Raw genomic sequence first — 60,948 nt, 5'->3', positions numbered from 1 at the left:
CTCTTTTCAACCATGGTGAGCGGTGAGCAGAAAGCAAAAGCATCTCACAATGCCCAAAAAACAACACTCTTGAGACAGATGGGCTACAACAGCAGTTTAGTTTGGATTCCACTCTGCCATACTGTTCAATGAAACTGGTCAGTTTTGGGGTTTTCCTGCTGAAAAGGTATTTGGAACTCAGTATAAATCCATGGATCTAACCTGCTTTGCATTTGCAGTTTCAGCTGCTGGTGACAGTGACTTTGGATACTCTAGGTCCCTTAACCAATTAAGTATTAGAAGAAACCTTTATTTGGTCACATACATTACAGCATAGTGAAATTCTTTTCTTTGCTTATCCCGGCATCTTTGGAAGTTCAGGTTAGAGCATAGGGTCAGTTACCATACAACACCCCTGGAGCAGAGAAGTGCTCCATAGCTAAAGAACAGATTAGTTCATTAGCTCAATATCAGAGTCAGTGCCTTTGTCTTTAGGTGCCAGCCTGATTTGTTGGGTACTTCCAGCACAACATTGCACCCGAGTTCTCTCACATGGTTTCATGAATATAATATTTAGCTAACTATTACTTCAATGGCCTCCCCAAATAACCGGATATGAAGCCAGGAGTCTAGCCATTACAAGCCGGCCTTTGTCATTCGGATCTATACGCTTGGCCGATTTTAATGCTTCCAAAACTCATCAACTATGAGAATCGACTGTTCACTTGCTGCCTAATATATCCCACCCCTTGACAGGTATGACTGCATCAAATAAACGATGTTGCTCACTTCACCGGTCAGTGGTTTTTTACTATAATTGCTGGTCTGTATAAGTGTCTGGGATAAGGTCAGAATCTGTAGCTTGTTTATTCGACACCCCTAATTTTAAGAAAAACCTAAACAGCATCTTGAACCTAAAAATACTCCAGCAACCTAGTTCCACATTTGTTATCCTCTCCATCCACTGCAATTACAAAAACAAGCAAATAATCAGGGATCCAAAAATATTTTTAAAAGATTTATTTCACCCAAACCTCAAAAAGCACCCTGACTCAATTTACTGTGCCTTTTTTTAAACTCTGAATAGGTAGATTTGCAGAGACTCATTTAACATTCTAGCATGTTACATAAACTCAAAAAAATGAGCTAAAAAAGAAATGTGCTAAAAATGTGCTGCTCTATAGTTAAACACACCCTATATTAACTATAAAAACAATTCAAGGACTATTTATAGTGTCTTACATTTAACGGTACAACTGGCAGTTTTATTGAAAAAAAAAAGAGAGAGAGAGAGAGAGAGACTACATATACTCTGATACTATCAGTAATTCCAGTATTATTATACTTTTGGTCTTTCCATACACATTTCCATATATATATCTACTGTTAAAAAATAAAACAAAAATAATCTATTTGAAAGATTAAAACAGGTGTAAAAAAAACAAAACAAAACAAAAGATTCAAGTTTGGCCTCTGTAATGCTGTGTAGTAATGAGGCTGTTTGGTGTGGTGGTTCCTGCACGAGTTTAAATGAGGGGGTGGAACCTGATGTGGCAGCTTCAGTGAGCTCTACAGTGTTCAGATACTTCCCTGATCAGACAGTGCTTTCAGTTTGGGAGAACAGTCATGTTCATATCAATACCACTGAATCATGGGTAGGGTGTGGAGGAGGGAAGGGGCGCGAGGGGAGCAACACTTTCAGCAGCTCGACCCTTCTGCTGCTTGTTACAAAGTTTCCTGGAGGGTTTCTTTGCTGCGTTGTCGCCGCTGCTCGGTGCTCCGGGTCTGCGGCCACGTTTGGCAGGTTTAGTGGCGATATCGGACTTCTGGGTGACCGCCGGTGTGGACTGTAGGTCCGAGTCGTCGTGCTCCTGGCAGCACAGCTGGTTGCTGGTGGGGTGTGCTCTCAGCATGCCTTCCTCATGGGCCTTACAGAAGGAGTTGGGACACAGCTGGCAGAAAGCCTCGGATGGTTTGCCACAAACATCACAGTGGTGCCAGGGGCAATCCCAACGACCTGCACATCACAAACACAGTGAAAGACTTACTCTACTATTTGCCTCTTTCCTCTAAATAACCCCTCTAAAAGACCTGGGGCAGAAACAAAATATTCCTTTAATGAAATTGTTTAAAAGCAGCAAAATCATTCAAATGGTCAAATACTTTCACTATTTAATTGTTTAAAGGATAGAAGTTTCATTATCAGAGCAGTTAGTTATGTTTTACTATATTATTCAAACTAAATGAGGTGATGCCCCACAGAAAAGCCTTTAACATGATTTTATTCTACTGCTGGTTTTCTTTATTAAATCACTGAAAAGAATGAATTCTTGAGTTTATAAAAATATATTTCAGCCATTATTTGAAATCAGGTCATATTTTGAAAGTTGCAGCCCCACAAATCCCAAACTTTTTAATATAACTGGTATATGGGATATAATATTTGATAACTGGATCAAATTGCATGGCAAGTTACACTGTGGATACGAGGCTTACCGAACGGTCTCTTAGTTCGATCCAGGCAAGACAGGTGGTAAGCTTTAGTGCAGCCCTTACGGTCACACAGAACCAACTCTCCTCCATCGCCACAACGGAAACAATCGTCCTCAGATTGCTTCTTCCCTTCACTTCGAGCACGCCGCCGCTTCGGTTTCTTCTTCTGTAGTTTGGCTTTGGGCTCTGAAGTGGGTGTGATCTGTGACACACAGCACAGTTCCCTCCGTTTTTAAAAAATCCTTTACTTTATTTTAGATTTAAGTTAACTATATGCCATCCTTTATATATAAGCTGCTCAAACATTTAAAATCACACAATGGATCTAAATGAGCAAAATAGTGAAGCTGAAAATCTTCACTTAAAAACATTGAGAACAAAATGAAGTGACCATGGAAACCAAAATATATTAAATAAAAAACTAAAAAAAAAACCCTAAATATCATTTCAATCACGACACCTCAATGTCAGTCAGTATTGTGTATGACCTCTACATGCCTGTGTGCACTCCTGACAACTCTGTACTCTCTCCAAATTTATTCCTCCCCAGACCATCAATGACCCACGGCCAAACCAGTCATCCTACATGACGTTGCAGGAGGCATAACGTTCCCAGCATCTCCAAAGTCTTTCACGTCTGTTGCCTGTGCTCACTGTGAACCTGACCCAATCATCAGTTTACCCTTTGTCCTTCCTTGCACTAACCACTGCATACTAGGGACACCCCACAAAGACAGTCTGAAGCTGATGTGACCCAGTTGTCCAGCCATCACAATCTGGCCCTTGTCAAAGTCGCTAAAATCCTTACACTTGCCCATTTTTCACCACTCAACTTCAAGAACTAACTGAAGGCGGCAAGCTAGGACACAGGCTCACCAAAATTGGACAAGTGAAGACAGGAAAAATGTAGCCTGGTCTGATAAATCTAGATTTCTGCTAAGGCACGCAGATTGTGGAGTCAAATAGCATGAATCCATAGACCCAACCTGCTTTGAGTCAACAGTCCAGGCCCGTGGGCATGGTGTGGGCAATGTTTTCTTGGCACACCTTGGGCCGATTAATGGCAATCACTGCTTAAATGCCAAAGACTATTTCAGTATTCGTTGCTGACCACGTGAATCCTCTCATTAACACAATTTACCCATCATCTAACGCAGCATGATCCTGCACCATGTCACAAAGCAAAAACAGTCTCAAACAGGTTTCATGAATTTGATCATGACTTTAATGTTTAGTGGCTTTCCCAGTTACTGGATCCAAATCCAGAACACCTTTTGCAGCATGAAAGTGCACACTGCAGGCATTGTGTGATGCAACCATGTCAGCATGGACCAGAATCTCAAAAGGGATATCTTGTAGAATCTAAGCTATGAAGAATTTAAGTGCAAAGGGAGGTTTACCCATGTACAGAGTATTAGTATAATGTCCCTAATAAAGAGTACAGTGAGTGTATACTTATTAACTCTTCCCCTGCTACCCATTTTTTTTCTACACTTTTCTTTACATAAATAAAAAAACTAAATACATTTCCAGCTTTTTCCAGAAGGCATAGGAACTCTGAGTAACAGAGACCCAAGAATGAACACAGCCATCGTAAAATCTAAAGCTCCCGGTCTTCATACCAAGTATTTGTTATAAATTATAAATGATTGAGTGCTTATAGCAGTGTGTGACTCACCTTGGGTCTATCTCCTAGGAAACCACTGCAGTTGGGTGCATCACAGCGACAAACGGTCTTCTCATTCCCGAGACAGTCCAGATTATAGTTAAAAGTCAACTCTGTGCCTAGAATTTTAAACCAACAAATTTATCAGCAAACGAACAAACAAGCCTTCAACAAACATGCACATATCAGGTAATGGACATTACAAACACAGTAAAATTCTCACAGTCAGAATCATTTATGCTCAGAGTCATGTGCTACAAAATATTAATTGTAAGTGTGCCAAAAAAGGTGGAAACCAGTTACCTACAGAATACTTAAACTACTTTTGTGCTCATCTTGTTCTATTTAAACATCTGCATGTATGCATTTATGTTTGAGCTTAAACCTCACCATTGTTTAAAACCTTTTTTTGCTCATATGTTGTTTTCTGTATATTTTCATAAATCAACATGACACTACATGTACTGTAATCACCTGCTGGAATGTCGCACACGGCAAACAGGCCCACACGCGTGTCTCCATTCACTGTCCACTTCTGAGTCTCACAGTTGGGCTGGCAGCTGTGGTTCATGAAGCGGGAGTAGTTTCCTTTAGGGCCTGCGTCAATGATCCGGTCCTACATACATACACGTGGTATTAGATCATGCTTCGTATATAGAACACTGATTTTATCCAGTTATCAAATAAGGGGATTATTAAATTGTCCATAAAACAGAACAAGCCTTGTTTTTTTTTTTTTTTTTATATGATGACATACTTCCTTTTAAACAGCAAGAAAGGAGGTCAAAAAAAAAACAAACACCTTGACCAATCAGCACAGCAGCCAATAGCCCTTAAGATACAACTCCTGGCTTAGCAAACCAGCTAAATAATGCACATGAATGTATAAAATGCTTTTCACCTGTGGGAAACCACATTCTGAGGTTTCCAAAAAGCATCTCAATTTGTTATAAAGTGCTAAAGTATTTAATCATTTAAGTGTTTAATTACTAAAAAGAGTTGTAGTATTTAGTACTGTAGAGCCACAGAATGCTGACCTGCGACACTCCCAATTAAATACTATCCCTCTAGCTCTACTGCACACTGTCCAGCCACAGCAGACTGCACCAGTACAGCAAGAGCAGAGACACTTACACTGCTAAATTATTTCAATTCATTAATTCTCTCAAACTCTCAGCAATGCAGGAATTAGACAATAAAATCTAAACTAATGACAACCTTGTGTAGAGCAGTCCGATAAATGAGGCTTGCTTTCATCTCCTCTCGTTCTGCCTCCCCACCCCTAAGCATTTATAGATGCTCAATCATATAAGTTTTTTTTTAAAGGAATACACGTTTAACTTTAATTCTAATATTTACACACTTTAAAAATAAGTATGTGACTATTTCAATCATTCAAATAAGACCAAGGGTCTTATGGTACTGTGGTGCTTACCTTGTCAATGGTGAGCATGTAGAAATGTGTGATGTCATTTTCCTGGGCATATTTGATCCTGGCTCTGCACTCCTCCTCATCGATTAGCTCCCCCACATATTCATTCACAAACTCCCCCTTGTTTATGAACACACACACACACACACACACACAGAACCATTGATATGGATACAGAATAACGCAAATTAAAATAGGTTCATTATACCAGCAATATAAGACCATTTTTACTGTTAATCCACAACAGTGGAGTTCACACCTTCTTAATGTCTCTGAGAGAAATGAGACCCCAGCCTTTGCCAGCTGTACGAATGATCTTGGTCTCGGGGTAGAGACGCTTGGTAAAGTCCTGGTTCATGCAGCGATCTCCAGCCGGACACACCTGGGGGTGACACTCATATAGCAGCATGCGATTCAGACACTCCGATTCAAAGCTGCAGGGCCGCTCATCACTTGGCTTACAGTTGCATTTGGGGATCTCAGAGACGTCAGCTGTGTAAATCTGCACACGCCCAACTGGTTTGTTGACCTGCAGAAAACAGGTTGGTATTGCCTTAACAACAATGGCCAATAAAACAGGATATGTAAAAGGCACATGCATTAAATTTTGCACATGTGGGAAAAAAAAATATTAAAATGGGAGCAACCAGGTAGTTCAATGCTGATCATGAGGCCCCAGTTTTATTATGTCTTTGATAAAAAGTTACCTTGATATATTTGTACGGAGGTGGTTTCCTGTTGTTCTCCTGGGCTTCTTTAGCTTCTCTCTCAATTTTAATCTGGTTAAACCGAGCCTCAGCCTCCACGACAGCTAAAAGATGACAAAGGAACAGGTAAAGACACCCTGATATGAATGAGAGGGCCTTATATTAAATGTAGAAAAAACTGCAATCATCATTACCATTCTTAAAGACCTTTCCAATGCCAGTCTTCTGGTTCCTGCTTGCCCTGTCTCCCTCCATATATGGGAACACACGGCCCTGGTGGGTCCAGTAATAATCTTTCGACCCAAAAAAATAAACAGGGAACTCTCCAATCTCATGACGTAGGTGTTGGATATTTGTAGGGATGTTTCTGGGGTGACGGATTTCTGCGGGCCACCATCTGGGGTTTCAGAGTGGGTCAAAGGTCATAATAAAATGATTATTTACTTATCTAACATTCAAGATATGTCAAAATGTATTTAGAAGCCGATTATAAAAATTATGCAAAAGGTTTGTGCTGGTGCCTGCAGGGCAATGGTTCCCCATTATGCACTGACTGACACTTGCCTGTAATTGCCTAGTTTGACCCAGATAATATCTCTGTATTTGGGCTTCTTGCCTGAGCGGCAGTCATAACAGAACCAGCTGCCATCAGGCATGGTGATATTTAGACAGTCTGGGTGAAAGGCAGCTGGACATGATTCACAGCAGAGGAGGCTGCCACCTACAGACACAATTAAACAATACAAATACACATCACAGCTTAGAAATATAGTTACTGATTTGGTCATATGTTAGCTTAAGACAGCTTTTTAAAAACGTATAAAGCCTCTCTCCTTTCCCTTGTAATCAGTTTCCCAAAACAATGCATAAACAGCCTGGGCTAGCACAAGAGGGAGTTTCTGAATTGACAGCAACATTTACAGGCAAGTAGAGACAGCTCCTTGTGATGTTTAGTTAGATACTGGAAGCCTATTGTTCTCCTATTTACAGAGCATGTGCTACTTTTTAACAACTGATTATACCCAAACATACAAAAATTACTCACCGCAGCTTTAATTGGAGATTTAATTTAAATGTTAAATCATTCACATGTGGGGGCTAATCATAAAATACACATACACTTCAATATCAGTAATAAGGTTGCATGATAATTTCCTTGTCCCTTATTATGGTCATGAAAGCCAGTGAGGTTTATTCCGATTATACCGACCCGAATGCCTTTACGTATTTTTATAGATCTTCAGTTTAAATCAGAGCATGCAAATTCCTAAAAGAGCAGTCTTTTTCTCCCAAGTAAAAATTTTAATCTAAAAGAAAAGAATTAAATTTTGACCCAAAAGGTCAAATATGGCTATAACAAAAAGCTATATTATATCAAAAATGCATTTCTTTTTTTTTTTCATTAAAAATTACATTCAGGGAAAAAGCAAAACCATATAATCCTAGCAGATTATTCTCTCACCCTTGGAGCAGATGAAACACCAGCTGACATTGACATGCGTATGATGTCTGTAGCCTTTCTTAGGGTTGAAGTGATTGGTACATAACATTGTAGTGGGCGTCAGTGTCTCACTTCCTGCTGCTATGCATAAGTCTCCAGTGTGGTATGCTACTGGGCAGCGCAAACAACGAATCATCTTCCCTAAAGCATACATATAAAAGATTTATTTCACCACAAAAGATAAATGGCACATATGCTTAGTATGTAGCAGTAGGAGTCCTGAGTGAATGAGAGAACGCAGTACCTTTGGTGGCTTTTGCTGTACCACGGCCACTGCAGTGACAGCTGAGGCAAGTGTGTAGGGGGCAGCGGAATCCTCGGTTATCAAAAACAGTCAGAGCACTTAAACGCAAACATGTCTCATGGTAGAACCGACCACAGTGCAGAACACTGCAGCGTTTCACCTCTCCTTCAGACTTCTTGCAAGTGAAACATGCATGCACTCCTGAAACACAGACGTAGAGGGAAGGCAATTTAGAAATGTGGTTGAAAATCAGTGGTTATACGAGTGGGAAGGTTTAGGGTCAGTGAGAGCTTGCTCTAGCAAGTTTTGAGGGCATCTTGGTGACTACAGGGATCTTCTTGATGTGTCTCTTACCTGTGCGGCATGCAGTGCAGAGCACCTTGTCTGATGGTTGGTCTAAACCCATACACTGCAGGTGGAATGAACCAAAGCATTGTCCTTCACATGTCACCAGATCCTCACTTGTCTTTTCACAAACCTGAACACAGAATTCACATAAACATTGTTGTACAGAACAATACCACAAACCTACCAGACATCATCATAAAGCACATGTACACTAACCTGACACACGCTCTCTTTTTTATTATTCATTGCACGCTCAGCCTTCCTGTTAGCATGGGCTTCGTCAGTGGGAGAATCGGGTCTCTCATGATAGGAATTCTGCATCACATTGGGGTAGATGTTTGGTTAAATTGCTCTACAGCAACATCAAAGAGGAGTATAAATCTTATCAGGTTGTTTATATTCCAATTACATATTTATATAATTACAGAAGAGAATCATCTCTAGTAATACCTGGGTTGGTGGGCCATGCTTCTTGGATAAAACTGATAGCATCTGGTTGCTAGAGTCCTGAGTTTTATTCCTGCTCCATCTGGCCTTGTTTTGAGGCTCTTCCACTGGGTCACATATATAGCAAACAAGCAAAATTACTTTAGAAACATAACACATAAATGAATAACCAAAGCATCAAGCAAGTAAGTAACTAATTGGCTCATTTACCTGAGACAGGTGTTTTGGGTCTCTTTAGTTTCTCATTGATGGCAGGTTTTTGCCTCTTTCGCCTCACCATACTGACAGAAGGCTCAGGTGCCTGTGCCTTTGAAAGTAGTAGAAAAAACCAGGGTTATAGAAGTACAATTTAATTCTGCCAGTAAAACAATGCTTCTGATCAAGTCAACCAAAACACTAGTATATCACGGTCACCGTACTGGACTGTGACCTCCATATAAAGGGCGTCTTTAATAATGATCAAACCTTTAGCGTCTCGGGCCATTTTAAACCTCCCCCAAACTTGGCCTTTTTCCTGGGTTGAGGTACATCCTCCATATTGAGCTCTTCAAGTGCACGCTTCGAGGCCTTCTTCATAACTAAAAACACAGGACAGATTTACTGACCAGGCAGCTCAGTTTCCCCAAAAAACCTACAGAATGTCAATGTTTTAGTAATAAAGATATTTAGAATAATGCAGACAAAAATCAACCTTTACAGGCAGTATCTGCCTTGTCCTTATTAAGTTTTTTCTTCATCTTGCAGACTTCAGCATCTTTAAAGAGACACAGGATATTTATCACAACAAGCAAACATTTACAACTCTAAATCTATTTAAACATGTATCAATGTCAAAAAGGCAAACAGTGTGGAAGGGACTGATCCTACATTCTCACCTAAAACCACAGGCTTTAATAATTCTGTGTTTAGTCTTTCAGCAATAATAGCAGATGCCTTGATTTTCTTCCTTTTTAGGGAGCTTGGAGCAGCTGGAAACTTCTGCTTGAGTTTTCTCAGTTTCTTCTGGGATGCTTGCAACTGAGGGTCAATTTCAGCAAATAATACATCCTACACAAATACACATTTTATGGATGAACAGTAATACACTGGATAACACTGGCAATAATAAAATAGGGAAAAAATAATGCAACACCTGTTTGAGTGAAGAATCTTTTGTGAATATTCCAGATTTATTCAGTTTCCTCTTAACAAGTCTATCTGCGGTGAAGGACGCGTCCTGAAAGAAACACAAAGTTTGTAGCAGGAAAGACAAAACTAAGAATAAATCAAGACATAAAACCCATAACTGCACTCACCTGCACAACAGTTTCAATATGAGGGAGAACTACAACTGGAACCACTTTCTTTCTCCTTTTGAAAAGAGCATTCTGCTCCTTGTGGCTGCATTGTCCCCTGCTGGCTGGGGCTTTAGGTGCTTTAGTAGCAAGGGGCATTTTCCTTGCTGAAGTGCTGCTGTTGTTGGGAAGGGGAGGAGTAAAATGGTTGCTCAGTGTCTGTACAGTGATGGGGCTGGACTGAGTGGAGTCTGGTGGAGTGAGACTAGGTGTATCTGGAAATTCTTCATGACTCTGCTCTTGCTGTTTGCACTGAAGCTCTTGCAAAATACGAGAGTTGAAGCGTGGCTGGCTACCCTCATATGTGAAGCTGAACTTGGCCAAGCGCTCCTCAACTGGTAAAGCTACTGCCTCTGTTGCCTGGGAGATGCCTGTATCCCATGGTATCCGCACTTTACGTGGAATCGACAGCTGATGACATTAGGCAGAAAATAGAAAATAGCATGAGTCTTAGCTAATACAAATACTTCACTTAATAAGCTATGAGTATCACTACCTTCTTGCCATCAGAAAGGACAGCATTTTGCTTATTTCCACGGCACAGTGACTGGTATTGCTCTTTCTCAGAGAATATGACCAAGTTCTTCCCAGGAACATATCCTCTTTCTGGCGTGTCGCTAAAATACTGTATATGGTACATCAATCCTCTGCCATTGTTTGCTGTTGAAGAGAAAAATCAATGATAATCAAGACATTAAATGAAAATATCTATGCTCCTGTAATTCATTTTACATGACCAATCTGTCTCTGGCCCTTACCATTCTGTCTGAAGTGAAGGTTGGACTCTGGGTCTGTAGTGATCATGCCTGGCCACAATGGGTATCCAAACACTTTAGCCCAGACAACATCTCCCACAGAAAACTGCACATGAGGTTGCTCCTCTGAAAGTAATGTCTCAACATCACCCATACCCTGAACATCAGAAGCCTCTTCATTATCTAACATAGGCTGGGGGGGGATAAAAAAACTTTATTAAAATATTAAGCTCATGTCTGAGTTTTAAAATGGACTCACAGAAACTATTACAAACAGAAGTAGACCCATACTGCATATTCTCTACATCCTAACTGCTCTTTATGTGGTGTAGTCGCAGTTTGGAATTTCTCATTAAAAAAAATATATTTTAATTGTGAAATATTTCAAACTACTGAAGTAAGGGCTTGGTGCATTACCATAAAACAAACAAACATATGTATTAAACAAAGATGGGAAACGGAATCAAAGCCATACCATGCCATTTGAAGTTATACAGGTCGGTACATCAGTGACAGCAGCATCATTGAATCCAGAAGTCAGTACATCTGAGTCAGGGGCAAGGTGATATGACTCTCTGGGCTTGTCACATGGTTCCATGATGTGTGTGAAATTCGATCTCTCCGAGCCATTAACAGCAGGGTCAATGGGGTGCCGTCTGCTTGGTAGTACTTTCTTCACTGGTCCCCTCAACTTGCTTCCTTCATTTGCAGCATTTGCAGGAGCCAGCATACCATCGGACAAAATTAAAGCTGCATTTGCTTCCTCTGTGCCATCTTCTCCATAGCTAGCTTCATACCTGCTTGGTGGTGGTGATTTTCCATTGGGCAAATGTTTGGTTATTTTGAGTGTGAGCTCAGGGGAGGAGTCAGGCTTCCTTTGCGGGCTGCCATGCTGAGGTCCAGACTCTACCGCTTTAAGGAGGGGCGATCCAGGGGGGGGAGTGCAGAACTTTGACATCGTCTCCTGATCACCGTTGAAGAAACGAGATGTCAAATCCTTTAGATGTTCATGAGTGTGGTTATGGTTGCCCATTTTCTGCAAAACACCATCATGGGGTGTGGCTGCTAGCTGAGTAGCAGCTTTATCCATTAGCAGAGCAGGATCTGTGCTTCCATCACCCCGTCCCTTACATCCACATGGTGAATCGGATATCTGTTTCATACTGGTGGGGTTCTTTGGCTCAGGCATTGCAGGTAGAGATCCTCCCTTACTGTCCATTGGTGCCACTCAGGGATCTGTTGCAAAATGAAGCAGAAACATTTGCTAATTTATCTCTGTTCTTTAAGAAATCAGTTCCCCTTTTCAAGCATGAAAAAGACATACACACTAGACTTATATTTTTCTGTTGTGTCTCAATTTGCATGTCTTGGCCGTTTGCATGAACTGGTTATACCAGGACAAAACACAGCTAACAGACATTTTGATAAACTCCCAACAAATCTACATAACAGCTGATGAACCGCTCTGGGCTGCTGCATGCGCGCGCGCACACACACACACACACACACACAGGCGGTGGGAGAAAAACCTCCTCAGAGCTGCACCTGTAGCCGCTGCAGCATGTTAGCTAAACCTGCCAGAGCACCACGGGATGAAGAAATAAACCGCATTATACCGAGATACGATTTGACCGAGTGTACTTCCTAACCTGTATAATAATAGTGTCAGTTGAGCACGATCACTGGCACCACTGACTCCGATTGTCCATGTTAAATGAAATGGGGATCTGGTCCATAAAGATGGCTTCCCTCTTCAGGCTGCAGTGACTGGGGGGCCCGGTTAGTTTAATGCTGAGTTAAATGACGGACAATTTCGTTTACTTAGTAAGAAAACATCGATGTTATGATTATAGGGATGTACAGACAAACCAAAAGAGCATGTAAAGTACAATAGAAAAATCTTAATGAACTGCAAAGGGCTTGGCCATGGCAGGACTTTCACCGTCGCTCAAAAACGCTGGATCAGTCCATGGATGAGATTTGAGTGCGAGATAGCTTTTGCAAAACCTTAATTAAGGAAAAAAAAAAAAACATGGCAAATTGCGTCCGACTAACTTAAGTACGATAATTTAAGTAGTAATCTATTGTCATTGAAATCGGCCACACTCGGTCGTCTCTTTAACTAGGTGAGAGAAAAAACCTATTGATATTAATAGCCTTCGGTGACAAAAACGCAGCCTCCCCTTAATGCTCTTAATGCACTTTCCATAATAGACCACTTTAATGCAAATAAACGCCTCACAAAGCTAGCCTGGCTCTGCACCCCAACAGTCTCTTCAGGCACCTCGCTAACCAGTTAGCGAAATTTAAAGCAAGTTACTGTTTTCCATTTCGATCTAGCTGCTTAGCTAAGTGTTAGCGATAGAGTGTTAACGCGGTAATGGTCACAAACAATAACACACACACACAAACACACACACACACGTTAGCCATGCGGCTACAAATGATTTAAAAATAGCTAACTACTGGGGAGCTAGGTAGCCAACTAGCAATAACAAGAACATAGTTGTTTAATGCAAGTAAATATTAGCGGCACAGCACCACAACGGGCATTTTCAGAAAGACTCCCTAAAAGCCCTGGCACAGAGATCCAGTGTGAATGTCAAATCTGACTAATACAGCTAGGGAGCTAAAGGCTAATTTGACTGACAAACCAGTGTACCGATGCTAGTTAGCTTCCTAGCTTTCACACACTACAGCTGCTTAATGACACGCCAGCAGACGGGCTATTTCTCCAAAAACATACCGGTTACACTTCTGTAATACTACAACAACGTTCAATAGAGCAAACGTTGGTCGTGCGACATTAACATACATTTTCATCTTAAATAACCTGTTTGAAGCATTGCGTTACTCCGACCTCTATTCATTCGAGTTGAAGCTTTGCGGGGAAACTCGCCCCAATCAGCGCGAAAAATACTCACTTCCGATTGGTTGGCGGCTCCTGCTCCGTTCACCCGGCCTTTTCAAATATGTTCCGCTCTCCCTCGCGACACAGCATCTTCAAAAAAATAAACAAAGGAATTCCCGCGCAAAACTAGAGAATTTGTCAATCACGATCAATAAATAAGATTCCGAGGCAATGTGTTTTTATTTCTTCGAAAAAAGTACGTCGATAAGTGAAACAGGCCGCCAAGAGAAATGAACAAACTGGAGGGCATCCTCGACGAGTGACGTCAAAGGGAAGAAGGCAGGTCGCGCGGCGTGGTTGCCAGATGCACCAGATTCAACGTTTGTGGAGTAGTGTACAACGTTGAGATCAGTGAGTTTTGTTCGAAAATCACGGCTACCTTTTTTTAGTTTAGTTTTTGAGAAGAAACTCGACTTACAGGGATGATTACAGTAAAAGCAGACTCGACAACAGCACGAGTGTTTATCAAATGATGATTCAGAATTACGTCTGAAATAATGACGAATAAACAGTGGAATAACCAAACAAACATTATGAGTCAAGTGTTTATAGTATATTTAATTTAGTTTAATGTGCAGAGACAGTTGTTACTAGGCTAAGTGTAATAAAAACGGTTTTGGAAATATAATCAAGCTAATATAAAAAGTAATTATAAAAGGTGAAACAACAATTGTCTGGCAACCAATAAATAAGCGCGCCAGAATTTCTCTCCAATGGCATTCCTCCAGGAGACCGTTTCTATGGAAGCCCATTTCCGCCATTTAAAAAATAAAGCCGTCTATATAAAAGAGAGATGTAAAATCCCCCATACTTTCTCACCTATTATATAACAATGTTAGAACATTTCAGAAATAATAACACTGCACTTATGCTAAGGATACATGTTCATAAGATGTAGTATGATGTATAATAATTATGAGAAAGTTATTTAAAGGCCAGCACTATGTCGTGTGGTGGAGAACCAACTACGCCCCAGTCTACTGGGATGGAAAAGAAATAAATTCCTTGTGATTTTTATTGTTAGTTTGATAGAGTCTAAGGTTATAATACGTGTCAGAGGCATGTGTTCTGTGTGTTTCCATATGGTGTGCAGTTTCCGTCTGAATCACCCCACCACTGTTTCACTGTTTATTAAATGGAGCGCTGTTCACGTAAACGACAGCAACGAGGGAGAAACCAGTCCACACGGACCATAATGAATGTACCGAAAATCATCGCAGTCAATGTGAAACCATGAAACGTGGTTGTGTTACACTCGATCCGATTACACCCTGCTTTACCAACAGAGGCGGTTAATAGAGAATTGCTGCAGCCCCGCAAACGCGGTGTCAAGATATTGCGCATGCGCATACATTACGGGTTTCAACAATGTGCTAAAGGTGAGACATTTGGGTTTTGATTTAAAGTCACGTCACGGTTTATACAGTAGGATCGGATTTAAGGGCAGTGCTACATCACATTTTATACTAGTAAGAATCCTCACTGCTGTGTAGATCTCCCATCTCCCAGAGCTAACACACTGCTTTAAACCAACACCTGCATGCTGGGTTTGATATCAGACTAATTCAGCCTAACTAAGTAGACTAAGTTTCGTGCTCTATTGTCAATCAACCTCGCAATATTAATACTATTGTCATGAAATAACATTTAATCCCACCAGTAATCCAGCTAGCCCCACTGTCACACTGATCAAGATGATACCCTAAGATGAATCAGAGGTTTTGTCCAGCTCTTTGAGTGTACTGAAGCAGCATGGACATAGCCTGAATCGCATAGTGATGTTTGACTGCTCCCCTGCTATCAAGAGGAGACACACTGGAGCACCGGGTTTTGAAGACAGTCTATCAGTCAGCTGGTCAGTCAGACATTGGAACAGCAGTGGCATTGGTTCCATTCTGTGACCCTCAGCTACGGAAGCCGACCCTCTGTGTTTGCCTAGCATCTTCAACATACCTGTTCCAGGTGGCTGCTGAATGAGGGAGACATCAATGACCTTGTGGACTAGGTGATGCTGGACTAATTCTTTGTGTGATTGCCAGCACAAATTATCAACGTGGGTCAGAGCCACAGGCAGGTAATGCTGGACAAGTCAGTCCATCTAGTAGAGGAAAACATGGCGGCATATTTAGAATCAGGAGGCCCTCTCTACTCCATGAAAGGACAGACAAGTTTTTTTCTGAATACAAGTGTTACAACATTACTGTGTGTGATATTCAAGGAAACACACCATGAAGCCAATGAAGTGTGTATGTCTGTTTATCTGTCTGTCTGTGTGTATTAATTTTCAATGAATGTTAATAGTTTCATTGTTGAGCTATTGAAAAACAATTTAGTTCACCCATATAATCTAGCCACCACTGGATAAGATCATGCCTAATAATCTGTTACCTACTTCTGCTTAGAGGTTACTGCACTTGTGACTCACGCACTGCTGCTGGGGATGACTCCACATGGATAAGTTAAAGATTGATGTAGATGCTCTCACAAGCATATTCTAAAGATGTATACTGTACATAGTCCCAATTGGATACCCTTAAGATTGCACTTATCAGAAACGGTTTATAGACAAGATTCACCCACATTTACATTTATGACATTTGGCCGATGTCCTTAGCCTATGCGCTTATAAAAATGCTTTGAAGTCTCTATCAGTAAATTTATAATTTAGGACTACTGTAACTTTTGAACTCTTTTAGTAAAGGATACATAAATAACCCGCTAGTCATAAACATCCAGTCTCAACAATGATTGAGTATCAGAGTAACAAAGAAGCAGGGAAGGTAATCAGAGCCTCTGCCTGGGTGAAAAAGAACATCTTTATATTATTATTGCACACAAGGAGACTGGGCCTGCACCTCATTATATGATATATAATAAATACAGAATACAATTTAAAAAAGAAACATATGTAGGTAGCATTACAGGTAGTATAACAGCTCAGATATACAAAGCAGAATGAAGTCTATATAGTATAATATGGATAAATGTCTTAACCCACAAGGCCTGAGATTGTTAACTACTGTCATTGTGTTGTAATGTAACCTGTGAACATCATTAGCTTTCACTTTTCAGCATTCCCTATAACCTGAGATTTCCAGCAGATTGACTTAGGCTGTGTAGTTTCTGTTGACACATTGCACCACTGTTGGTTTTGCTGGACAAAGTGCCACATTCAACTGTGTTCTGAGCATTAATTTGCATATGGCATGTCAAGGCAATCTGTTAAACTTTTATTTTTGTTGTTGAGAAAATACAAATTAACACAGCCAAATGGACAGGCCATATGGCACCTTTAAAGTGCCACAGAATACACTGTGTTTAATGTCCATTTAAGTTTAATCAGACTTTATATATGTGAGCATGAACAGACACGTACTCCCAGTCCCTTTAGACCCCTGGAAGCTGGGCCCTAAATGATTACAGAGTCCCTCTTTACAGCTGAAAACATTGTCCTGATGACAATATGACGAGGGAACAAACATCACTTCCACCATGCTCTCCCAAGATTGTGGCTTCTATCCAACTTTAGATTTGAGAAGACTTAATAGGCTCCTTGTTTTACCTATTGAGGCTTAAAGATGTAATTCATGACATGCATCCAAAAGATGGGTTCATGTTAACAGATCTACATGATCCACATTTTTATATTCTCATCACTCTGGGGTGTGGGTCAGGAAAAAAAATTAAGACCTTTGGTCTATGGAGTGAACCTGGTTACAGTGCACTAGGTAATCATGATTAATAAAGTTGAAAGGTTTATGCAAAGATGAGAAATATGCTGTGAACTTTGGTTCAATTCAAAAGATATTTTAAGGTCTACTCCTATTTTTTTAAATTTATTTAAAAAAATTAGGAAAAGTATTTTAATTATATTTCTTTAGGTCACTGGTCATGTCTGAATTTTTGTTTGATTTCATAATTATGGTTTTCACTGATTATAATGCCAGTGCTGTCCATCTGATACACTATATTGCCAAAAGTTTTGGGACCAAGACATTTTGGACAATTTCATGCTCTGAAATTTGTGGGGTTCATAATGACATGGATGAGCGAGTTTGGTGTGGAGGAACTTGACTGGCCTCACAGAGTCCTGACCTCAACCCGATAGAACATCTTTGGGATGAATTAGAGTGGAGACTGTGAGCCAAGAAAAAACTGGGACGTCTGCCTTTACATGCACATGAATTTAATATGCAGTTGGCCCGCCCTTTGCAGCTGTAACAGCTTCAGCTCTTCTGGGAAGGCTTTCCACAAGGTTTAGGAGTGTGTTCATGGCAAATCTTGACCATTCCACTAGAAGCATGTTTGTGAGGTCAGGCACTGATGTTGGACGAGAAGGCCTGGCTCGCAGTCTCTGCTATAATTCATCCCAAAGATGTTCTATCAGGTTGGGGTCAGGACTCTGTGCAGGCCAGTCAATTTCCTCCACACCAAACTCGCTCATGCATGTCTTTATGGACCTTGCTTTGTGCACTGGTGTACACTCATGTTGGAACAGGAAGGGGTCATCCCCAAACTGTCCCCACAAAGTTGGGAGCATGAAATTGTGGGGCCGAGCCAAAATCCTGAGAAACAACACCTGAATGCAATGATTTGGAGGGGTGTCCCAAAACTTTAGACAATATAGTGCACATTTTAAAAAAAAACTCCTCTCCTTATATCTTGTGATACTCGGGTAATATACCGTGTTGACTCTTAATATAAACGCTTACAGCCTGTTTAAACCTTTCAGCAATGCTCTAAAAGTAGTTTCCGAGGAGGACTTGAAAGTAGCATTTGCTCCCTGTGTACTGAAATGGCCTCACAATTGGCCGACACATAAACACTCCCTCTGTCGGTGGCGCGTGATTTACAGGAAGACCCGAGAGCGCATGAAGGCCATTTAGAAGCGAGCATTTTGCAAGATCATCGCTTGAATTACCTCTGATACAGACCAAGGGCATGGGACAAGAATTTGGGACTTTAGTGGATTAGACACTTTATAACCGTTGAAAAGCCACACAGCACTACCGGATCGACGTCTGTGAACGCTGGATTAACAACAAACAGCTTTTCATAGACTCGGATTAGGATGGCGTTAATTTTGTTCTCGAGATCCCGGTCTCCGTTGATGAAATCCTCCAGATCATTAAAGAACGAGCTGAGAAAAGGTAATGATGGTGCTTTCTGTAACTGTATACGTTTTTGTTCTGTTTTTTTTTTTTTTTTAACGTGGATGAAGTAACCAGCTGTCTGGCTGTCGCTCCCGCCGTCTAAATGGCCTTGTTAATAGCCGGCACAGTGAAGCGACGTCTCGGCTGTCGGCGTGTGTCAGAAAGAAAGAAAACACGGCAGGTTTACAGTAAGCTAATCACTAGCATACAGTCTTATACAGCAAACTGAAAAGAAAAGCGTTACGATGTTAAAGCACAGTATGGGCCTAGCCACGATTTTAGACTGTATATGATTTATTAGGCTGACTACTATGTCAAATGAAGTATTATTTGTTCGTTACTATAGTAGCTAACTAGCTAACGTTTAGCGGCACAAGCGTTTAATACTACAGATTGAAATGGAACAGCTCACCTAGCTAAAGGGTAGCTGCATGACATTAACCCAGATCATGTTAAAGAGTGTTATTCAGACATCTGTGTTCAATTGAAGCTGTTTTGTGTCCATTAACTTTAGGAGCTGATAATAAACAGGCTTATTTGAACAATAACAGTGCAGGCACGTGCTGTGAGCTATTTTTTTTGGCTGTATACCTCAGTGGGTCATTTCCAGAAAATGTTGCTATAACAAACTGCTACTGAACTTTCCTTTTGTAGCTACATTGTGCTGTAGTTTCCACACATTTAGGGAAGAATCCATGGCTCTCTGGACCTCTCTAACCTTTTATTTGTCACACAGCCACCTTTTCAAGCAGAAGGGAATGATAGCAATGTTAGTGGTTTTAAATGATTGTCTTCAGAGTTTTCAGAAATCCCTTTTCTCAGTCATGCTAATCACTATGGAGTTAGATCAGTCTTCTAGCTAAGCCGCCATGCTTGAGCTGCTGCTTCCAGGTTATTTGAGGACAAAGTCCCTCTGCAGCCCTGACACAATAATAACCTTTCTCACAAACTGCTTGCAATCCACCAGTTTCATCACACTTGTCTTACTCCCAGATAATGTATGCTTGCAACTGTGTTGTATTTAATCAAATATGTTTTGGCACTGGTGTCATTTTACCTGTATCGTAAATCCAGCTTTTCTTGTGTCTTTCATTTGACCAATTTACCAAAGTAACTAAATTCACTGATTTATATCACTTCTAAATTAAACGTTTGATGAACATCTCAAGGTTTCAAGCTGCACATTAAGTATGCCTATGTTGAAATGTTTGTGTGTTGCTTTAGCAATTCTGGTGCTATTTTGTCACTGATGATAATAACAGGAGGATGTTGCTAGAGCAAGTGCATAATGGAAGAAAAAACATCGATCACGGACAGGTTTCGCTGATTGCCCCCCAAAAAGCTAGTGTGTACTACTCATTCAATCATCGTGTAACCACCGAAGGGTAAAAAAGCTCTATCTTCCAGTACCATGCAGTGCTGTTATCACTATGTGTTGTTCACTTACAACCATACCACTTAGAATGAACAGAAATTAAGTGTGATTCCATGAATGCGAGTGATAGTCTGTTGGTTATTGGTCTGTAGACCAACTTGAAGGATTTGAAGCCTTTACAGGAAACCAGTGAAGAAGGGTGTAACTTTGTGTTGCGGTTGATTGAAGACAAATTATTTTGCTGCATTTCGAGTAATTTAGCAGTGATCACTGAGGCAGTGTCTAAACATGCTCTGTAGGTTCAAATGATCAAATTGGATGCGTTTCTTTTTAAGGTTAAAGGTAGCACTTCCAAAATGATCCCATGTTCAGTCTTGCCTGTCAAGCCTATTGTACACCAAAAGACACTACACTTCATGAGAGTCATGCACATCTTTGTAGACAGCATTGAACAATCTCAGTCTCAATTTCTTGTACTGGTTTAGAAAGTACAACATGCTAATGGCTGTACTGATTCAGATTATTATGAAAATCCTTTACCTTGTATAATATTACGCAGTTTATTAATGTCGGAGAGATTTTCATACTTATGTTGGAATATTCTAGAGTAAACAAATAACCTAAATAGAACAAACAAACAAACCTAAATAAATAAATACACTGAATACAATGAAAGCAAGCAAACATAAATAAACAAATAAATAAAAATAGTGAATACAATGAAAAGTGAGCATAAATAACAAACACAAAAAATGTGTTTTATTGATTAGCATTATGGACATTAAATGTACTAGTGCTCTTTTAAGTCTTATGCAGTCTCCACTGAAATGCCAACATATAAACAATCTACAGATCTACCTGTGAAGACCTTGAAACAAAATGAACGAGTAGGCAATTAAGAAGTAATAACAATGGCATTAGTTAGCTTTTAGTCCTTATATGCGGTGTCTTTAGAGACACCTGAAACTGCGTTGTATCTCAGACCTGCTGACTAACCACTTAGCAGTTAACAGTTATTCAAAGGTCAAGGTTCCAAGTTATTTATCATCTTAAGCTCATATTTGTCGATTATTTAGCAAATCGATCAGATATGTATTATGGTACTGTTCATGCATGTTTCATATTTGCAGTAATACTTAGAATGTTTGGTATGTTTTCTACATTTAAAATATTTTAATATGAAATATTATAGATCATTAACTTACCGGAACTTTTCAGGAAACTTGTAAAACTGTATAATGTGCATGATATGCTAGCAGCAATGTTATTGTTGAACCACATGGGTGTAGGGTGCAGTGTTTTACCTTCATAGGAAGGTAAAACACTGCAGCCACCACAGGGCAGTTTTGGACCACTACAGATGCGTCAAAGTGGAAATTGCACTGATTGCAAGACTGAAAAGCTCCGTCCCTGCATATGTTGAGAAAACAATTCTGATTGGTTAGGTTGATGTAGCAGCCGTTCACATCAATGAGACGTATTAACATGTATATCATGTAGGACACCTTCCTGTTAATCTGAGTTCATTAGCATAAATTATACAGATTATATAGCTGTGTCCATGTTAAACATTAGCTCTTTACAATATGTAGTGGAAGCAGGTGGTGCAATTTATCATTTGTTTTTCATTATAAACTAAAAAAAATGAAGAAAGCATTCTATTTTAAGACTTGCCTGGACTTGATCACAGGGCATATGTTATCAATTACCAAACATCTGGTTTTGGTCAGAGTAGTCTGGACTGTTAGAAACTGTTTAACTCTGAGGTTGATGTGAACCGATTTTCTCACCTGTCAGGTTGGAAGTACAGTTTTACCCGTATGACGTGACTGCAGTGTTGGGCCAGGGGTTCTGCCTGTCTGGATAAGATTTATATGTAATTACAGGATAAGACTGCGTTTATAGAAATGCATCACTGTGGAGGAAGCACAAAGGACAGCGATGACAGCTTAAAGATATACTTTTGTGATATACATCTTAAACATAGGGTGGCAAAATAGTAAAGCAATCACGTGAACACCCTACGTGGAACGTGTAATAATGCAGGCTATTGTTTAAACTAAGCCGACTAAAAATGAACTTGAAACAGGTGTTTATGGAGAGACTGTTCTCAAGTCTGTATTCAGAATCAACAAAAAAATTTCACTTTAAAATATGGACAACTGTATAATTGTTCTTGTTACTTTTATAAGGTGTAATAAAGTACAGAGAGAGAGAGAGAGAGAAGGGAACACTGCCTCATTAAAGAAAATGTGTAAATTAAATGTGTAAGTTCATTTTTCAGGACATACAATATATACTGATCAGGCATAACATTATGACCACCTGCCTAATATTGTGTTGGTCCCTCTTTTGCTGCCAAAACAGCCCTGACCCACACTGTGTATTCTGACATCTTTCTATCAGAACCAGCATTAATTTCTTCAGCAGTTTGAGCAACAGTAGCTTGTCTGTTGGATTGGACCACACGGACCAGCCTTCGCTCCCCATGTGCATTAATGAGCCTTGGCCATCCATGACCCTGTCACCGGTTCACCACTGTTCCTTCCTTGGAGCACTTTTGATAGATACTGACCACTGCAGACCGGGAACACCCCACAAGAGCTGCAGTTTTGGAGATGCCCTGATCCATTCGTCTGGCCCTTGTCAAACTTGCTCAAATCCTTACACTTGCCCATTTTTCCTGCTTCTAACACATCAACTTTGAGGACAAAATGTTGACTGCTGCCTAATATATCCCACCCACTAACAGGTGCCATGATGAGGAGATCATCAGTGTTATTTACTTCACCTGTCAGTGCTTATAATGTTACGGCTGATCTGTGTATGGTCAGAAGTTTGCAGAAACCTGATTGGTTCTTTCCCACAAAGTTAATACTGTAAATTATTTATATTCAAACTGTTGATCACTTACTGTTATTCATTTATCAGCATTTAAACATTAGAAATATGAGGAACTAACCGAAACATTATTCACTAAACATGACCCAGTCGTCCTAAAGTCTACAGAACAGCCTCTCAGCTGATTCCCTGCTAAAACTGCAGAAGTGTACATAAGATAATTCATAGTTTTAACGGCAGAAACTGTTTACTGTACAATAAAAAAAAGGTTTAAAATATTGAAGCATGAAGATTAATGGCATTTTGGCACAGTTCAGAATTTTGAAGTTCAGGGAAAATGAAAATCTCCACAGATGTTATATATCCTGCTGGTGTGGAAAGACTTCAATGGAAGTGTTTATTGTGACTGTGCCTCATGTTAACCACCCTGTTTACCAAACACAGCCTCACCTTTGCCCAGGATATTAATCAATCTTTAGGAAACAGCCGTTATTTGGAGGGGCAGTGGTAGCTCAGTGTTTAAGATGTTGGACTACTGGTTGGAAAGTTGTGAGTTCAAATTCCAACACCCTTGCTGAGCCCTTGAGCACGGACCTTAACCCTCAACTACTAGTTGTATATTAAAAAAAATAATAAGATAAATGTAAGTCACTCTGGATAAGGGTTTGTCGGTCAAATGCCAGAAAGTAAATGTTTTCAATGATCTCACTGGTGATCTCACCTTTACTGATATTCCTACTCTCATTCTGCTGGAAATATCCTGGTCACAAATATATATTATATTTTACATTTAACCGTTCTAGCCACCAAGGCTTTCCTGAAAAACAGCATCAAACCCTTTTTGGGCAGAATTATAGTTTGTACACTTAGAAGTTTTATAATTGTATTTGGACACCGTTATGTCCAATATTTGGTTTATTTGGTTTGGTTCTTACAAAGGAGACTGTCTGCTTTATTTGCTACTATAAAGTGTTTACAGTCTTCTCATGGCAGAATATAATGTCATTGTTTTTGTCATCATTTGACTTCCAGTTCAAAAGACTAATCCACACCAGAGAAGATTTTATTCCTCTTGGCTGAACTGATTTCCTTCATTGTTATTGTTTATATGAACAAGACAGAATAAGGACTTACAGAAGCATCTCAGTCTCAGCTTCACTGATATAATTGTTTGGATAACTGTAGTCTGCTGAATGCTTTCTTTTTATTGACTAACTATTGTAACATCTGCGTACATTAAGCTGTCAAATAGATTTATATGGGAGTGAATGTGGGTAACTTAGTTGATCGTATGTCATTTCAGGTGCTTAAGTCTTTAATTAGTCGTGTTTGCAACTTTGTAAATGCCAATTATCCTCTCCTAATAATGCCATTCTGTAAATTTGAGGGCAGAGAGAAGGGACAAAACAAGGATTTAATGTATGCTGCTTAAATAGGTTATTAACTGTTAATTGCATTATGTTCGTAACAGACTTCACTGTGAAGCTGGAGGTGTATTGGAGTTCATGTTTATGAATGAACTGTTTTTTTTTTCTTGCAGGGAAGCTGAAAGACATAGCCTGCTTCAGTTGTACTGCACTACGCCTGGCTACAAACAGGTACACAGAGCTCATTGAGTAGTAAGGATATATATATATATATTTAGTAATTAAAAAGGCAAATAAATAATAAAATGCAATATTTATTATTTATTTGCCTTTTTATTACTCATTTTAATAATTATAGCATGAAGATACAGTAAATAGACATTAGTGTGACTTGTTCATCTTCATTACTGTTAGAAAATTACATGATCCTCATATGTGATGGATTGTGAGTGTGATTTCGGTGTCTCTCTCTAATAGTCCCGAGGTTCTCAGAGGCAGTTTGGCAGCTCAGTCTCTCGGGCTGCGTCCTGACCATTCATACACACGTCAGTGCTCAATGAACAGTTCATCTCGTCTTTACTATGCCGTCCTGATACCCAACTCTGCTGCACTAGGCCACACCCACGCTGTCTCTCATTGGACAGTTGCGCAGTGGACCACACCAGTACGGTGGGTTCACACCTCAAGCTGTCTTTATGACGACTCCAAAGTGGAGCGCTCGCTGCGTTCACTAAAAGATCGAAATAAAAAGCTAGAGGAGGGAGGACCCATCTACAGCCCTAATGTGGATGTGGAGCCAGTGCGGCGAACGCTAGGGCAACGCGTGATTGACGAGGTGAAGCACTATTACCACGGATTCCGACTTCTGTGGATTGATACGGCCATCACTGGACGCATGCTGTGGAGAGTGCTGAACGGACAAATTCTGTCACGAAGAGAAAGGAGACAGGTACGAACACACACAGACACTTACACAGTTACACAGACCAAACATGACTATATGGCAGTAATAATGATGACGTTCATGCAAATCCTCTGAGTCTGTTTACTGGCAGCTTTGGGATTTATGCCTGTTTTTATAATATTGTATCATTTTATTGACACACTAGCTTTTCCCTAATTGACAAATTGTTTATTTTGCATTAAATGTGCTCTCTATTTTGCAGCTTTCTGCAATTTGGTACAATTACCTATTCATTATTCTCAACAACACATACAATATTTTCTGGTTTGAGTCTGAAAACTCAGTTCAGTTTCTTACTGTAATTTATGGAATACTTTCATAATCTGAAAAACACTTCACTAAGAAACATAGTGAGTTATTTATTTATTTATTTATTTTAGATATTTATTTTATTGGTAATAGTAAAGTATTATTTTATTACAGTACGGTTAATGGTTAGAGTTAGGGTGACAAGTGCATTCAACTCTCCACCAAAAACATCCTCGTGCTAGAACAAATGTGCCGCAGTCTAAGAATCTCATAATGCAAAATCCCTTTAATGTAGAATGTAGTGCAACTGTTAGTACTGTTAAATTTGTTGTAAAGATATAGTGCTTGCTTAAGTGTTTAGGTAAGAGCTTTGCATGATAACAGTGAAGTCAGTGAATCAGTTGTTCGTACAGCCAGAAGAAGTTCATTCCAACACCTATGGTTCCAGTACCGAGAACAATCTTGATGAATTCCTTCTCTGAGTCTTGCAGAATAGCAGGTCTATTCCACCCATGTTTGTGACTCCAAGGGAACATGATCCTGATCAAGGTTCGCTTAGTAACTATAGTAAGGTAGGGCAAGCATCAGTGTTTTAAACCTGATATGGTGCAGCTACAGGGAGGCAGCATGGGGAACGCATCAATAGGGGTGATTTAGGTAAACTTGAGGAGGTTGAACACAAGCCACGCAGCAATCAGGTTGTAGCAGTTTGATCATGAGATGACAAGGGAATGGCCTTGGCAGAAAGGAAAGATCCTCCTGATGCTATAACTGAGAAATAAATGACATGATTCATTTATAACATTAGGTTCTCCAGGGAGATGACAAGCTCATTGATGTCAGGATGCAGAATATAAGAATATGTTGCAGATCATTCTTGCTGGGAGTCGGTTCTATGACTTATTAGTTGCTTTTCATGGCTTCATCAGAAATGCTAATATCTGTACAGTAACATGACTGGGAATTTATATAAAGCAGAAGCAGATCCTCTGATATGAGCATACCTTTAGATGAGCAAATAACCTCCAAGCTGCACTATTAACTTGAAAGTTGTGTGAGGATTGTGTGAGTCTTGTGATTGACTTTGGCTGTTGAGAGATCAATAAGAATCAGGACTGGTGATAGACCGAATGATTTAGCAGCATGAAACTTCTCAGTAAGGACTCCAGGTCAGTTTCTGTGCACATGCCTATACAGCATGGCTGAGTTGCTGTACAATGCTATTCATTCTACACTGGCCTCTGCTCAAACATGAAGCATTCATTTACAGGTTTAATAAATATAACACTAAAATGTCTGAAGTGGCTTTAAGATTATTTCAAAAATTTGTTGCCCTATAATGGTTTCAAATACCCTTCTTACCCGCAAATACACTATATGGCCAAAGGTATGTGAAATCTGACCAATCAAACTTGCGTGCTGAACATAACATTTTAATATTAGTGTTGTAATAACCTCCACGCTTCTAGTAGGTCTCTGTACTAGAATTTAGAGCATGGCTGTGAGCATTTGTGCCCTTTCAGTCGTTAGTGAGGTCAGGCACTGACGTTAGGAGAGAAGGCCTGTGGCATTTCAGCCAACCATCGCAATGCTGTTTATTGTGGTTGAGGTCAGAGCTCTGTGCTCAATGCGTGAGTCCTCAGGGAACCATCTCTTCATGGAGCTTGCTTTGTGCACAGGGGCATTGCCAAGCTGGAACAGGTTTTGGCCCCTTAGTTCCAGTGAAGGGAAATTGTAATGTACAGTTTACAGAGACATCCTAGACAATTGTGTGCTCCCAACTTTGTGACAGCAGTTCGCAGAAGAATCACATATGGGTGTGATGGTCAGGTGTCCACATACAGTTTTATAATGTCAGTTATAATGAAATGAGTTTTAACTGCACCCAAGTGTGGGGCTAGAGGCTGAAAACATTCAGTAAAGCATTTGCAGTGCATGTTTTATTTCTAGTCATTATTTTTCTCTATTACAACTGTCAAATACATGTGCTGCTGCTGACAGGAGCAAAGCTTGCAATGAAAAATTATACTTGATTGCTACATATTAAATAAGTGTTTCCCTCTCACCCAGCAGTTCACCTAATTCCTGTTCATTAACTTATTGGAAAATAAAATTAGGCTGGAGGCACACTCCTCATTAGTACAGTTGGTATTATAATTACTAGGCCATAAGATATGACTAATGATGAAGCCGCTTGTCATTGTACAGACGAGAGAAGGACTAGCTATTAGGTATAATGGAAAACTGTTGGCAGGCTATCAGCCGGTAGTGACATAATCTCCAGAATATAAAATTGAATTAATGCCAGAATTAATACATTCTGGCATTAATTCAATGAAATAAATGTGCAAAAAAACATGTTTTTAGGAAGAAGTCAGGTCTAAAATTCATTAATGCAAAAACAGGAGATCAGATAGACCCCTATATAGGAAAACTGAGAATTAAGGTGGTTATATTTCACTCCTTTTTACACTTTGTATAAAATGTTTATGCTTCAGTTGAATATTCATACTTTGGTAAACAGGTGAGACACTCTGAGTTTAATAATGTTTTATATTTTTTATTGAATTATTTCTTGAAAATGGCTGTAAAATGTAAGCAGTGTAATAAGCAGTAACATTATTTGCCACAATGTTACTGTGTACTGAATGCTTTATTGGCTATTTTTAAATACATTGCTGACAGAAGCACTTTGTGTAGTAATGTGATCCTGGTAAGATATTACATTTGGTGCATTGATGGATTTTTACAGGTAGATTTATTTCGTGATTCCTTTCAGTTCACTGAGTGAAAGTTTTAGCTCACTGAACTGAAATAATTGAATTTTACAGAAGCTTGAGAATGAGAAAGATCTCATTGCATAGTTGAGTGAAGGATCTTTCTTTGTCAGTTTTGTCTCTGAAATCCTCCCTTAGATTTTCTGTTTGTTTTCTCTTTTTTTTTTTTTTTTTTTTTATCTTTTTCATTTGTCTCTCATCCTGGCAAACGTTGCTTGATCAGAAACGCTGTGGTGACATGCTTTACTAGGCTGAATTGTGTGTGTGTGTGTCCCCACATGGCCAGATGCCCAGTCTCTATGTTTCTTTTGTGGTAATGTGATATCCTTTGGGGAGCTGCTGCCCTTCAGACCGAGGTAAAACAGGGGTCAGCTAAGGCACTGCTGTAACAGAAGCCATCCCTGGAAGCATTACACTCATCTTGAGCAGAGTTTTCCTGTCTGTTTTTGATAACAGCATGTGGTAAATAACGCTAAACTGATTTATCCAAATCTTTTCTGCAATGGACTTTAGTGTGGTGAATTTTCTTTCTTTCCCACGTTTCTGGCAGATGCCCTGAGATTTAATCCTACTAGCATAGTGCTAATGTCTGACTATCTCAACCTCTCAGACAGACACATGACTCATTTGCTGCCTGTATTGCCACATTCCCGGAAGATCTCTGCTCAGTTCAGACTGAAATAGACATCATGTTATATTTGTTGCACTGTCTGAGAGATGTGATTCTTTTTGTTGGAATTATCTTGTATGATAAAATTTATCTTTAGCCTGACTAGCGTCTGTTCTTGGTGACTATGCTGTGATCAGCATGTAGCCTCCATAACGTAACTCCTTTACATCTAATATGTGCAACATTGCAAATACAAGAATCAAGATTTATTAGACCAGATATTCAGTTTTGCAATTTCTATGATCCTTTGCATAAATTAGACTCAGATTCTTGTTCTTGTCTGACTGGAGTGGAACCTGATGTGGTTCTCCTGTTGTAGCTCATTTGACTTATGGTTCGACATGATATACGTTCTGAGATGCTTTTCTTTTCAATGTGGTTTTAAAGAGAGATTAATTTGAGTCATCGCAGCCTTCCTACCGCTCCGATCCAGGCAGGCCATTTTCTTCTGATCTCTCTCACCAAGGTGTTTTTTCCACCCAGAGAACTGCTGCTCATTAACTGTTTTTGTTTTCTGCCCTGCTCTATTGTGGATGAAAATTCCAGGTGATCAGCATATTTGAAATACCCAAACCGGCTCACCAACATCCATGCCAGAGTCTCTGAGATCACATTTCCCCTCTCATTCTGATGTGAACATTAAGTAAGGACCTGTATCTGCATGATATTATCATGCTGTCACATGATTGGCAGATGGATAACCGGATAAATGAGCAGATGTACATTCATTACTAATGAAGTGGTCAGTGAGTGTATAGCTCAGTGTTTTCCATGTAAAACAAAAGAACATCAAAAAGTGATATATTGGTTTAAGATGTGATAGTAGTCTGGACTCCACCGGGGTTTATTAGTTATGAATCTACCCAAAATATCTCACAATTTTGCAGTAGGGTAAATAGAATCAAAAAGCTTCGAAAAATGTAACAAGTGCACAAAGTACTGTAAAAATGAGTCTGAGACCACATTTTGGAAAAGTGTCAAGCATCATTTGGTTACAAAATGAATCCCAAACTTTCTTGAGTGCACCATTAATCCTTAATTAAACAACTGAAATAATATTGCACAACCATGAATCTAGCACAACTCAGTGAACCAGGAAGGATGAGATTAATCAGAGAAGCTACCAAGAGACCAAGGGTAATCTGAAGATGCTGAAAAAAATGGAAAGATCCCATAGCTCATGTGGAGAAGATAAAAAACAAACAAATATGAAATCCCATTTGGAGTCTTAGCATAATAATAAAAACTATATATCTATTAGAATTACTACCAATTGTAAAATGTATACAGTATTTCAGTCATAATTGACCCAAAAACTATTGCCGAAGTTCAACAAGCTAGATTTTTTAATCTGGATTTTTTAAATGCTAATAGTGCTTGTGTTCCTATCAAAAAGTGAACATTTCCTGGCTGAGAAATAAACCATTTGTGTGTTAACCCTAAGACCAGTAGCAAACTCTGGTCTTATGGACCCCACTGTATGAAACGTTTGCCTAATGTGAGCCATTTGTTGTCTATTTTCACCAAAACTTTTAGTGGATTCAAAGGAATTTAAATGAGCAGAGTCTTGTAATTGAATGAGTGTTATAACAGTCTTAGAACTTACAATTAGTCCTCATACAATCCATGTGGGCCTCCTGTGTTAAAAAAAAAAACACATTAAATGCCCTTACACATTCCCTTAGCTTGAGTTAGCATCTCCTCATGCTTCCTACCGCTATTCCTCCTTCGTGTCTCTTTAATTCTTATTCGCATTCAGTCCAGAGGCTTTTGATGTCATGTCTTATCCTCTTTTTCCCCCTTTCTTTCTAAAGCCACCAGAACCCATGCTTCTTTTTTTTTCCTCATTCCCTTTTTTCCCCATTTACCCCTCTCTGACAGAGGTGATATACATGTCAATAGGGGAAAGCACAAAGCTTCTTTTCACCCTCTTTGTCTTTGTTCCTATAGGACCACAGACATGCAGGTGGAGTGAGGGGAGAGGAAACTAAAATTTATCTACGTCTTTGTAGCACTCGTCTGTGTTTGGGTCATTTTTTGGCGATGGAAGTTTTTAGGTTTTTTATTAATGCTATAACTGGCCTGTGCTACTTTACCTTTTTTTTTTTATCAGACTTACAAAGAGAGCTTGCAAATCGAGGATAACAAGAATGACAAAGAAGGAAAAAGTGAGAATGGGGGATGGGACATGTGGAGAGAAATGTTAGAAGGTCAGGAATAAGATAGGGTCCTAATTAGACTTTGAGGATCTACATATAATTGGCCCTTGCGTAACACAGCCCATAATGAAGCGGGTTAATATATTCTGACCCTTTACAATACCATCATATAGTTACGTCTAATTGCATATTAGGCAAACACTAAAGAAATTAAGCAAAAATAATGTAGATCATGTAAATAGATGAGAAGATACTGCTTAATATACTTCTCTTAAAGAAGTCACATTTACACCATCACATCAGCTGATACTTGTAACACTTAATACCTGTATATGATCCCAGCAGTGATTTAATGGTTGAGCAAGCTTAGATCTGCTATTGAAAAGCTATGTGTATATATAATTGCATATATTTTTTCTTTCCAGTTCCTAAGGACATGTGCAGACTTATTCCGACTCCTGCCTTTTCTGGTGTTTATCATTGTTCCTTTTATGGAATTCCTGCTTCCTGTTGCTCTGAAGCTTTTCCCCAACATGCTGCCATCCACTTTTGAGACAAAGTCCAAGAAGGTGCGGTGATCTTTCACTTTCTATTCTCCCTGTGCAGCTAATATCTGTGGAATTGTGCACTCGTCATGATATCTATAACATATCTATATGATATGATATGATATGATATGATAACATTTATAATCATCACTTGTATGTTATATAAAGACAGACTAGTCATTGTAGAATTTGAGTATGTTATGTAGATTATTTCAGGCTGAAACATTTTTACAATTACACTATTTAATACCCTGCAGGAAGAGAGACTGAAGAAGGAGCTCAGAGTCAAGCTGGAGATGGCTAAGTTCTTACAGGACACAGTGGAGGAAATTGCACTGAGAAACAAAGCAGACAAAGGCAACGTGACTGAGGAGTTCTCTAGCTTCTTCCAGAAGGTAACACCACAATGATCTGTCTCTGATCACAAAGCGATCGTCGGTATTCAGTATAACGGCACACTTGCCGTGTTTAATAATAATTCAACACCAATAACTCATCAAATATTTATACTGACTGCTCACCATCTTTAGCTACTTTAAAACCGATCCCAACCCTGACACTAATCACACCAATTAGGAGTGTGTTCAAATACTTTAAATGACTATTATTCATCTTACTATATATGTCCACATGAGTTTAATATAATACATGAAAAAGATATTCTGTGTCTGGCAGTATTTTGATGTGCTGGTGGTGTGCAGGTTAGGTTTGTGCATTGAGAATAAAAACATGGTGAAGAAAGCAGGTGAACAGGTCGAAGTGGGAGAAAGGAAAGAAAATACAATATTTTCTTTAGTGTCCAGTATAACCCCCTTAAAATGAATAAATGTGACATTTGACATAAATAAGGTATGTCAGGTTAGCAGCTAAAGCCTGTTTACACAAAAGCAGCAGTGCATTCACAGCATGCCACATCCATTCTACACACCAGCCACTGCCCACAAACATCCTGACCATAATTATCAAAGTGAAGTGTCAAGCAGGCATTCATTAAAGCTTTTGCTGTTGTGGTTTTTATTCTGTTCATTATTATCTTAATACATCTGTCAAGCATGTGCTGCTGCTGCTGATTACTAGTTGTTATCATTCTACATTCTAATTAATATTGATAAAAACTCATTACTGTGATTAATTCAGATCATATGTTGACACTAATGTTGAACACTGATCAAACACTGATGCTGATCACTGTAGTTCACTACTGAATACTGTTACTACATTTGCTCCTTATGTATTGACAGATGCCTCTCTGGTAGTCCCACGATACATTACTCAATTAAACCAACATGGTTGTGCCATGTCTCATTATTAGTAAAGTTCAGGTTTCCCCTCCTCAGCTTTAATCTCAAAACAGATCTATATTGCCCCCGTGTGGTCATCCTGCATACATATAGACTCTTCATCACTTTGCAGTCAAAAAATACCAGTACTCTTACTTTTTCTTAATTTCTTTTTTCCCCTCACATCAGATCCGGGACTCAGGTGAGAGGCCTAGCAATGAGCAGATCATCCGATTCTCCAAACTGTTTGAGGATGAACTGACCCTAGACAACCTGACACGGCCGCAACTGGTAGCTCTCTGCAAGCTACTGGAGCTGCAGCCAATCGGGACTAACAACTTCCTCCGCTTCCAGCTCATCATGAAGCTCCGCTCCATACGTGCTGATGACAAGGTGCCTTGTCCAGCACTACAGTTTTTCTTTTTACTAATCGCAGTCTGAATTACACATCAGCTCTGTGTGTTATCTTGTGTTGACAGCTGATAGCAGAGGAAGGAGTGGAGAGCCTGAATGCTAATGAGCTGCAAGCTGCATGCAGGGTTCGAGGCATGAGATCTCTGGGAGTGACAGAGGAAAGGCTTAGAGATCAACTCAAACAGGTAACACACACTTCTGTCTGTTCCAGCACATCAGAATAATGGTGATTTTGGTGATTAGCTGTCTGATTCAGCTGTCATATATGAAGGTGAAATATAATTGAGATTGTGTGTGTGTGGCAGTGGCTGGAGCTGCATTTGAACCAGCACATCCCCACCTCTCTGCTACTACTTTCAAGGGCTATGTTCCTTCCTGACACTCTGTCCCCTGCAGACCAGCTTAAAACCACACTCCAGACGTTGCCTGAGATTGTGGTACGTACGTTAGACATACATATACCCGCCTCACAGAGTGTGTATGACATTTTTGGTCTAAAAGACATCACCACAATAGCTACATCTGTTCCTGTAGTATTTGTTTTATGTCTGATGTTGGTATGCTGTTCCAGGCTAAAGAGGCACAGGTAAAAGTGGCAGAGCTTGACTTCTCTAAGGTGGATAACAAGACTAAACTGGAGACCATGCTGCAAGAAGAGGCAGCTATTCGCCAGGAGAACAGAGAGAGGGAGCTGGAGAGGCTAGCCGAAACCGTAGAGAAAGCCAAAGAACAGGTTGGAGCACCCATCAACCACTGCAGCCAACACATTCCATCATTACAGAGTTTTGTTTATGACACACTTATGGTCAGCATGCCAAAAACAAACTTCATTTGGCTAGTGTGATTTTTAAGCGAAATCTACAAATCCCACAGTGGATCAGTTCTATAAGCTCTATGGGAGTGGCATCTAGCTGTCATCTTTTCTGCTCAAATCTGCCAAGTTTACAAATATGCTCTCTCAACAGCTCAAATATTCAAGATGTTGAAAGCGCAGAGGTGGTTTTTGTGTATAGAAACAATACAAGTCATGAAGGATATAATAACGCAAGAAAATTAAACATAGTGTCTAATTTATGCCTATCTTTCTTTTGGGCATAATATTACACACACAAATTGGTAGCATTTTCCCCCTAAAAATAATCTTAATTTTAGGGCCTAGATTAGATGGTACCACTTGGAATTATTGGTATCCTTCATGAAAATGAGAAAAAAAAATGAATGTTTGAAAAGACCAGCACATGCTCTTGTAAAATTGCGTTGTAAGTCATGTTGTGAGCTCAAACATTCAGGGTCATTGTATTTTTATTTAGCAATGTGAATTTTTCCACCAAAAACAAACCAGAAAGTAAACAATTTAAGTTTTCTCTAAAACACTTGCTTTGAAATGACCAGCACATTTAATATTATGTGCCATCTCACCTTGAAAAAATAATAGCACTGAGTCTTTTCATGTAATATTAACAAGATTGGTAGAGATATCTTGGTCCGTTCCCTGAAGCAAAACATTTTACTCTCGTTCATATTTGTAAGTGAAATCCCTAGATAATTCAAACCGCAGACTTTCAGTAAGATTTAAATATGGAGGCTAATATGGCCATTGATAAATACTGATTTTTTTTGTGTTTCATTGGCTTGAAAATTGTCTATGGACACATGACAAATATGAACCTGGCAGAAGCAACCAGGTTTTTGGTAACATATCCTCGTACATGGCAGAATTCATGATGCCATCAGTTTTCACAAGAGCCCCTGAACTAAAACATCCACAAAGCAGCCACAATACATCAGTGGTCCACCTGCATATTTTACAGCTAGTACCAGGTGCTTTTCCTTGGAGTTGCACTTCCCTTATTGTCCTCATTATGTTTGAATGTGGTCTCTGATAACCACAAAACATGACTAGTAGTTGATTTTGAAACCACAAGATCATGAATTTGAATGTTATATATAGATGAAACCTTTTGTGATGGCCCCGCTTGTGCAAAATTTTAGTATTTTAATCTGCTTATTTTTTATTACAGAGCATCAAGTATCTCTTTTGTGTTCATAGTTCTTTGGGTTTTCCCAATGCAGTATATGACAGAAGGATTTTACATTGCTGCAAACTCATATTTATACTCCAGAAAATGGAGCAGTGCTTTCAGTTCTTGTCTTTAACCATATTTTTCACTTTGTGGCCATTATAAAATCTTCCTTGATGTATAAATAAGTTTGGCACTTGTGTATAAATGGTCATTCTAGTAATTCTGTGACACACGCTATCTAACCCAATAGCTGCACTAAAACTTTAAATGAATTAGCCTGACAGTTTATGCTCCTCTGAGGGCTTGAATAAAAAGCCCATGTGGCCTGGGCAAGAGGAAAATTTTGCACCTCTGCCTTTTGATGTTTAATAATTTTCTCAGAATGGATGAGCCTGCAACTTAAACAGACAGCAAGTGTACTGTGCATCACCTTTTCTTTTCTTTTATTTGATTAACATGTGATTTTAAATAAGATTACTTGATCTTTTATGCAATTACACTGCAATTTAGACTCCAAAAATTGTGTTTTGTTTTAACTAATGGTAAATACACCCAGACTTAATTTGGAATGCTAATGGAGGGTTTTGCATTGTGTTTGCAGAAGGAGGATGTGGAGGCTGAGATGCGGGTAGACGCTGATCTCGCTATGCCCAGTGTAGACGTGGCTATACACTCGGAAACTTTACGAGACACAGCACCGGTGCTGGACGGTATTAAGGTATGATTAACACAGACAGACAGATTCATATACTACAACACTCAAGCACTTGGTCCTTTATGCTTGAAATGATTACTTACCATTTCTGGTCCTTCAAGCATTTAATCCTCAATCATTAAAGCTTTTATTTTTTTATTTTGCCATTTATTGTAAAGAGTCGTTGTGCTACAATTGTGCACTAATTAAATAACCAAGTAGCACTTTTGTGTATATAATAAGTCTACGTGATATTCTTTAAAAGGGGTAAAATTTAATATTTTATTATTATGATTATTATTTTTACGTGTCTAAGCATTCCAAGAATCAAGAAATGTGATTCAATAAACAACTCAGCAACTTCAATTGCTATCATCTCTGTTAGTCCCTTGTCCCAGTATGCTGTAGAGCAGTTCCACAAACTTTCAGCCATCTTTAGCTTGTGAACTGTGTGTAATGTGTGATCTTGTGATGGCTTATTTTCTTTTTCATGCTGCTGTCAGTTTGAGCTGTGGCAGAAGTATCTGCGCATCAAGGTTCTGTACTTCTGTGTCTTCCATCCAGACAAGAGCTCACTGGCTCTTCTGCTCCTCAGAACTAAATATTTTTAACTGGCTTTTAGACATGTGCTTATTTATTTTTACTAATAACCTGGAAAAAGGAATGAAATTAGGATTTCGACTTGAGTAGTGCTAGACGGTGAATGAGGAGCAGAAATACCCGGTGTAGCTGTTGGTCTTTAGCATGCTTCTCTTTCCACTGTCTCTGTCTCTCTAGTTGCTGTGAATGTCTTTCACTTCCTTTATTCCTGTAACCCTTCAACAGCCTCCTGTTAAATATTTATTGCTGTTATTGATTCATTCATCTTCATTAGCATGCCTGTATGCTGGGAACTCTACCACGTGATGGGAATACATACACACACACAAAAAAACAACAACAAAAAAATGAACTCAGAACTGAACCCAGGACCCTGGAGCAGTGAGACACTAACTTTACCCACTATGTCTACATGCCTATTGCTGTTATGCAATCTTTTTTTGTTTTTTTGTGCACCTAGTACAGTTACTGCAGAATGTTTGTGTTTTCCACTTTCTGCTTGAACACTGTCAGTGTCTGTCTGTGTCAGTATGCAGTGAGCTCATGATATAGTATAAGTCCTGTATATTTTTTCACTCATCAGGGAGAGGAGATCACTAAGGAGGAGATTGACATGTTGAGTGATGCCTGCACCAAACTGAAGGAGCAGAAAAAACTCCTGACTAAAGAGAAGGAGGAGCTGGAGGAACTGAAAGACGACGTGCAGGAATACACTGAGGTGAGAGACCAGCACGTTTGCAAAGTTTTATGGGGAGGAACAGTGTGAAACCATCAATGTCAACCCCCCCCCCCCCCACTGCATCCCTCTCGGACCGACTATATGTTTTAGAATCACAGGGGTGTATCTGTATACTATATACTATGAGTTTCAGCCATGCATTCTCACTTTCATCAGCCTCAGGAAATGCAACCAGACACACATTTAATTTGTACTGAGGGTTGCACTGGGTTGCACAGTAGGGGTCAGTGTCTCACTTTTGTAGTGCTGTTCAGTCTATACCTCCAGGCAACTGCGGAATAATTGAAGCAAACAGTTCTTTCCATTAAACATGCCGAGGCAATTCTATATGTTTTTCCATTTGAAAAAAGCTGCAACAATTAGCGTCACATATCCTCGAGGAAGCGTGTGTAGTCGTTCTTCTTCTTGATCAATAGTACTGTGACAAAGATGGGTAATCGAGTTAAAAAGTTTTTTTTAAAATGACTAGAGGAATGTTCTTTGCACTAATCCCCTGTTTTGTTATATGTCAGGATCTGGAGGAGATAAAGAAAGAGCTTTCTAAAACTGGGCAGGAGAAAGAGGTGGAAGAGTCGAAAGCCAGTAAACATCTGTCACGCCGGGTGAACCGCATGATCAGTCGCATGGATAAGATCATAAACGAGTTAGAGAAAGACAAGCTGGTGCTGGATGGACAGATGGACAGCGGAACCACACCACCAGTTGGGTAAGAAAGTATGATTTCCTTTTTTTTTTTTTTTTTTTTTTGTAATGTGTATCAGAACATTTAGCTATTTGTGTGTGTGTTTATAAGCTGTGGGCTGTCAAAATGCATTTTACTGTTTGAATACTATTTACTTTGTTTTACGCATGTATTGGTCTAACAAAAATATACGGAATAGTGTTTTTTTAAAGAATAACAAATGGCACATCACATTGTGAAAGGGGATTTCAATACATGCTAATTTTTCTGGATTAAATGGTTTTTTTTCCCCCACAATTTTGCAAAAGAATTTTCCAAATACTGTAGATAAAAAAAGGGAAAACATCCCTGATTATATAGGAGGTCTTTTTGATGTTTAAAAAATAACACTATACTGGAGTTGTTTCAGCATCGATAAAATTTGGCCAATAATGATAAATAATAATAATAATAATAATAATAATAATAATAATAACTGAATGTATTGGAATATATTTTTTAAATGGAACAGAAACCTTGTCAGCCCTAGTGCAACATTGTGTCCGAAATCACCCCCTTTCTCACTCATTCAATATTTACTATAAGATCACAGTGTCTGGCATTAGTGAGAGATACTCTGGAAGTGATTTATTATAGCCCACCGTAATATCTTTATAACTTAAACGTTATAAATTACCCAATAAACTGAAACTGCAAAAATACAGAAGTAATAAAAGCAATGTTCTTTATTAAATACACCACTAGAAGTACCAGTTGGCTTTAAGGATTTAATATTTTATTTATATCTGTTGATTCTGTAGCTATCCTTTCTTGTATATGAAGTGAAAAAAAAAATCACTACACAGTGTTGAAGTGAGTATGAGTTGTATACTGGGTTTACGGTGCACTAGAAGTAATGTAGTGGGAATAACGTTCAAATGTGAACACTCCAAAGTGACTGTGCACAAAGTAGTGCAGTAATGTGATGAATAGGGAATAGGTTCAGACAAATTGTATTTGTATGCACAGTCTGTGATGCATTGTGGGATGTGGTGTTTGTGATCCTCAGTAAAATGGTGGTAGGAGGGCCGCTTCAACAGAGCTAATCATGAAAGAGCTTTTTTTTGTACTTACAAGCTTTTGTTGTTTTGTTTTTTTTTGTAGATTTTTCTTTGAGAAATGTAATGACTTACAAAGGTAAGGAAAGATGCTCACTGGGCTGTGGGTTGTTTTGCATCACAATGCCATTAACAAACATTTCCTGGGTTCCTAAATTTTAACAATCGGGCTCAAACACAAGTTAATTCGCTTTGTACTGACTAACCTGGTGCTAATGGGTCAATTAATTTACTTTGTTTTGTGGATGTAAAGTCTTATATATGATTAATATCGTACAACTGGTTCTCAATGCCTGGAAGTAGTTGTGTGATATATTGAGTTGTATTGTGCTGCAATTCAACTGAAGTATTCAAGCCATCAGTCTGGATCGACGGTTTTACACCCGAATATTATTTCCATCTTATCTTGTGAATTTGACCGGTGAAATATGAAACCACGGTTCAGGTCTGTTATTGAGAAGCAGTGTCATCATAGATAAGACTCTCTTGTTATTGCACCACTTTATTGTTCTCAGTGCTGATGATAATAGAACAAATCAATAACTTTTCACACCAAATGTAATTGCTTTCTTGTCCTGTGCTAAAGTGAAAAATAACATTTCCAAAAGCGTTATATGTTTTGAAATGTTATCATTCGCTCAAGTACAACCAATTATTCCCCCAGACACCTAAAATGAATACATAATCATTTTGTATAGAATAGGAAAATACACTGAATGTAAAATATTAAGGGTCAATTACATGTAGAAATGATATAAGGTGTTTAAAAGTGGTTTGGGAATCTCTACTACAGTAATTGCATGCAATTTCGAGGTTTTATTGCTCAGCTGGCTCCTCCCCATCATTTTACTTCACTACTGAGTTTGAGTGTGTGTAACACTGAGTGTGTGTAACTGTTTCCTGTATGCTGCATGTTCCTTTCCTTTAGGGAAAACCTGATTAGCATCAATGAGCTCATTGCTGTCATGAGGCAGATCCAGAGCATTCCAGAGCACAAGCTGCTCAGCATCGCCGACGCGCTGGATGAAAACAAGGACGGCAAGATAGACATTGACGATGTTATCAAGGTAACGGTTTATGCCAGGATAGGGGTGGGTGATATGTAACGAATGAAACATGACGGGATGTGCTGTTATGGGAAAATAATAAACAAGAAGGATGTTTTGGAAAACATAAAGTTTACTGTTGCTAAGATCTGACAGTGGAGACTCTGCCAATCACTGACCAACAAAAAATAATTTTTTTGTGGCCACTGGGGAGGGTGAAGGCTAAACTGTGATTCCTGAAACTGGCCAATGATCTCTTCTTAAATTGTCACACATGCTGCATCATAGGGCAGTGGAATGTACTCATTGGATGTGTTATCTGCCATGTTCTGCTATTTACTAGTGTCACTGTGATTGCCAGGGGAAAGGGAGTATGCCATACAACCCCTTTACATACCTCAGACAAGTGTATTGTGTGTGTATTAAATGACATGTGCTATTTAATCTGATCTCTTTGTACATGTGTGTGTGTGCATATGATTTTGCACGTTTTAGGTGATGGAGCTGATCGATAAGGAGGATGTGGACATTAGCACATCACAAGTGTCGGAGATCATGTTGATGCTTCAGAAAGAGGAGAAGCTGGTGGAAAAGGAGAAAGCTAAGGAGAAGGCTGAAAAGGAACAGGCAGCTAAGGTTCAACAAAACTAAGTTCATCACCGCAAGCTACCACTGAGCAGGAACGCACAGAGGAACCACTGGTGCTGTAGCCACTGGTTTCATACTTGAAAAAATAAGAGAAATTAAATTATTTGCTAAATTAAATCCCAGCATTCGTTTCAACATCTAACCATCAGCTGGCAGTGATGTCACGTCTTGTGAGCTGACTCACTGTTTTTTTTTTTATTTTGCACGTCATTGTGGTCGTCATCATTCCACTGCCACTGCTGCCATTCGGATTCAGTTATTTTGTGTTATTTTATTTAAATCAGATTATTTTGAGCTGAATCAATTAGCAGAAACCACTGAATGTAGCTCAGCTGGCTTGTGTGTATGCTATTGTATTTGTCCAGAAACCAAAGGCAAACTTACAAAGCTATTACAGGACTCAAGGTCAATATGCAAATGCTACAGACTGAACAAGAGGTCAGCTCTTTGAGTGAGCCTCAGCTATGTATTTTGTTTTTTATTTGCTAATTACTCTGCTGTGGCCTTGAGTGAACACACACACATCTTTCCTGATAATGTCAGTGATTTATAAAAGAATTACCTTTATTGGTTATGTGTTGCTCAGCTGAAAGTCCTCCATTTAATTAACATATTAACAGTGTTCCATTTTACCCCTTGATGGAGTCTTGTGGATGTGTGTATATTAGTGATCTAGTTAACCTTGGAACAAGTGCTAGCTGTAGACTCATAATTCAATAGGCCGGAGTTCTTTATGGAACTGTGGAGGATAGATGGTGAGAGAATTGTTAGGTGCTTGAAGTATAAGTGTGTGTGTGAGAGAGAGAGAGAGAGAGAGAGAGAGAGAAGATGGAGTAGGCTCTTTGCAGTGCAGACAGGTTTCGAGACTAGGCCTCCGCTCAGACCCAGTATGGTGAGGCCAGTCTGGGTACAGTCACTTCAAGGACTGGGTAAACACTCACACCATACATGGAGAGGGTAGCTAGCAGATACAGACACACACATTGTGTTATGTCAGCATAACATAGTTGCACAGGGCACAGCAGACAGTGAATACATCACTTCTACTCCTAAACATGTCATAGAGAGAGAACAGAGTGTCTGACCTGAAAGCACCGACTCTGTGTTGTATCAGAGAGACAGACGGAGCTCTGTTTTGGAGTCAGGGTGCCTTTTACACTTTGTCTATAAGTTTCAGCCAGGCAGCAATCAAGGGTCAGAGGTCAACCTCACCATAGTAACCACCTGTATTTATGCAGCTTGTGTATCTGCATTTGCGCCTTAAACCACATGAATTTATTTGCACATTAAAATCGATATAATGTGTTGTTTTAAAGGGAGCAAGATATACTGATTTACAATTGCACTATCATTATTTAAAGCTTTTTTTATTATTGTTTTGCGGTTGTGATTCAGACTCAGGAATATTTGTGTAATGGGCTGCAGTTGCAGGTTGGGAGAAAAGCGGGCAGGCGGCTGGTTTAACTGGAAGAGATGGAGCAACTTTTGTCTAATGGCAGGACTATTTTTGGGTGAACGACCCTGAGTTTCAGGAAAGAGTTATTGTGGTATTTCTCTACCCTGAAGGTGCATTTCTGTCCTTCTGATTTAATATGCACTTGGTTATTGTTGACCTTACGATGTGCAAATTCAGCAGTAGTAGAAGAACAGCTAATTGACAAGGAAGGGTACAATTCTAACCACTATTTACTTCATTCAATGTTTGTAATTTAATTTAAAACCAATTGGAGATTGTTTTAAAGATCAATTCAGAGCAATAGCTGTATTATTATTATTATTATTATTATTATTATTATTATTATAGAAAGTTTCAAAGATCATCAAACGAAAGTTATTGCTAAATCTCTTTACTGGCTGTGTAAGAATATTATCTAGTCCAGTATCATATACCCCTACCAAAGAGGGTATTATATTTTTTTTTAAAAAAGGTATTTGCCCTGGGGGATTATCTGTGCTTTAAAAAAAAAACTAATTGTATAAAAAATGAACCAATTAAAGCTAAATTATACTGAAAATCAACCAATAAATACATTTGTTCAACTGTAATCGTAAATGTCACTGTGTATGTTGTTAAAAATATGTATGCACAAATATTAATCCCTAGTAGTTTTTATGTTCCTATATGTTGTAACTGTACAAGTGTACAGTAGATTGGCTTTTAGTGGCTAAATTCAATGAATTTATTTTCATATTTCAGAGTTTACCAAAATTGTGTGAAAGGAGGTGTGTAGCTTGATGATCTATTTAGTTTTTTGTTTTTTTTATTATTATTATTTAAATTAAATTTCTTAAAAGAAGCACAAAATAAAATTGATGGTTAGTTGGTAAGATGAATTAATTGATATTGTTTTTTAAACCATCAACAATCTGAGTTTGTTTTGTTTTTGAGTTTTTATTGTCATAAAATATATGGGAAAAAAAAAAGCTTTTAATTTTGCCATGACTGAATCTGATGTATGGTTATACATATTCTGAAACGGGTCGTTCCAGTTTGAATAAAAAGAAGTAATATGATTCCCGGGAAGTGTTGTACCATTTCTTTTTCTTTTTTATTATTATTATTATTATTATTATTATTATTATATAATTGTGTTGATTTTTTTTCTTCATTTCATTACCTTTTTATGCCTTACAGCTTTTCCCACTTTTTTTCAACTTACCATTCCTGCTTATATATTATACACTTGCTTGGCACTTTATTAGGAACAACTGTACACCTAATCATTCATTAAATGATTTAATCCGCCTGCAGAGCAATGCATAAAATCATGCAGATGGCCAGCAGCTTCAGCTTATGTTCACATCAACCATCAGAATAGGGAAAATACTTGATCTCACTGGCTTTGACTGGCTTTCACCTGTGATTTTTTTCACGCAACAGTCTGTCCGAATGGTGCAATAAAGAAAAAGCATACAGAATTGTAGGCAGACAGAAATGCCTTGTTCCTGAGAGACGTCAACAGAGGATGGCCAGATTGGTTCGTGCTAACAGAAACGTTAACTCAGATAATCAGTCTGTTACAATCGTGCTGAGCAGAAATGCATCTCAAAATAAACTACTCAACCACTAGCAGAAAGCTAAGGCTGCAGTGGGCACAGGTTCACCAAAACTGAACAGCTGAAGACTTGAAAAAACATAAAGCCTGGTCTGATGAATCTCGATTTCTGCTAAGCACACAGATGGTAGGGTCAGAATTTGGCAGCAACAGCATGAATCCATAGACCCAACCTGCCTTGTGTCAAGGCTGGTGGAGGTGGTGTGATGGTGAATGTTTTCTTGGCACTGCATGATGCAATCATGTCAACATGGACCAAAGGAATAGTTCTAACATCCTGTGAGATTCATGCCATGAAGAATTGAGGCTGTTTTGAGAGCCAAGTGATGTGCTACCCATTTTCCAGTTCCTAATAAAGTGATCAGTGAGTGTATATTCCTGCATGACCCTGCTTAGAAGCATCCTCTGTATTAGAATCACTGCATGCTGCCATAGACATAAAGTTCTCCGAAGAAACTTGTAGCAGATCTTCTGAAAGCTCTAGCCTAGGGTTAGGCCGAAGGCTGGAATGCATTTTATGAAAATCCTGTGATGATGCTGTTACTGAACTTTAAATTGACGTGAATGTTCCTCATATCAGGGCTAAATCAGGGTAGCAGCATATGAGTTCTGCTCAAGTGCTAATGAAAGCAGTGGTTTGAGCAGTGGAAAGAGGGCTTTCTTTACTTTCTTTTTTATTAACCCAGAGGCCAAAAGAAAATGATTATGCTTAATGATAATAAAGAAAATGATTATACTTAATGATAATAATGCTTTTCAGAGAATGGTAACTTGTCTTTGCACTTGCTGACATGAATGATATGGAAAACATTTTGCTATAGCTGGTTAAAGCTGCAGATTTAAGTGCATGTAAAAAAAAGAGAAATAATCAAAATGAATAACTTTGTTAAAATAATCAATTTATGGTCAGTGCTATTGGTATATCTGTAACATTCCTTCTTTCTCCCAATTGAGTTTAAATGCTTTACAATTAGGCCTGCTCTAATGTAATGATTATTGAAGGATCCAATGACACCACACATCCAAATATAATGTACATATATATATGTTTATGTATGTATAACTGTAAAAGTGTGTTTTTTTGCTGTTGAAGATGGTGTAAAGCAGATAATCTAAACTAAACAATTTCCAGGTTTTAAGTGTCCTGTGACTTAGCGATTTGGACTTTTAATAATGAATAGGAATTCCTGCTTAGGAGTCAGTTAGAAAGACTTTTTATTTGGATTTTAGATATTGAGCCTTGAGGAGTTCTTTGGTTTGTCTATCTAGAGTGTCTCTTAAAGGTTCTGAAAAGAATTCTGTGTTTTCTCTGCGATAACTTCCCTTTAGAAAGTGAAGAAACACTTTTTTTTTGATAAGAGTGTGCTTATATAAGCAGACCTAAGCAGACCTATTTAAGGACAGATTTTGGCTCGGTATGTTCATTGCAGGTAAAAGCCTTGTTTGTTTATGTTGGTGAAATGAATTATGGTTATGGATTATGAATAACACAGTTGGTAGTCTTCTTAAAAATGTGTTGGGAGTTGAATCATTTAACATAGTAAATTATAAACCTGTCTGTTTTCATGGTCTTCAAGAGAACCCTTTTGCAAAAATAGACAAAAGTGATTCTGAATGCACCTTAAAATTATTTTTACTAAAAAAAAAATAAATAAATAAATAAATAAACATCCTGAAAGAAAGCAAACCCAGACTGTCTGTAATGACAGTCATTTTGAAAGCTTTAAGAAATAATCTACCACATTATAGAAATAATATTTTCACATTTTGCCTTTATTGTGTGAATCAGCTCTAATTAGAACAGATTATCCTGGGGCAAATCAAACCATAAGCATTATTTCAAGGCTGACAGAGCAATGATAATACTGCCAAATTGTGCATGTTTGCACTGGTCAAAATCAGTGCACACAACCTTTACATGACAGAGACAAATACCAGCTTGGGTGCCAGGCTTATCATGCATGTCTCCAGCTGTCTGACACACAGACTGACTAAATAATTAAAGGAAAATAATAACCTGTGCAGACTTGATATGACTGCGCTAAATGACTATACCCTGTTCCAGTAGATTATTGTGTCCTTTATGTGAGGCTGATTAAAAGTAAACGCTCTGCAAGTGGCTTATTTCTCATTTCTGAAACCGTAACGTTCCTGAAAAACTGTGTGGATACTTGAGGTTAGAGCTAAGCAGTGTTTAGTTCAAAATTCAGAGCTTCCATGCAGTGAATGTACTGTGTTAAGGATTGTTGCTTAGATGTGAGAGTGGGAGAAGGAATCTAATATTCTGTAAGACGTGAGACATCTCATGCTGAAGTTCCTCTGAGCATAGACTGAGTGCTTAGGCTGTGTAGGAAGCATTCTGTGTTCGCTTTCTCACACACATTCTCTTCTGTCTGTTTGTGAAAAGGCTGAACATGTCTGGGATGTGTTGGGAATCCCTGGGCATGTGCAGTATATGCCGTGTACTTCTACCGGTTCTGCTTGTCTTCACATCTCTCTATCCGTCTTGTCTTCTGTCTTTGCTCTGTCCTCTTCTGATCTGTTTAATAGCCAATCCTTTGTTTTATACAGTGCACAGTAATGTTCAGTAATGTCTTAAAGTAGTAAACACAGCTGGAAATGTAACAGTGCAGTGTTGTAATAGTGCATACCATATGTGATAGTGAGCTTATACACTTGGCAATGCATGGATTCATACTGCATTATTGTAAAAGGAATACATTACGCCATGATTTTTATACACACACACACATATATACTACTCACTGACCTTTCATAGATGAACAAAAAATCGGAATAAATGATGTTTAAGAAATCGGGAAATATTTGCACGCTAAAGAAATAGCACTTTAAAACACTCAACACCTTGCTGTAGTGATGTAGTTTATTTCACATTATGTATAAATGTGTATCATTTAGTACTATGCTAAAAAAATCTATAGTTGTTTTACAATGCAGATTAGATGCAGATGACTGGTGAATGTACCTCTGGAATAAGGCCTTTTTTAAACATCTGATCTTTTTTGAAAGGGTACAGTGAACAAACAGACTAGAGCTTTAAGACCACCATTATCCACAATTCATCAAGAGCATCTTATGTCCAATATGTACGAAAATGAAACGTCCATTTCTGTTGTTCCCAGTATCATTTTATATTAAACCATAATAAATCAGAATACTGCTTGAGATTTTGGATGTATGTTTGTTCTTATAAAGGCACAGTCACCCCAGTGTGTTTCTGACATGGAGGTTTAAGAATGTTAATGAAGCAAACGTTTACACGGAGAGTACACTGTTGACACGTTGCTTACGTCAGACACATTCCCATTTTAATCTCTTCTACATTTAACTCTCTGCGCCTCACTACAGAGAGCAAGTGTATTTTAAAATGTGTAATAGGCCGTGTTTCTAATGTGCTATAAAGTCAAAAGAAATCTCTGATGGAGTGTCAAAGGAGATGATGAGATATAGCTGTGGCCTATGGTCCCATTTTTAATGGAGTTTCTGAGAACTGTTCCGTTTGACCACTAGGAGGCAGTATGTGACATTGTATGGCATTATTAAACCCGTAAATCACAGGTTCCCATCCATAAAGCTTGAATACTTACATACCTCAATCAATTAACCAGCTAATTAACAGCCCAGCCTTTGAAGGTGAAGGTGTGTGTGTTAGAGCAGGAAAAATGAAAAAAAGGAGGAAATAAAGTGCAGCACATAGGGTTCCTCAGTCTAATCTGTGTGTTGAGGGAGGCTTACAAACAAGACTTATAAATTGCACCTATATGTTAGGCTTATTTAATAAACTGTCCTGAGAGTGCATCCACTAATACACTATTAAACCTATAACTTCACATCAGTGCACAGATGACAGGCATGGACTTATTTTCTTTTTGATCCAATGCTGAGTAATATAAGTTAAGTTGCCTTTATTTGTCACGTACACATTACTGCACAATGAAATTCTTTCTTCACATATCCCATTCTTGGAGGTTGGGGTCAGAGTGCAAGGTCAGCCATGATACAGCACCCCTGGAGCAGGGGGGGGGCTTTGCTCATGAGCCCAAAAGTGGCAGTTTGGTGGTGCTGGGGCTCGAATCCTGATCTTCCGATCAACAATCCAGAGCCTTAACCACAGGAGCTACCACCACCCTAATTTAAGACTAGTAGCCTGATACTGGAACCCCAAAAATATTCCTGCAAATTAAAAAAAAGGTGAAGGTTTTCAGCATTAGAAGAAGAATTTTTGTGAATGGATCCTGCAGAAGTGAAGTAAATGTGGGTTTCATTTGCAGACTGACACGTCAAACAGAAGGCTGGGGTCCATATTTTCCCAGGTGGTGGGCGGGTGTAGTTTTTTATAAGAATTATAGTAGTTATTATTATTATAGTAGTATAATTCAGACGCCACTAGTTACCAGTCTCACTACAATGCTACAAACCCACTAGGCAATTGCAGCTACAAGATGTCTATGGTAAGAACTAATTACTAATTACTAATAAGAAGTAATTAAGTTCCCATTCTTCTTGGCAAAATTGATACCATAATTGAACACGGCTAGGCCATACAAGCACCTTCATCTTCTTCTTCTTCTTCTTTTTAGAAACCAGTCTTGAGTTGTTGATGAGGTTTCATATCTTAAGCCAAAACTTCTATTCCTGAAAGTGTTGTTTCCCATGTTCACTGATCATGTCACTACTGTATTAACCGTTTTAAGACTGGAAACGGAATTTTATGTGGTCAGCACAGACAAGCGGAATGATACACACTGTGAAACATCCCAGTGCGGTTGTAGGAAGTATAGGAACTGTTGGATCGCAGCTCAACAAATCAAATTAGTGGACTGGAACTAACTGTTCTAAAAATAGTAAATAGTGTGAGTGCAGGGAGTGATTTCTCCTGGCGTACGTGGTAACTCTCTCTCTCTCTCTCTCTTTTGTGTGTGTTTATGGACATGTTTTTGGTGTCCCTAAAAGGATAAGCATATCATAAAGTCTTGACCTTGGTTTTTAAAAACTGACAATGGTTGAAGAAGCATGCAGATCATCATGTCCTCCTTCTATTTTCCATTTTCCATTCTGTTGGATAAAAATAATTAACACATTATCAATAACATTGATCTTCTAATGTTTGAAATATATTTTTTAAAAATAACTGCCAGGATCTTAATTATCTATACGTCAATATCCCATTCCTAGCAGAGGTACTGACGTATGTCTTTTGAAAGAAAGCATGTCAAGATATCATTTAGTTACACACAGGTAAGACAATTTAGATGACATCACTACTGGCTGTCAGCAACAAACTGTCTAACCTCACAAAAATTCTCTCTCTCTCTCTCTCTCTCTCTCTCTCTCTCTCTCTCTCTCTCTCTCTCTCTCTCTCTCTCTCTCTCTTTCCTTCTCCCTCCCACCCTCTTTCTCTCTGTCTCTGTCGAGCTGTCTTCTCTCCACACAGTCAGTGTACAGTCTGCCTACAATAATATTGTTCCTCTGCCTCCTACACAAACACATCCCCTCCGTGCTCCCCATTCCCCTCGGTTACCGTGCGTCGCCACGGCGCCTGCAGTCACCAGAACCCTGGCACGGCGGCCGGGAAACAGAGCTGTCATGCCAGTTGCTGCGGTCAGCAATGAGAATGCTTATTGGCTGGTAAAGATGATCTCTGAGTCATGAGGATCCAAAAAAACCGAAGAAAAAAGTGCACAAAATCTATGAAAACAAACAGCACTGGTTTGAATAGAGGAAAAACCCACAAGCTTCACTTTGTAGGCTCTGAGGTTTCCTCCATGCTCCACTCTGAAACGCTGGGTTAGCAAAACACGCTTAGATGGAAGAACTATTCTGGCAGTTTGTCTGTATCCCAAACCCACATTGCTATGCACATATATGGTGCTTTGTGTAAAATCATTATAGAATGCCACACACACGCACACCGGTATTCAGGGATGGTCCACAATATACGTTTGTAATGGCATTAGAACATGAGCAGAGACCTGGGTTCTGTTGAGGGAGAGTCAGTTTTCTGCCAACTCAGCACATCAGTGTAAAAGCCGTGCTGGGATCTGAAGAGTCAGCATGTCATGAATGAGGATGTGGCCCACAAACTATTGCCATTAGCTTCAAGTTGGTATTTTGGCATGGAGTGGTCAGTAAAGTGCAGGCAAGTGTGTGTTTGAGTGTGTATGTCTGTGTGTGTTTGTGTGGGTTCTGTTTAGCAGGTGTTGGAGAAGCTGTTCTTTACAAAGGCTGAAGCTTGGCGCTGATCAGAGCACTAAGGGAAGAGAGGAAAGAGAAAGTGACTGGTGTAAAAAGGATTTCCTAGCTGGAAGACAGCGGAATCCCTTAGGACTAATTACTATTCTCTGACTATCTAGTGGAAGAGTACATACATACACACCCACCGTCATAGATCTAGGGTACTGGTGACTGAATGTATGACACCATGATAGTAATTCTCACCATAGTGACAATTCTTTAGATGCCATATACTTAGTGAGTTTAAGGTTTTCTGACAGTCATCACACAGTAGGTGTTCAGATAGATCCAAGACTGACATAGTAAATGTGTGTGTGTGTGTGTGTGTGGGTGTGTGTGTGTGTTTGTGTGTGTGTGTGGAGGAGTGGGCTGGGATATGTCATTTTGAAATCTACTGAAACTCAGAGGACCAAAAAAACAACCTCCTTTCCATCCCTGAAATGTGATAGAGGTTGTTCCTTAGCTGCAGTGTGTGTGGAGGCGGAGATGGGTCATTGATGTATAGCCTACTTTCTTTGCTAATTTAATACAAGTTAGAGCTACAGCAATATGTTTCAGCGTAGTGTGCTTGTATGTCTCTGCAGCCTTGTTCTTTTATTTATAGAGAACATGATATAAAGCAGTGGATCTGAACTTGTCTTGCCTCAGGAAGCACATTTGTCTTTCATCACAAAGTCATGCCCTAAAAGAAAGTAGACATTCTATCACTATTAATAGAATTCAATAAAATTCTATATATTTATATATTACTTATGCACACTGTTACAAAGCAGTTTTACAGAATTCAGGAGGTGACAACATCAAGGAAAATCTCCTTGAGAAGACATGAAGTGGAGGATCCATCTTCCATGTAGGACAGGAATCTGCCCCAAACTTACATTTTTTATAATTCTATGTACTGATTAAATACATGCATCTTTGGAATTTAGTAGAGATTATGTATTATGCTAATTAGTTTCAGAAAATTCAGTAATTTTGTAAGTCAGTATCAATGAAAAAACAATATAATATGCTCAAACATGAGCATCCAGAAAACAAGGCAGCATGAACCAGTTTTTTTCTGCAACATTAAATTTCTTAGTTTAGCAATATTTCTGAGATGGAAATGACTACACTACTATTCTATCACATCGTCTTTCACTGCTGCACACCATGTAACTGAAAGGCCATCTTGTGTTACTGTATAATCAAATAGCCTACTTCTTGATGCCTGTGGCACATCTTGTAGAATCCTGTAGGAGGAAGTTATTCAGAATCTAGTGTCTAATGTCCTTTACACATTCCTCAAATATATTAAGCCGGTATCTGTCTTCTGGCTTTTGCTGAAATATAGAGCTGTGTATCAGCACAGGAGTGAAAGCTTACAGGAAGCCTACAGTACCACAGTTATATAATAATTGTTTATATTTATGGTAGCAGATATAGTCTGTACAGCCAGAAAAGCAGTGGTCCTATAACAGAGCCTTTTAGAACATCAAACTATACTTTTGTGTGAACAGAGCACATCATGGTCAGTCATATTCATCGCCTTTATAAATAAATGAAATTCATTCCAACAATATTTTGTATTCTTTTGAGTAGGATCTTGAAGATAATTGGAAGGTTAGCAGATTCAATCATGTGAGAGTTGAAGATTTTTAATCATAGCTCTGATACCTGCTAAGACTTAGGTATGCAGTCTAGCCTAGCTTTAAGTATTGAATCTGGTACCCAATTCAATCCATTGGATTTGTGCAAAACGTTTGTAATCGCTACACATATCTGGTTATATCAGTTGCTACATAACTATGTATTAAATTATTTGACAATTTCTGACATATATGTTTAAATATTGTCCTGGAATTTCTAAAAAAAAAAAAAAAAAAAAAAATATATATATATATTATATTATATTATATATATATATAAATATATATATATAAATATAAATAAAGTAATTCCTACCACACTTGGTATTTGAATTTCACTGGTGGTTTTATCCCTTGTTAACTTTTGCTATTGAACTTAACTACAATCTTCTAATCTTTATTAGGATGAAGAGATATGCTAATCTAGCAGCAAATAAGATCCTTTCTATAGTTAATAAAGCTCTCCTTCTATGTAATGTGAAAGACTGCCCTTTTAACTTGATGCGTTTTATGTTTCGACTTACGAGTGGTCTGATTTAATCTGCAAGCGTACTCATTAAATCAGGTTTCCCTATAATTATTATTAATTTTTTATTTATTTATTTATTTATTTATTTATTTACATTTTTTAACATTATATACGTTAAAGTGTAATAGTGTTGCATTGCCACCTCACAACTTCTGGGTTACTGTCTGTGTGGACATTTACATCTTTCCTAGACCAGAAAGCAGGCTGAAAAGATTGAGTACTACTACTACTACTACTACTAGTACTATTACTACTATTACTAATAATAATGGAAACATATAATTAGGGGCAAATTACAATAGCAACGTCTGGCAAACCCAGGTCTGATATGTTGTATGTATGAAACGTTAGATGCATTTTGAAAACAATGTACTAAATCTATTAAATTCTCTGTGAAAAAACTCACAAAACTCTGTGAAAACAGAGAAAACAATACAGATTGAGTTTTTGACAGAGAGAAACAAAGAAGACACTTGGGTCAGTACACACCAATTGAAAACCCTAGTTATGTATGTAACTCTCGTTCTATGAAACCACAGTGACAGCCAGGGGCAGTGCGTAACACCAGGATACCTTTGTGTGCACATGCCTACATGCTGAAATCTGCCATTGTGTCCGTGTGTGTGTTTGTATGGGATGAATCTGTATATGAATCTGTCAAATCATTTTCTTGTTCCCTCTCAGTTCTCTCTCTCTCTCTCGCTCTCTCTCTCTCTCGCCTCTGATATTAAGACTAACCATGAGTTCATGTGTCAGAATATTTACACAGTAGCTCTATTTTTTTCTATTGAATATAAGACTGAGTGAGCAAAAAACAAATGCTACAGAGACACTCATCTAAATTAAACAGTTAAATATTCTATTTGTATCCATAAAACAATAATTATGACTATGAATTATTTATAGCCTACTGTATAATGAAACTTCTTGTTTGAACCAGCTTGATCCTATTTGGTGTCTGAGAAACGAAAAGAAAATCAATTGACACAATTGTAATGGAGGTCTAGGGGCAGTTGATGGTCGGCCAGTAGATGTTTATGAAGAATGTAAATTAAAGCTTTAACCTGAATTTGTGTTTTTGAAGACTGTTTTCTCAGAAGAATTTGTGGTTATGCTTTACCAACATAGCTGATGTATTTCAAAGTAGTTATCAGCATTGATGAGACTTTCTCTAATGTTCGTAACATCCTAAGATCGGTATTGTTGCAATATAATGTTTGAAATTGTATTCTTCAATCATAAACAAGGTTACTAGTATAGAAAAAATGTGACAAATATCGTCTGTGATATTAGAACATGTCGTAGACAGAGATTAGGTTGTATGTTGTTAGTTGTTTAAGTCCTCTTTACATATTTATGAAGTTGAAAAATAAAGGAGTGTAATGCTTAATTAATGTTCCAGTAATACCATGTTCCAGTAATAAAGTAGTATCTTAGTCCCACTATGACATTAAACCAATTAGAGGAAAGTGTGTGTGTGTGTTTGCACATTTGGGTACGTGAGAAAGGTTTCATCAAAAAGTGATGTGTGTCATGGATGTCATCTGTCACTCAGGCAAAAATGAGGCTGAATGGCAAAGGTAATTTTAATCATGCACTTGTGCAGATCAAGAGCAAAAGGTTGTGGGTGTGTGTTTGAGCGAGTGAGATTTAGAGTGACAGCTCTTGTCGACATCTCCATCTCGGTCATAGCTGGGTGGTGCCATCCTGTCAGAGATCTGAATAGGAGGTCACAGTGGGCCATGTTCTTTGGCCTGGCCAGACTAACTGCTTTTGTCCCCAGGCTTCCCCTCGCTTTTCCTTTCCACTGGTCTTCTTTTTCAGAAGGCTATCTCAGTGTGAAAAGCATGCAGCGCACCATTACGTGAAACCGCCTTCCTATATCATTCCTCTGTCCCATGTCTGAGCAAAATTGAAGCCTTTCCTGCAGATTCAATCTAAGACACACACTCAAACCTAGAGGCACACAGTTCATGGATATATTGTCCAATAGTTGCTTTCATAATCAGAGAGTAAGAGTAGAAACATAGGAGTAGAAGCCAGAGGTGTTTCATTATTATTTTCAATGCTCCACCAGTTTGATTAGTTCATTAATTTCACTCATAGGTGTGTCCTGCCCTGCTCTAAGCTAAGTTGTAGGAGACTGACAGCTTCATAGAACTAGCAAGAGAAGGAGGGGCGGGCAAAAGTGACCCAAGGGTATTTGATACCTCTTTCTGCAGCTATCCAGCCCTGTGTTTCTGCATCTCTGCTATGTTCAATCCAAACCTTCCTACAAATACACGTATCTGGTGATCCTTTAACACACTTTGCCAAGCAATTCCTAGCTGAGGGAAATCCCAATCTCTCACAGTGCTATTCTGGCTAGTCTGTTATTTCAACAATGAGCCAACAGATTTTTATCACATCTTAGATTAGAATCGAAACTAATTTGGTCCAAGTTACATGCAACACACAAACAGAGTAAAGCTCGAGTCTGGTGTTTGGTTTGTTAATGATCAGTGTGTTTTGGCATGTCTGGTGCATAGGTGGGTCTGGAGATGGACTGATTGATTTGTATTTGCTTGTGAAATATTTGTTAAGGAGATTTTCCTCCAAGGGTATTGACCCCTGAGCTAGTTTTCATTCTTATAATTATTTCTGGACACGAATCTGTTTGTGGAAAGAATCTGTTATATTTGGTTATGTAGGAAAGATGTTTTGGAATCCAGGGAAGCAGACTGTAGTCCACTTGAACCTGATAGTTTGAGGATTGCTCCACTGTGATTGTTATATTAGTTACTGTTTCACATTCACATGGCAGGGAATACATGTTGTCTCTGCATATGAAACAGAATGGTCTCTAAGCCTAAAGTGAGCCATGTCAGACTGAAATGCTTGAAACAAACAATGTTGAGCAAAGGTAAAATAATACAAATAAAATAAAATAGATATATGTCAGTTAAATAAATATTTATAACAATAATGAAGTGAAATACAATGGGTATAAAAATCTACACACCCTACCTTTTAAAAGGAAAATTTAACAAATCTAAACTAATACCTTTTTGAAGAGTCTGTCAGCATGGTATCTTGAATTGGTAAAGTTTTCCTACTCCCTCTTGCAAAAACTTTCTATATTCATGCTACTGTTAGGGATTCTCCCATGCACAGCCCTTTTCAAGTCACCCCACAGATGTTAAGTTGGATTCAAGTCTGGACTCTGGCTAGATCATTCAAAACATCTTCTTTTGGTTAAGGAAATTCTTTGCTGATTTGGATGTATTTTTGTATCATTGTTGTGCTGCAATCGTCTTCAGCTTCACAGCAGACACCTGAAGGTTTTGCACTAAAATCAACTGGTATTTGTAGCTATTCATGATTCCTTCCACCTTGACAAAAGTTCTGGCTGAAGAAAAGCAGTCCTAAACCATGATGCTGCCACCGCCATGCTGCACCGGGGGTATGATGATTTTTGGTGATGTGCGTTTTTTTGCACCAAACATACATTTTAGAATTATGGCATTATTATTATACCTTTTGAAATTGGTCTTATTTAAGCATAACATATTTTGCAACATGATTTAATTGAGTTTGTATGTTTTGTGTGAGGCTTCCCTACCCCATAGTCCAGACCTGTGAGGCTGTTGTCACATGCAGAGAGTAATCTGTACTTGTCATATAATCCTGCAGCTCCTTTAATGTTGCTGTAGATCTATTTGGCAGCCTCCCTGGTAAGTTTTTATCTTGTCCTTTTCGAGGGATGTTCTGTTCTTGGTGATGTCACTGTGGTGCTCCAGTTTCTCTATTTGCTGATGACGGTCTTTACAGTGTTCCATGGTACATCTAATGCTTTGGAAATTCTTTCATTCCTCTCCCCTGTTTGATACCTTTCAACAAATGAGATGCATGCTTTGTAAGCTCTTTGTGGATCATGGCTTCAGCATTCGGATGAAACCAAGAAGATGTGATGAAAATCTTACAGAAACACCTTTAAATCAGTTAATCAGAATCATTTCAATGATGACGGCTGTATGATAATTACTTTTGAACATGAGAATAAATGTCATTGGCTCTGAACAAGGCCACACCCCCCCAAATATAAAAGAGTGTGACTTATGCAACCAGGTTCCCTTTCAAGGGAACTTGACGCTGCGTCATGACTGATGCTATGGGAACACTTTGCCAAGGAAGTGTGTCTGAAGCTCTGTGTGCACACATGCCAGTTCATTTGCTCAGATAGGACACGTGATGGAGGAATATGCGCCAGCATGTCCATATACAGTAATGGCCAAAAATATCGACACCCTTGCAATTATGTCAGAAAATGCAACACTTCAAAAACACTGCAAAATTAATGAAAAATTAAAACGAAGGATTGTTCGAATGGTGAACAAAAAACCCTGATTAACTTACAAACAAATTTAAGCTTATCTGCAGACACAGGGTACAACAGTGTCAGCTCGCACTATCTGTCGCCATCTGAATGAAAAGGGGTGCTATGGTAGTACACCACTGCTGACACAAAGGCATAAAAAAGCAAGACTGGAGTTTGGCAAAGCTTATGTGACAAAACCACAATCCTTCTGGAAGAACGTTCTGTGGAGACAAAAGTAGAGGTTTTTGGTAAAGGACATTGTAGCACTGTTTACAGAAAAAGAAATGAGGCCTTCTGAGAAAAGAACATAGTCCCTTCAGTCAAACATGGTGGAGGTTCAAAGATGTTTTGGGGTTTCTTTGCTGCTTCTGGCACTGGATGCCTTGACTGTGTGAATGGTATCATGAAATCTGATGATTACCAAAGAATTTTTGGGCGCAATGTAGTGGCCAGTGTCAGAAAGCTGCATCTCCACCAGAGGTCATTGGTCTTCCAGCAGGACAATGACCCGAAACACACTTCAAAAAGCACTCAGTGGTTACAAACACTGAGTTCAATGGTTACAAACAAAGGACTGGAGAGTTCTGAAATGGCCAGCAATGAGTCCAGATCTGAATCCCATAGAACACCTGTGGAGAGATCTCAGAACAGCAGTTGGGAGAAGGCATCTTTCAAATCTGAATTACCTGGAGCAGTTTGCAAAAGAAGAGTGGTCCAAAATTCCAGTAGAGAGGTGTAAGACACTCATTCATGGTTACAGGAAGTGATTGATGTCAGTTATTTTTTCCAAAGGGGGTTAATCAATATTAAGTTAAGGGCACCAATAATTTTGTCAAGTGCATTTTTTTGGGTTCTATGTGGAATTCTAGCAGATTTGACTTTTCTTCTCTGTTTTTTTGTGGTGTTCCAGTGCAAACAAAAACAGTAAACATGTGAGTACCAAAACATTTGCAATTGCAACAATTTTCTGAGAACAGGGTTGCATTTTCTGACAGAATTGCAAGGGTGCCGATATTTTTGGCCATGACTGTAAGGGGATCTATGTCACATCCATTCAGCTTTTTTTGTCTTCAGGAAGCGCTCCATTGTATGTGTGTCGAGTGTCTGTCCGAGAGAGGTATGGCAAAAAATTTTAATAGGTGTGTGCATCCGTGTCCACGTTTTCTTACGGAGGATGACGCACACGCTCTTTGCATGGTTTGTTTGGGTGAGGAGCATGCCCAGTCGGCTCTCAAGGGATCCAGCTGCGTGCATTGCAGGTGATTTCCCCCTTGCGAGCTCCGATCCTGTTTGGCGTTGTTTACTGGCCACGCGTCTGCGCCTCGTGGTACAGGTCCCGCATCGCCTCGGCTTGGATCATGGGGTTAGCGGAAGCGGAAGAGGAGACAGGTTCTTCCCTTTCACTTGTCCTCTCCTCTGACTCCGATGTCCACATTTCAAATCCGCTGCGATTTCTCCCAACCCGGAAGTGGATATTTCTTTGTCCGCATCGGGCTCTGAGGAGTTCGACGCGGGTGATGAGGGGAATTCCTCTGTCGATTTGCCACCGCAGTCAGTGGCATTCAAGGAGCTCCTCAACGTGATTACGCATGCCATGGGGAAATTATATTTAAATTGGTAGGAGTAGGAAGCTAGCATTGTCTGTTCAAAGATAGACGACCGCTTCCTGACTTCAGAAACCCAAAGATGCCCCGATTTTACCTCAGGACCTCAGGGTCGACTGTTGTTGACCAGCACCAGGAGGTGAAGTGCCAATCAGCCGCATTTACGGAGTTTATCCCTCACTGCAGTGAAAACTGCAGGGCTATTGTCCAGCCTCACCAGCAACAGGGCAGAGAAAAGGCTAGTAAGGGCGAGACCGGACCTTAGATCAGTCATCCCAGCCAGGTGGGCCATGAAGGAATCCTGACACACGAGGGCTAGGGTTCCTTGGAGCACCCTTGTTAGTAGGGCTTTCCCTTCCCTCTATCCCGCTGCCTCTGGCATTTGCAGGGGTCGGTAGGACCCACTCTCGCTCCTGTTTCCTTCATAAATCTATCTCCTCGGTCTGCACCCACCATTGCCAGGACGCCATGGGGGACAACATGAGGTTGACACCTCTCTCAGACAGCCTGCCAGCATGGAAACTTCTGCCAGGTGTCTCTCAGTGGGTCCTAGATTCCATAAAGAAAGGGCACAGGATCCAGTTTGCCATCCGTCCATCTAGCTCTGTCACCGCACACTTTCACGAAGTGCATAGATGCTGCCCTGGCACCATTGTCTCTCCAGGGCATCTGTGTACTCAATTACCTGGATGACTGGCTCATCCTGGCCCACTCCAAAGCCATGGCAGCCAGTCACCGGTATGAGGTGCTTGCCCATATGTGGCCTCTAGGTTTCTCCATCTCAGAGAGCCACATTCTTGGGGGTAATTTAGGATTTCACAATGATGTGGGCATGTCTATCTCCTGCTTGGGTGGCTTCCATACTGTCAGCAGTAAATGCTATTGGCTAGACTGAAGCCTCTCTGTTGCTGAGGCACAGAGAGTCCTCGGTCTCATGGTGGCAGCAGCCAATGTGATCCCTTTGGGTCTGCTTCACATGAGGCCATTCCAGTTTTGGCTCAGAGGTGCGGGCTTTCATCCCTACAGGCATCCCCTCGATGCCATCAGCGTTACACACCGTGGGCTTTGTACACTACTTATGTAGACAAGACCCCAGTTTCTGGCCCTGGGTCCCACTCTAGGGGCGTGTCACTGTTGCAGGACTTTTTCGATGGACACCTCACTTTCGGGCCGGGGTGCAGTCTTGGACGGCTGCCCCGTCCAGGGTCTTTGGGAAGGCCCTCAACTCTCATGGCACATAAATTGCCTGGAGATGAGGACTTTCTCCCACACCTCAGGGGCTTCCATGTGCTGGTGCACACAGACAGCACCACAGTGGTTGCTTATACCAACCCTCAGTTCAAGCTGGTGCAGCAGATCCTGCTCTGGGCAGAGATCAGACTTCTTTCGCTGAGAGAAGCAGACTTCCTGTCGAGACAGGTGCTAAGGCCCAGGGAGTGGTGGCTCCACCCTCAGGTGGTGGAGACCTTCTGGCGGATTTACGGCCAAGCAGAAGTGGATCTGTTTGCCTCTGAGGAGTTGACACACTGTTCTTAGAGGCAGGCCTCTCATCAGAGGTTGTGGAGACTCTGCTGAATGCTAGGGCTTCCTCGACTAGGAAGCTGTATCCTCTAAAGTGGAGGCTTTTTAGTCTCTGGTGCTCTCAGCACGAGCAGGACGCAGTGCACTGGCCGATCGGTATATTGCTGGGATTCCTACAGTCTCACCTTTCTCTGGGCCTGTCCCCCTTTACTTTAAAGGTGTACGTGGCCGCCATTGTTGCAAACCACACCCTTGTCCTCTGTGCCTCCCTAGGTAGGCACCCTCTGGTCTCTTGTTTTCTGCACAGTGCCAGACAGCTGAGGCTTTCCTCTCCCCTCCTGGGACCTCTTGGTGGTATTGCTTCAACTCTAGGGGTCAGGGCTCACTCCACAAGGGGTGTCGCCTCATCCAGTGCCCTGGCTAGGGGTGTTCCCCTCCAGTAGATTTGTGCTGCGGCAGGCTGGTCCCCTCTGCACACCTTTATCAGGTTTTATAACCTAGACCTGGATCCCACTCCTGGGTCTCAGGTCCTTCAGGGCTGATTGGTGTTCTATTCTTGGTCCACTCGTGCTCTCTCATGGCCCCTGGGACAGACATCGGCCGGTGTGTAGCTGTGTGAGTATTGACGTTCCCATAGCGTCAGTCATGACGCAGCCTCGAGTTCCCTCAAAAGGGAACTACAACAGGTTATGTATGTAACCCAGTTCCCTGAGAAGGGAATGAGACGCTGTGTCGCTGGCTACACCCCGAGCGTCCTCTTGCGCTTCCTTCAGACAAAAGGCAAGCTGAATGGATATGACGTAGATGCCCTTATATGGACATGCTGGCGCGTATTCCTCCATCACACGGTGCAA

At 39.5% G+C, this 60,948-nt stretch overlaps 2 protein-coding genes across 7 annotated transcripts; one reads left to right on the top strand and one right to left on the bottom strand.

Moving 5' to 3' along the window:
* Positions 1 to 984: 984 nt before the first annotated feature.
* nsd2 (nuclear receptor binding SET domain protein 2) lies at positions 985 to 14,076 on the bottom strand. 5 transcript variants are annotated; one of them, XM_058386565.1, is made up of 24 exons: positions 13,831 to 14,076; positions 11,382 to 12,142; positions 10,910 to 11,099; positions 10,648 to 10,811; positions 10,113 to 10,562; positions 9,950 to 10,033; positions 9,693 to 9,864; positions 9,509 to 9,571; positions 9,283 to 9,395; positions 9,028 to 9,124; positions 8,821 to 8,924; positions 8,587 to 8,685; positions 8,377 to 8,500; positions 8,023 to 8,223; positions 7,740 to 7,919; positions 6,842 to 6,998; positions 6,472 to 6,674; positions 6,278 to 6,381; positions 5,830 to 6,099; positions 5,574 to 5,690; positions 4,613 to 4,754; positions 4,151 to 4,257; positions 2,476 to 2,674; positions 985 to 1,996 (listed from the first exon to the last, which is right to left on the bottom strand). In XM_058386565.1, exons 2-24 carry the CDS (start codon positions 12,123 to 12,125, stop codon positions 1,629 to 1,631), a joined length of 4,452 nt encoding a protein of 1,483 aa, XP_058242548.1. In that variant the 5' UTR covers positions 12,126 to 12,142; positions 13,831 to 14,076; the 3' UTR covers positions 985 to 1,628. The 5 variants fall into 5 exon arrangements, with proteins under 5 accessions (XP_058242548.1, XP_058242552.1, XP_058242549.1 ...); XM_058386569.1 differs by having other exon boundaries at positions 9,515 to 9,571; XM_058386566.1 differs by lacking the exon at positions 13,831 to 14,076 and adding an exon at positions 13,722 to 13,807.
* A 4,590-nt stretch (positions 14,077 to 18,666) lies between these two features.
* On the top strand, positions 18,667 to 43,658 carry letm1 (leucine zipper-EF-hand containing transmembrane protein 1). Of its 2 annotated transcripts, XM_058385803.1 has the most exons (15): positions 18,667 to 18,967; positions 24,727 to 24,784; positions 25,031 to 25,502; positions 31,798 to 31,941; positions 32,178 to 32,315; positions 33,390 to 33,593; positions 33,680 to 33,799; positions 33,920 to 34,051; positions 34,186 to 34,347; positions 36,240 to 36,356; positions 37,516 to 37,650; positions 38,184 to 38,377; positions 39,497 to 39,529; positions 40,379 to 40,517; positions 40,992 to 43,658. In XM_058385803.1, exons 1-15 carry the CDS (start codon positions 18,889 to 18,891, stop codon positions 41,145 to 41,147), a joined length of 2,283 nt encoding a protein of 760 aa, XP_058241786.1. In that variant the 5' UTR covers positions 18,667 to 18,888; the 3' UTR covers positions 41,148 to 43,658. The 2 variants fall into 2 exon arrangements, with proteins under 2 accessions (XP_058241786.1, XP_058241787.1); XM_058385804.1 differs by lacking the exon at positions 39,497 to 39,529.
* Positions 43,659 to 60,948: the final 17,290 nt, after the last annotated feature.

This window comes from Hemibagrus wyckioides, linkage group LG03 (assembly GCF_019097595.1).
Source record: "Hemibagrus wyckioides isolate EC202008001 linkage group LG03, SWU_Hwy_1.0, whole genome shotgun sequence".
Lineage (NCBI taxonomy): Eukaryota > Metazoa > Chordata > Actinopteri > Siluriformes > Bagridae > Hemibagrus > Hemibagrus wyckioides.
Note: the sequence above shows the minus strand (reverse complement) of the source record. Positions and strands in the feature narration are given on the sequence as shown.

Excerpts from the sequence above, each read along its gene's own strand:
- letm1 (XM_058385803.1), top strand. The coding sequence starts at position 18,889 with ATGGCGTTAATTTTGTTCTCGAGATCCCGGTCTCCGTTGATGAAATCC. Across the intron at positions 18,968-24,726 it reads AAAGAACGAGCTGAGAAAAG|GGAAGCTGAAAGACATAGCC; the intron begins GTAATGATGGTG and ends TTTTTCTTGCAG. Across the intron at positions 33,800-33,919 it reads TTAGAGATCAACTCAAACAG|TGGCTGGAGCTGCATTTGAA; the intron begins GTAACACACACT and ends TGTGTGTGGCAG.
- nsd2 (XM_058386565.1), bottom strand. The coding sequence starts at position 12,125 with ATGGACAGTAAGGGAGGATCTCTACCTGCAATGCCTGAGCCAAAGAAC. Across the intron at positions 9,396-9,508 it reads GGCAGATACTGCCTGTAAAG|TTATGAAGAAGGCCTCGAAG; the intron begins GTTGATTTTTGT and ends CTGTGTTTTTAG. Across the intron at positions 8,501-8,586 it reads AAAAAGAGAGCGTGTGTCAG|GTTTGTGAAAAGACAAGTGA; the intron begins GTTAGTGTACAT and ends TTCTGTGTTCAG.